Source organism: Phoxinus phoxinus, assembly GCF_949152265.1.
Source record: "Phoxinus phoxinus genome assembly, chromosome: 13".
NCBI classification, from domain to species: domain Eukaryota; kingdom Metazoa; phylum Chordata; class Actinopteri; order Cypriniformes; family Leuciscidae; genus Phoxinus; species Phoxinus phoxinus.
In genome coordinates this window covers 33353573-33425661 of record NC_136888.1, presented here as the reverse complement: position 1 = coordinate 33425661, position 72089 = coordinate 33353573, and the positions used below count along the sequence as shown (strand labels likewise).

Sequence of the window (72089 nt, the reverse complement as noted above, 5' to 3'; positions counted from 1 at the left end):
TTTTTCCAGGGTCGATATTGTCCCCACCACTTTTTAAAACATCTCTAAATAAATCTCCAGTTAACCAGTAGAGCATTCATTTAGTTTGTTAGTTAAATAAGAGGCGATCTAGCGCTGAAATGTGTTGTTTTTGAAATCAAGTGATTAAAGTGCTTGTTGCCGTTGCTATCAGTGGCGCGGATACAGCGTTCTCTTGTGGCTCTGTCACAGTCTTCACTCGCGCGAGCTTCAACCCCCCCCCCCCCCCCCCCCCCCCCCATTGTACTTTGTCTACTTTTGAAATAAAAGATTATTGGAGTATATTTGACAAGAAAATACTATTTCAGTCTTTCTACTTTAATATTACATGCTTAATTCAATGTTACTTGGCATGTTTTTTCATTATTTGTGAAATTTACTAGCAATTTCTGAGTGACAAGTTAGATTAATTAATCTGCATCGTGACTGTTAACCTCTATATTCAACTGCAGTTGAAAATCCACAGCCTTTAATATGGAAACAAGATGCTTTAACAAAACTGCTTCAAGGGGGAAAAACAGGGAGAGTGTGTGTGGTTCCTTCTCTTCAAGGCTGTTCAAAACATCAAAGTACTTCTTGAGGACAAAGACGTATCTCAAATGAAAATCAGTGTTTTATTTTGCATTACAAAGCGTCCGCAGGAGAATCAGATTTGTTCATTTGAACATGCACACTTTGCAATTTTGAACACATTTTTAAAAAGAAAGTTCTTTTTTAGAATAATTCTATCACCTAGCAACCAGTTGGAACACTCTTGGATCCACATAGCAACATCCTAGAAACCACCCACTTTTTTTTATTTTTTTAAACTAACCCTTTCTGGTTTCTTTCATCAGCTGGTTCCTGAGGAACTGGCCACACGGTGTGAAGATTGGTTTGCTGGCTGTCTGCTGAGCTAGTTCTTCAGGTCGGGTCTGTAAAACGCCACATGATTAGCAGTAGGTGCTGTTTTTGTGGATTTAGTTAGAAATCAATGTTCATTAATCATGTCAGAAAGCCAGTGGCTGCACTTCTGAGAGCAGGATCGCTGACCAGAACGGCACATCGTCTGACCCAGCACAGCGTTTGTGCACCACAGCACATCAAAACACACGGCCTGATTCCACACACACTGATACTGTTGATTTCATTCTGTTAGCCAGGATTTACTTTGGATTAGACTCACAAAATAAATCCAGAAGCTTTGCCATGAATCAGCCAAAATAACAAAACATTTGTGGTTACGAGATATTTGCACACATCCTGATTATTGCTTTCATTATACAGTTAAGTCAACAGCGAATTAAAACAGACTATGTTTACTGTCTTTATACATGTACTTTTGAATTTGACTTTGGTAACACTTTACAATAAGTAAAGTAATCACTTGGTAAACATTTTACAGAGATTATAGCACAGGATCATTTGCATTCGTTTTACATGTTCCTGGTCTTATTGTGATTTTTGTGTGTGCAGGTAATGCATTACAAATTTAGCATAACTTATTATGACAAACAGACTTTAAATTTCATGGTTACATTTATATAGATTTATGTCACAATGCATTAAAGGTGAAGTATGAGCCAGGTATCCCAGAATGCATCTCACACCACCAAGCAATGGCGGAGAAGAAACCCTGCATAATTTAAAAAATGAAATAACCTTACAAACGTTCATGCTTCACGCCTCCCTAAACTCAAACGTCATGTGGATTATATTCAGCATAATTTGGCTTGCACCCGAAGCTGAATCTCTTTTCCCATGTAACGCCTAAGCCATGGTCCCACACCCTCTGGCTCCGCCTACTACAGTAGCCACGCCCCAAACTCTCAGCTTGCTTCAGTAGCCACGCCCCAAACTCTCAGCTTGTTACAGTAGCTACACCCCAATCTCTCATTCTGCTACAGTAGCCACGCCCCAAACTCTCAGCCTGCTACAGTAGCCACACCCCAATCTCTCAGTCTGCTACAGTAGCCACTCCCCAAACTCTCAGCCTGCTACAGTAGCCACGCCCCAAACTCTCAGCTTGTTACAGTAGCCACACCCCAATCTCTCATTCTGCTAAAGTAGCCACGCCCCAAACTCTCAGCCTGCTACAGTAGCCACACCCCAATCTCTTAGTCTGCTACAGTAGCCACGCCCCAAACTCTCAGCCTGCTATAGTAGCCAAGCCCCAATCTCTTAGTCTGCTACAGTAGCCACGCCCCAAACTCTCAGCCTGCTACAGTAGCCACGCCCCAAACTCTCAGCTTGTTACAGTAGCCACACCCCAATCTCTCATTCTGCTAAAGTAGCCACGCCCCAAACTCTCAGCCTGCTACAGTAGCCACACCCCAATCTCTCATTCTGCTAAAGTAGCCACGCCCCAAACTCTCAGCCTGCTACAGTAGCCACTCCCCAAACTCTCAGCCTGCTACAGTAGCCACGCCCCAAACTCTCATCCTGCTACAGTAGCCACGCCCCAATCTCTCAGTCTGCTACAGTAGCCACGCCCCAAACTCTCAGCCTGCTACAGTAGCCACGCCCTAAACTCTCAGCCTGCTACAGTAGCCACGCCCTAAACTCTCAGCCTGCTACAGTAGCCACGCCCCAAACTCTCAGCCTGCAACAGTAGCCACGCCCCAAACTCTCAGCCTGCTACAGTAGCCACGCCCCAAACTCTCATCCTGCTACAGTAGCCACGCCCCAATCTCTCAGTCTGCTACAGTAGCCACGCCCCAAACTCTCAGCCTGCTACAGTAGCCACGCCCTAAACTCTCAGCCTGCTACAGTAGCCACGCCCTAAACTCTCAGCCTGCTACAGTAGCCACGCACCAAACTCTCAGCCTGCTACAGTAGCCACGCCCTAAACTCTAAGCCTGCTACAGTAGCCACGCCCCAAACTCTACACCTGCTACAGTAGCCACGCCCCTAACTCTACACCTGCTTCAGTAGCCACGCCCCAAACTCTACACCTGCTATAGTAGCCACGCCCCAAACTCTACACCTGCTACAGTAGCCACGCCCCAAACTCTCCGCCTGCTACAGTAGCCACGCCCCAAACTCTACACCTGCTATAGTAGCCACGCCCCAAACTCTACACCTACTACAGTAGCCACGCCCCAAACTCTCCGCCTGCTACAGTAGCCACGCCCCAAACTCTACACCTACTACAGTAGCCACGTCTCAAACTCTCAGTATGCTACAGTAGCCACGCCCCAAACTCTCAGTATGCTACAGTAGCCACGCCCCAAACTCTACTCCTGCTACAGTAGCCACGCCCCAAACTCTACTCCTGCTACAGTAGCCACGCCCCAAACTCTCAGCCTGCTACAGTAGCCACGCCCTAGACTCTCAGCCTGCTACAGTAGCCACGCCCCAAACTCTCAGTATGCTACAGTAGCCACGCCCCAAACTCTCAGCCTGCTACAGTAGCCACGCCCCAAACTCTCAGTATGCTGCAGTAGCCACGCCCCAAACTCTCAGCCTGCTACAGTAGCCACGCCTAAACTCTTGCTATTGGTTGAGATGGATAGAGATTGACGGATCTGAGTGGACCACTCTCAGTGTTCTGATGGTGCTTGGGAGTCTCAATGTTTAAATTTTTTGTGGAGATAAACCCCTGAATGACACACTAATAGTAGTCTAACAATAAAAAATAGGTTAAAAGAATGTATTTTAACAAAACATTGTCACCAATATATCTTAAACACAATTTGGTTGTGTTGAATCAAATGTCACATGATCTACAACATTTTTAAATGGATCATGCAAAAGGTCATAGTTTTATTTCTCGGTGAGGTGAGCATTAGTGGCTTCAGCTCCGCTTGGCTGGCGTATCCAGAGCGTTTAACAGTGTAATGATAACTGAGGGTGGCGTGAGACTGTGAAAAACGTAAATGTGCTAAATTGAGAGTCACATTGAAGTCATAACTGTTCACCTTTACACCGGAGTAACTCTCACAAACATCAAACAATCACACACACATACAGTAATAGCACTAACACACTACACTTACTATTACTGCAGTATGTATAGAAGTATGCATGTACTCTTTTTCATGTTAATTTGAAAATTGCATGTGACATTTCCCACAATGCAATGTGCTCTTGACTTTTCATTTATCTGGCACATCTATGCAAATAAAGGTAAGACATTTTTACAAAAAAAAAAAAGCAAAATAACTATTTATTTCAAGGATAACATTAAACTTGCAATATGATTCAGTCAAATGCCAGCATATATTTGAAATGCTTATTTTTATTATTGCATATGTTTCACATACTATTTTTTTAAAAGTAGCATGCAGTATTCAGTATATTCTGTGCAGTGTGCAAGTACTCATCGGCACATTTAAAGCACACGGATGCAAACCCGTCGTAATATGCTGACAGACAAAAAATAAAACAAAGGGAAAATGGCTGAGGCGAGAACACTATATTATATCTAATAACGTCAATATTACATGTCAGGCTTGAAAAAAAATGGTTTGTAATAAATCAATGAGGATAAAAATAATAAGTGTGCTCTGCTCCTTCAAATTACCACTGCCTGGATTTTGTCGTGTTCACCATTTTTCCGGTGTCATTAAAGCCCGAGTGGAGAGCAGTTAAAAAGCTCTTTGCATTTATTTTGACACAAAGGCAGATGGTGTTGCCGGCTCCAGAACAAAGCTGACTTTATTGGAAATTGCTTTATAAAAAGGCGACATATATTGCAGCAAAAATGCATGGAGGAAACAGCCATGACGTGATGAAAGACCTGGAGAGAAAAAAGAAAAAGTGGTTCAAAGCAAATGTGATGCATAAGATATAGAAAATATCATCAATTCATTTACATAAACAGGTTAACTCTTGACAGGGTTTTTATAGTTACACTTGGCGGTAAAAAGTTTGGAATAACTACGATTTTTAAAGATGTTTTTGAAATTATGTCTGAAGGATCATGTGACTGGAGAAATGATGCTAAAAAGGCAACAGGAATAAATTACATTTTACTATATATTCATAGAAAACGGCTGTTTTAAATTGCAATAATATTCTACTGTTCTTATCAAATAAATGAGTGAGCAGAAGAAAAATAAAATTATTCCAAACTTTTGAATGCCAGTGTAACTAAAAAAAAAAAAAAAAAAATTGTTACTTGAAATAAACTTTACACTATTTTAACATACATTTTATAATAATAATAATAAAATGCACAAAAACAGAACAACATTATTAAAACATTAACTGAATTTAAATGGAAAACAAAATATAAAAATAAACATTTCATACTAAAATAAACATACTAAAATATTAATAATATTTCAATAAAATAACATTTGATATGCCACAAAGGTGCACTGTAATTTTTTTACATGTTTTAATGGCTGATATGGAGGTAGTTTTTTCTAATGACCTCTCGGTGTGGATGCAGCATCGTGAAAAATAAATAGTTTTGGTTACTTTGTGTGTCTTTTGCAAAGTCAATATTTCCGGGTAGCTCAAACAGTAGCGCATGACTCTTGCTTCAGCAAGCTTGTTCCCAGGGAACACGTGAATGTAAGATAGTGAGAGTGTCTGTAAATGCATGAATATAAATGTTACAACTACACTAGCATATCAAATGCTGACTTTATAGTCGTGCAGGGATCACGTCGAAACCCGGAAGACTAATTCGCCACTGATGCTCTCGAGATATTCCTATTGGGGTTTTTTAATTTATGTGGTAAACATAACTTGACGATACTTTGTAAACTGTACTTAGGCTATTAGAAACATGCGTTTTTTTTAAATAAACAGAACTGCTTCAAAATTCTTGTTTCCGGTATGGGTGTGCGTAATTTACGTTGTAAAGCAAAACATCCGAGTTGTGTTTACCACAGACATTATATTATTAACCATAAATGGAAAACCCCCATTATAAATCCCTGTAAGCAAATCTCCAAGGAACCAGCAGCAAATTAGTCTTTGGGGTTTTGACGTCATCCCCGCGCCGCTCTATTGGAAGTTGCTTTTAAAAACGCAACATAAATTGCAGAAGCACAGCAAAAATGCAGATAGGAAACAGTGTTGATGTGATGAAATACCAGAAGATAAAAAAGCAAAAATTGCAGAAAGCAAATGTGACGCATATCATCAATGAAATTACAAGTTCACTGTTGATTCACAGATTTGAAGGTGCACTCTTATGTTTCATTGGCTGATATGGTTATGATTTTATACTGATGCATGCAGTGTCATGCTAAGTAATTCAACGTTTTTGATTACATTAATATCCTTTGCAAATTCAATAGATTGCACACTGTACAGATTCTGTATACATTGGCTCTTTTCATTCTCCTTATTATATTATATTTCTATGTTATGTTTGTTAATAGCATATTCTATTTTATCAGGAAAATGTAATCAGATGTATGTATGTGAGAAATAAAGAAGCTTGATTTGTCCAGTCGAGCACATCAAGGACATCAACTGATTTTAAATGCAATAAACTGCTTTGGAGAAACACCGGTGCTAAATGCCTAATGCAAATTCAGCTTTACAAGGACACTAGCATACATGCTCTCAATGCTAATATGCATGGACTAAATGGCACAAAATTTTAGCTCAACATGATGAAATGCACTCAGATGCAGTTTAGTGTGATAGTGTAGAGCGAGTGAACAGCGCTGTGTTACCTCACAAGTTTCATCCGTCTAATAAACTGACCTGTGAGTATTAATACAGCACTTGTTGGTAGTTCGGTATAATAAAATGTCCTTATTCCTTTATATCCGCGGGACTCGCGTGTGGCGCTGATATCTGTCTCTCATTAGCACTCGCGCTCTGCTTCACACCACAGTCATGATAACACATCAATGTATTCACTCATCCATAAACATTATTAGATCCATCGGCTTGACGACAAGTTCCATAATTCTGCTTATTTGTCATAAACATACGCCTTTGTTATTGTAAGAGGTTAGCGACCCCTAGCAGCGATTTTTTTTTACATATTGTATCTTTAACAGGGTCTTTAAATACTTTGATTAATGTAAAATGAAGTCGTACTCCCCCTAGTGGCGACCTGCTGCTTTCCTCAAATGCGACCTCCAGTATAATGTGGTCATTTATCAATAGAATCCAGTCTTAGGCAATTAAAAAAAATTCTGCAAATTTTAAACATCATAGGCAATGACTGGATGCCTGTGCAATATGGCATCTAATGGTAGGATTTGAAAAGAAACCTAGTCTTGTGCAACAAGTGTAGGGCTATGCGTGTGTGATTTCTGAGAGACCAGAGGCGCTGGGAAATAAGAGAAATGTAAAAACGACTCTCCACGGGATATCATTATTACACGGTTAAAGAGCGAGTCCTCGAACAGCCATTATTTCAGACCTCCAGGAACAGAGTAATGATGAAGAAATTAAAGCGCAGTATTAATGACTTCAGAACAAGGATATGCAAACGAGACGAGCTCTAGTTATTATTGCTCAAGTGACACTGTTCCTCACGGCGCTTTCATTTCTGCTGCGTGTGTTCGTTTGACCGGGTCCTCGGGCAGATTATACATTACATATTTTGGTTCGTAGAGAGGTTTTTCTGCATAAGAGCTGGTGATACTGTTACATATCCACAGCTTTTGCTGGATACCTGGAGAGCAATATCAATTAGCATTCCCATTCATCTTAATAGTTACATAAGGATGTGCTGGTTTAAGCAGCCCGATCTCATGAAAGTGCGTATCTATACCACAAATGTTATTTCTCATGCCATTTATACGGCAAAAATAGTTTTTGCGTGCATATGATACGCACTTTATGGCGTGTAATACGCACGCACTTCACACCCATAATCCCATAGATATACATAATAAAGACTAGATGTCTCGTCCGCGCTGCTGGCCAATGGAGGTCGACGTTCGCACACGGCGGCCATCTTGTCACAGTCAGCTCGCTCACTCGTAACATTGTTTTAATGGTGCATGTACTTTTTAAATAACTGTAACTTGCTCAATTTTCTACCGATTTTCAAACGGGTTGGTTTGTTATAAACGTCAGAGATGTAGTTATGACACTCCACACTTATGAATAATTATAATATTATATATTTCAACATGTTCAAACATCCAGAATTTTAGCCACGTTAATAACGTTTGTAAGAAACCAAACCGTTTGTAAATCCGTCAAGATTTTAGTGAGATAAGAGTATTTGTGTTCGTTTAGATCACTCACCGTACATCAGGAACCACAGAGCCCGCCAGAACGCTTGCCTGTGACAAGATGGCCGCCGGTGATGACGTTAGAGACTCCGCCGTGAGACATCTAGCCTTTATTATGTATATCTATGTATAATCCTACCCAAGGGTTTTCAGTGCGTAGCATATGCACGCAAAAAAAAACAAAATTTTTGCCGTATAAATGGCACGAGAAAAAACATTTGTGGTATAGATACGCACTTTCATGAGATCGTGTTGTTTTAAGGCTAGTTTTAAATAAAGAAGAATGGTGTAGTTACAGCATCTACCAGTCAAACCGAATCGAAATCCAAAATAAAAGTTTCTGTTTACATAATTATGTGTGTGTATTGTGTATAAGTATTTTGTATATATAAATACACACACATGCATGTATATATTTAATAAAAATGTGTTATTTATATATAAAATAGTTCTATTTATATATAATATAAATCATATAAAAATATATATGCAGTATATAAATGCAAATAATTCTCAAATATATACATGCATGTGTGTGTATTTATATATACAAAATAATTATACACAATACACACATATACTATGTAAACACAAACTTTTATTTTAGATTTCGATTAATCGCGATTAATCGTTACAGCCCTACTAATTTGCACTAATTCATACGACCTCACTCACGTACATATTTTACGAGTTGCCAAATTCGTATGAATTCGTACGAATGACGACCCCTGACCCCGCCCCTAAACCTAACCGTCATTGGGGTTTAGACAAATTTTTATTTTTTATTTGTATTTATTTATTTAAAGAAACAGGGACAGCATACAATAAACATTAACCTCACATACATGATTAATGAAATTTACAAGTCTTCATATGCACAACATCGGTCACATGTGGGTGCAAATTTGATTTGACAAAAGCCGATTGACAAAATTGTACGCATTTGTACGAATTGGTCGTGAGATAGCGTTGGATTAGAGATATGCAGGATAACGCAGTTGAGATGCCTTTTGTAAATAAATAAATAAAATTATAAAATATTCTAGCATCCCAGCATGGCTGTTCATGCTGCAAATTATGATTTTGTTATGTAATATGTATTTACAAGAGCTAATGCCATCTCTGTGCTGTATATATATATATATATATATATATATATATATATATATATATATATATATATATATATATCCCTTGAGAAAGCTGTGAATAATGGCTTCATTCACACCAGAAAAACATTTTACTTTAATTCGGTTGACCAATAACATAATAAAAAGCTGTTAAAGAGAAATCATATTCACACTTCTGAAGGCTAGGGATGAATTATTCTCACATAGACAAACATGAGATGAAGTGATACTTAGACATTCAGAGATACTTTATTATGTTTCATGAATGGCTTGTAAAGAACAATGTTTGTCACTCTCGGCGTGTAAAAGGTTAATGTCCTATACAACACATAATGAAAGACCTTCAGCTTTTAGACATCACACTGCTGTCATGCAACGTGACATTAACTATATCGTTAAACGAAAATGAATTCATCCCAGGAAAGGTTGATGGCTTGTTAGTTTATCATCAGATGTGATTCACAGCATGATGACATTTCCAGTGGTTTAACACATGCAGTTTGTTATTAATTGAAACTGATACGTGTATGTAATTTATCACATTTAAAGGTGGGGTATGTAATTCTTTTTGGCCATTTTTTCAAAATCACTTAAAATCCTATTCCTAACCCACTTACAGCCACTGAGTTAGAAGCACTGAAATAAAAATTAAGCAATTTAATCATCTGTGGAATGGGCAGGACTCGAAAAACTCCAGCCAATCATTTCCAAGACCACCTAGAATCATTGGACAGTAAGTGCGTCAATCAAACGGTCGTACCATCCCCCCCCCCCCCTCCCCCCATCCATGTCCATGTTCTTTGAATGGGTGGAGTCAAAGGAAAGAAGGTAGGGCCATTTGAGTTGTGTATTTTCAAAATCTGCCGGCCGTTTTGCAAATCACATACCCCACCTTTAAGAAGCATTTCCTGTATGGTTATATTTAAATTTCACTTCATTTAAACATTTTCCACCATTTGAATGTAAATAAGAGCTCTATTCGCTAAAGTGTTTTTTGGGGGGACATCTCATAATGTCCTTAATTTAATAACTGATTCATACTTAGAGGACATATTCCCTTATCCAAAGTCTTTTTTTTTTTTTTTTTTTTGTAGAACAGGTTTTCCTGCTTGAATGTTGATTATTTTCCTCATATTCTCCATTGTTGCGGCTCCTCTCTTCCCAGTCTGTCAGTAACGCTCTGTTTACTTCCTGTCTCTATGAAGCCCCTCCTTCTGAAAAGCACACTGTGCTCTGATTGGTCGGCTGTATCAGTGTGTTGTGATTGGGCGAGCGCTTCGAGTGTTTTGGAAATGTGTTTGGGAAATGTCCCGCTCTTACCATAACCGCCAGTTTAACACACTACTAACTAACTCACCCAGGCCCCGCCCCTTTATTCTGCGTATTAATTATTTAAATGAGGAATATTGTGACGTATGATTAGTCTACTAATTAGGCTACACTCTAAAAAATGCTGGGTTGTTTCAACCCAATTTTGGGTCAAATATGGACAAAACCAAATGTTGGGTTAAAAATGTAATAAAAAAAATTAACCCAACGTTTGGTTTTGTCCATATTTGACCCAAAATTGGGTTGAAACAACCCAGCATTTTTTAGAGTGTATATTTAGCTTGATAGAAAAGTCAATTATAGCTAGGTAAACGTGTGTGTGTGTGTGTGTGTGTGTGTGTGTGTGTGTGTGTGTGTGTGTGTGTGTCGTGCGTGCGTGTGTGTGTGTGTAAACCCTGTGTTATGGGGATAAACACAAAGATAGTAATGCCAGTCATTAGTTTAGGGGTAGGGTTTGGGAAGAGAATATATAGTTTGTAGAGTATATAAGTCAGTATGTCAATGAGAGTCCCCATTAAACATGGAAACCCAAGTGTGCGTGTGTGTGTGTGTGTGTGTTTTGTCATTTTCCACTAAATTAACCCTTAACCCTTGTGTACAAACCCCACAAAGTCTCTAAATGTCCCGGTGACAGGTGTCTCCAGACATAATGTGAACTTCCATGAGGATCTTCAGACTGCAGACTGACACCGTGTGTTAGTTCACATGAGCGCTCACACACACGTGAGTTTTATTAATAAATAGAGTCATGAAGAGCAGCTCGCTGGATGCCTGATGACATACGGGATAATTACAGCGCAGCTCAGCGGAAATGTCACCGTATCCCGGTGAAGGAGAGTCGGGCGCTCGGCTAATAAACCTCACCTGCTTGCTTCGGGTTCAGGTGAGCACTCCCGAACCCACGCTGGAATATTAGCGAGGTGTGCGCGTGAAATAATCAGAAGACAATCTATTAGTATCTTCCAATTATGATGGCGATGCGTTGAAAACGAGCACGCGAGAGTCTGTTTAATTGGATTTATTGAGACTTGCTTGAAGCACATCTGATATGATTATAGTTTTATTCATTTTCACATTAGAAAAACTAATATATTTAATGAAAGATGCATCTTTCACTTTGAAAAATAAAAAAGGTTAAGGATTGGGATTCATTTACCACTTTCGACTAAATTGAATGTCAATGCATAAATATCTTTCAAATGCTCGTTTAGCTTTTATCAGAACTAACTTGACATTATTGCCAACTTGTCATAAAATGGTTAAATTATTTGATATTTTTCAGAGAATCTTACAGACCTTGACATGCAATGTGATGTCATTTCCTGTTTCTTTGTCACAATACAATAGTTTCCTTCCTATCTTTTCTCTTAATTGCTCCCTTGTTAAAGAATTTTGGTTGGAATTGTCAAAACTCCTTGTTTCAAAACTAAAAGTAGATATTGATTTTGTATTGGGAGATGTAATTTGTTATTTTTCTCATACTAATTGAAGAATAGAATATATTGGAAACATTTATTTTATTGGCAAAATATTTTATTCATAAATGCAAATTTGCTCTAAAAGTACCCAAATTGAATAATTTTATGTGTGACTTCAACTACTTAATTAAGACACTGAAAAGAATTAACAACAAAAAAAGTGTCAAACTTTTGAAATTGTATGATATTTTGTTGAGTGAAATGTAATTTGATTTAATACCTCTTTTATTTTTTCATTGTCCTTAATACTTAAAGTGTATTTATGCCATTTCATTGTTGTAATTGTTACATTTTTTCCCTTATTTGTTATTTGATTGTTCATCAGCAAAAAAAAAAAAAAAGTTTCCTTCCTAGTGAATTTTAGTGAAGAAATGTCAACCATTACATGTGCACTTAAGTTATTGTCTGTATGAAGTGCATTTTGGAATCGCAATTAATGTATTTGGATTAAAACAATTGGCTTCATACATATGTCATGTGTCAATATGTCACATTATATAACACTGTTACGTGATAGACAATGCCCTGTGTTTGTATTTAACTGCATCTCATACGATTTAATTAAAAGCAAGTGCTATAAATGTATTCATAATCACATTAGCTCTTCACAGTGAATGGCATCTTTGGCATATTGTACGACAGGACATGAAACACTCAAGACAGGCAATATTATAAGTCAGTTTATTATGAGTCAGTTTATTATAAGACACTAATAATAATAATATACAAAAGATGAGCTTCAGTGAGGTTTGTAACACTTTATTTTGATGCTTCCAACAGACAATCTACTGATCTATAATCTATAAAAGTAACTTTGCAACTCCGTTAACTTACCATCTCGAACCCTAACAGTTTACTAATACTCTTAGCTGACATGTAGTTGTAAAGTTACTTGTTGTTAGTAGAATGTCTGAAGTTGACTATTGAAATAAAGTGGGGGTTTTTTCTGGGATTAAATAAGAAGTTCAAGTTAATTTTATTAATACTTAAGGAAAGTTCAAGTATATTATAAAGTATATGTAGTAAGTATATTAATATCAATCCATTAGTAGTATACTTGTAAGTGTACAATTTCAATACTTCTTGGGACTAAATTGGCACACTTTTTAGTATATAAAAGTATACTTTAAGTTTAAGTATACAGCTAGTTTACAACTAAATTAGTAGTTTGTACTGCATCTCCTAGAAGTGAACTTAGATATTAGATATAGGCTACTGTCAAATACTTGTAACACATTTTTTAGTTAATGAAAGTATACTCTCTGTAAACTGTTTTGTAGTTTTATACTGCAAGTAAATTTTGGTACTATACGGTTATCTGGACCACACGTGTGTCTTTTATACTCATCCCTGATTGGTCTTAACCCCAGTGACGGCGGGGTTAGGGGTAGGCCATCGTGTGGTCCAAATAACCGTATAGTACCTAAATTTTAACTTAACATTTGTATAGGTTAGGCTACTATTTTATTTTTACACTTATTTTAAGTAGCCTACTATTACATGTCTGTTTGTTTTTGGACTTCCTTCTGTGTTTATTTTGTTCAGTTTCCCGCCACTCCTTGTTGCCATGATCACTTCTTCATTGGTTCATTTGGTTCAGCTGTGTGTCTTTCATTATCTTGTTATAATCGGTCAAATTAGTTCCTCCCTATCACATGTGTGTTTAAGTTTATGATTAATAAAGACCGCTGCATAGAGATCCTGTTTTCAAGATGGAATGGGAGGGAGCATCGAGTAATTATAAAAGTAGGAAAAAATTAATAGATACTCTGAAAAACGCTGGGTTGTTTCAACCCAATTTTGGGTCAAATATGGAAAAACCCAAACGTCGGGTTAAAAACATAATTAAATTTTTAACCCAACAGCTGAGTTCTTCCATATTTGACTGTATGTGTGAAAGAACAGAACAATCAAAAATAAGGAAGAAATGATTATGAGTAAATCATGACTGCACAACAGCAAAAGGTGAGATGTGCACACAGGATGTAAAGTGCCAAAATGAATAATAATAAGAAGAAGATCCTGTTTCTAGTGATGGGAAACCGCTTTCTGAAGCATTTGAGTCTATTATCAAAATGTGCCGAAAAAGGTTCATCACTCAAAGCCTTCAACACAAAGCGCATTAGTGACATCTGCTGGTCAGACTGAGACCATATGGTTCTCCACCATATCTAACAAATTACAGCACGTGACCAAACAACGTTTCGGAAGTCCGTGATATACAAGTGTGGGATCAATACAGATCTAATCTCATCGATATTAATTTGTGCCAATGAGACAACACCTCGTGTCATGTGTAGCCTGGTCAACGGATTCACATTTTGATCAATATCAAATATACAAGTAGGCTAGCTTATGTGAATAGGCTACTAAAGCCAAAGCGTAAACAGACTAGGCTACAAGCCAAGTAACGTTATAGGCCTTAAGGCCTTTTTATGCTTCTGCGTCATATCGACGGCGTACCCCCGCAGACCCTTCTGCGTCGACGCGAACCCCTCCGCCGTAGCTCGACGTGCACCTCCAAAAAATTGTAACTACGCGTCGAGGCGACGCAGACCACAAGGGCTGTGATTGGTCACGCCCCCACCCCCCTAGCGTTCTGGCGGTGAAATGCACCGCGATGCAACACAACCCGACGCAGAACCATAAAACGGCCACGACGCCGTAGGAGTGACGCCGTAGCTACGGCGTGGAGTTGACGCAGAAGCATAAAAAGGCCTTTAGAATAGCCTACTTAATTATATAAGTATAAATAAGATCAAAAGATTGAGTAGGCTACAAGTATAGGACAAATAGTCTTAGACTTTAATATCAGTAAAAGTCAATCGTACTTTAGTGTAATTTTAAGTATGAGAAGTAGGCTACTGAAATTATCCTTTCTTATTTTTAGTTTGAAAAGAAGTATATACTAATAGCACACTTTTTCGTAAGGGTGAGACAATCTAAACAGGGCTTGCTGATAAAATATAATAATTGTTATTATATAATAATGAGTCTGTTGAGTTCAGTAACACTGTTGAGGCTTTTCGAGAGCTGAGAACGAGCAGACATTGATTTGAAATCTCCTCTCTAAAGAATAAAGAAATAGGCTATACGAGACGGGAACATCGTTTTGAATAATTCACACGGACCAGTGAGCCCGTTCTGATCTGGATTACAAGTGCCATATAGAAACTCAAGAAAATACTTGAAATGTTTAATAATAAATGGAACAAACTGGTCGAAGATTATGTAATACGCAGATGAGAAAAGAGCTCACATTGTGTTTTTTTTTACCTGCTTTTTTTCTGACAAACAATGAATATGTCAAATGTAATTGACTTGACTGACTTATTTCATATATTGATCAATTTGGATAAAAGTAAAGTTGATGAAATCGAAAACAGCAGTTGTAGATGATTTCCTATTTCATGCACCCTAGCGTATAGTAAAAAAAAATAAAAAAAATAAAAATAATATATATATATATATATATATTAGTATACTATAGTGAAATACAAATGTCATATTTTTGGGCTCATGTTCATGCATTGCAGAAATATTGCAATTTGTGTTCACCCTTTACTGTTACTAATCAGTAATCACCATGAATAATTGCTGTGTTTTGTACTCACAGAACCAAGATAAAGGGGGAAAAAGAGGCGATTCAATTAAAACAGTTATTGTCCATACTGCGTATTAGTATTATGTTCTAGATTGGAAGGAAGGGAAGATCAATTATTCAGGCTTTCTTGACTTTTGTCTTTTATTACTTTGCGCACAGCGCCACCTACTGACCATTTACTATTAAACCAGTCAATTTAATTTTTTAAACAGTTATTTTAGTATCAATGAGACACTATACTAGTCTTTGAAAAAGTTTCCTTTTTTTTATTAAGTAGTTTAAGTTTTAAGTTATTTTGTTGTTTGTTTGTTTGTTTTTGTTTTTTTTGTTTTTTTAAAAACAAGGTATAATGTCTAGTGTTTTTCTATTTATTTTTATTAAAGTTAAACCAAACGAAAATGAGAAATGCTGAAATAAAAAAATGTAGCATTCTAAATCAGTAAAAAAAAAAAAAAATGATTCCTTCATATCTGGAATAGGCCTACATATTGGTAAACATACACATTAAAGAGTATTTCATCTGTTGGGATTCAGACCTCAACAAATAAAACATGTATTATTGGTTGTTTTATTGTGATGACTATAGATCTGAAAGTTGAGAGACATATTTTGGTGCTAAAAACATAACTGTGTCAGCTCCACCTGTCTTCTCCATTTCAGTTTCATATTCTTTGAAACCGATCTTTTGCATGGAAATTCTGCCTGTTTATGAGTTATCTCCTTCCTTTTCTGCCATATTTCACTTCATCTGTGGTCATTTATGAGGTACAGACATAATGTGAAGTGGTTTTCGGTTGTATTGTGATCCTTTCAAATATTGACCGAGAGTTATAAAGAAACATCATCACTCCTTAACGAGAGTCAGATCTTACAGTTTTTCTCGATTGTTTACACACATTTTCTGAAAGCATGCCTCATATTCTCAGAACTACACACACACACACACACACACACACACACACACACACACACACACACACACACACACACACACACACACACACACACACACACACACACACACACACACACACACACACACACACACACACATGGCAAAACCCCTCAATTCTCCTGCAAAATGAAACTTTACATTCAAAACAATGTTATTTCTTATCAAAATGTTTTTGTTTTGTTTTCAAATGACACACACAAACCATCATAGGAATAGACATTTATAAGCAGTTGAACACTGATGTGCTCAATGTAAAACACTTCTCCATTCATCATAATGACTTAGGCCTTTTTTTGTTCAGTTACACTTACTACAGACAGTACTAGTGTGTTCTCTGCATTTGGCTCAATTTTCATGCAGAAAATCTCTTGTTTTCACAATAACACACTGACATTCAAACGTGCACACTGACTCATCACATGATCAAACACTCGTCACACAGTTTTACAGTCAGCAATCAGAGCTTTAGCATAAAAGGGCAACAGGAGCTCTTCTGTGGAGCAATGGATGCCAACATTGGATTTTTTTTTTTTTTTTTTTTTTACTGTAACTGTAAATTCTTCTGTTGTTTTGTATGTAGACCACAGTATGTACAACTTTGTGTTGGGATCTATACTGTGTACATTGTTTTTGTGAGAAAAATAAAATATATTTGTTATGTTATTGTATTTGTGTGTTCTGAGTATAGAAACAATATTCTCAAATATTTTACAACACACTTTTGTACTGTCTGTAGTAAGTGTAACACTGAAAAAAAAGGCTTAAGTCATTATGATGAATGGAGAAGAAGTGCTTTACATTCATCAGTGTTCAACTGCTTCTTATGTATATTCATATGATGGTTTGTGTGTGTCATTTGAAAACAAAATACCATTATGAGAAGAAATAATATAGTTTTAAATGTAAAGTTTCATTTTGCAGGAGAATTGAGGGGTTTTGCCCATTTTGTGTGTGTGTGTGTGTGTGTGTGTGTGTTGAGTTCTGAGAATATGAGGCATGCTTTCAGAAAATGTGTGTAAACAATCGAGAAAAACTGTATTTTCCCACAAAAACAATGTACACAGTGTACATCCCAACACAAAGTACAGTGGTGCTACATACAAAACAACAGAAGAATTTACTGTATACAGTTACATTTAAAAAACACAAAAACCCACTGCTGCATCCTCTCTTCTGTTTCGGTGTTTTATGCTAAAGCTCTGATTGCTGACTGTAAACCTGTGTGACGGTGTTTGATCATGTGATGAGTCAGTGTGCACGTTTGAATGTCAGTCAGTGTGTTATTGTGAAAACGAGATTTTCTGCATGAAAATTGAGCCAAATGCAGAGAATTGTGTGTAGTGTTTTGAAAAAAGTGTGTTTTAGAGCTGCAATAAAGCAGAAATTGTGCTTGTAGTTTAGCAGGACTGGTTCGGGGGGTTGGTGCATGAGTTACATGTTGTGGTCATTGTGTCTCAAGTACCAGTATTTGTGTGTAAACAATTGAGAAAAACTGTAATAGGGGTCCTCTGAGACTTGCACACTCCTTGCATCGGAAAATACTGAATAATCTGCCAACTACAACAAGAGAGAGAAGGTATGATTTTATCATGTTATCATTTCAGTTTTGAATGGATTATTCATGCATATGATATAATAAAGTTGTTTAAAGTTAAATAATAATGTATTGCATTGTTTATTTCATTTGCTCTGTACTTGTGCTTTGCGCAATCAAGTTTAATGTAATAATAAAGAATATTCACCAGATCTGATCCACAATGCCAGCGCCTGGTGTGTGTTTAAACAGTGTGTCGGAGTGTAATCTCAAAGATGGACAGGGATCTTCCAACAGGGTTTATTAGGTCATCCGTTCTGTTCATCATTAACACAAAATCAACTTTATTATTGATGATCTGGATGCGTAGATTGGGTGAGTCTCAAGCTGAATGCTCTTAATAAAAGAAAGAGTACAAAAGTCGGTAGAGTGGTTATCTCTTCTCCTGCTCACCTTAACTTTCACATTTACTGTATTACACACTCTATACGCACATGGCAGGTGAGAGAGAGAGAGAGAGAGAGAGAGAGTGTGTGTGTGTGTGTGTGTGTGTGTGTGTGTGTGTGTGTGTGTGTGTGTGTGTGTGTGTGTGTGTGTGTGTGTGTGTGTGTGTGTGTGTGTGTGTGTGTGTGTGTGTGTGTGTGTGTGTGTGTGTGTGTGTGTGTGTGTGTGTGAAGGTAACTGCTGGTTTCTGGCATTGGTTGGTGGAGCTCTTACATCTCAAAAACTAAGTATGAAGCAGTTTATCTGGGATGACATTTTTTTATCTGTGGATTATACAGGAAGATTTCATTTTAGAAAAGCTCATGACAGTGAACAGGGTTTTGTGTTACATTGACGATGGCTAGATTTAGTTTCCATTACACTGAGATCACAATGTGTCCTAAACTCCTCTGTAGTATTCCGATCACAAACGTGTTTACACTTGTCTTTCAGTGTGTGTGTGTGTGTGTGTGTGTGTGTGGACAACATCTGGACACAGGTCACATGCGTTGTGACTCAAAGTTATGAGCAAATATCCTTCTATAACATTAATAGAATATAATGTTCTCAAAGCATTAGAACAAAAATGGTATTTGATCAATTGTTCATGGTACTTTTTTCCTGAAATGTTTTATTTTGATGTTCATTTTATGTTTTTTAAAGGTTTTTACAGAACGTTGTCCCATAATGTTTGCAAAAATGGAATGTTCCCTTAACATTGGTATAACCAATATTTTAAAACATTAAGGCTGTTACAGTTTTTCTCAGTCGCTTTTGGTGCATTTCTCACATCACTATTTACATTTGCACAACAGTTAGTTCAACCTCCACAACATTTAGTCATTTGTGCACACCATAGTAGCAGTTTCTTGCAAATAGTATATAGTGCCGTCTTGAGCATTTCCAGGTAGTGTCACCAATATCTGACTTTTTTGCATTGGAAAACATTTACAGAATAAATTGTCATAATGAAAACATGACAAAGCCATTTGACTATCTTGTTCATAAGCAATGGTGTCAAGACTTCTCATCTTGATGACACTGACACTTTCATTGACATGAATACTTGCTTTTGAGGAATGAGCTATCCATTTTGAGCAAGTGACACGCTTTTGCAGGTTATCAACTAGGTTTTGCAGTTTGTACTAATTGTTTTGAGAACTGCATTAACTGTTGTGCAAATGTAAATAGTGATGTGAGAAATGCACCAAAGCGACTGAGAAAAACTGTAAATGTGTTTGGAAATGAATGTAAACACAATCAGTTATGGCTTTAGGAATTAAAAAGATATGACTTTTAGACTTTTAAATTTTAGATACAACCTCAATCATTTTGAGAATAAGGATTGTATGTTTTGAAGCTTTTTTGAAACGAATTACTAAGGAAAAAAATGCAGATAAATAATCAGTTAGGAATCAGATTGAACTTTAGGCCGACTGCCTAATAGATAGATAGATAGATAGATAGATAGATAGATAGATAGATAGATAGATAGATAGATAGATAGATAGATAGATAGATAGATAGATAGATAGATAGAAAGTACATGTAACTTCATAAGTCACATGCTCTATAAAGATAATATACATCCAGCATAACATCCACACCTAACCTCTGGAGATATTTATATCTGGATGATTTATGTTAATCACTGTCACTCACTGTAACTCATATTATTATTATTATCATCACCAGAAACATACAAGAGACTCGCTGCTGGCGTGCCAAACATGATGCTGGGACAAAATGAAGTAATGTTTTTAAACAAATATGTCATTCTTCAGAATTCATAGTAAGATTAATAACAATCATAATGCATAACTCTGTTCTTGTAGTGGATGCATCTCACCATGTACTCATGAGTACTCATCTGCTATTTATATTTATTTTTACTTTGATTACTTATTTGTATTTGTATGTATAAATGCATGCTTAAACGTGTGTCTTTTATTCTTTGTAAAGCACTTTGGTCAACCTCGGTTGTGTCTTAAATGTGCTCTAATAAAGGATTGATTGATGGATTGATGAGCCAGATGAGGATCCTGGACAGACTTCTGAACTTCAATTAACATACAGCAACAACACACAGAAATCTAAGACAGGCTTGATAAGTATAGTTTATTTGATTGTGCAGTTTATTAAATATTGAATTGTGTGTAGAGTTCAGATTGTTTGGAGTCGGCATGAAATGGAAGTTGCGCTCGTATTTTGTGCCGTATATCCTAAATGACTTCAGGAACAAGAACAAATGTGGGAAAAGAGTTCATATAATTTTAAAGATGTAGTCATTGAATGCATTTTGTGCCAAAGCAATGATAAATGATCCACAGTTTAGCCCACATATACTTTGAAGAGTGAAGAAAAAGTGACTTAAGTATTGAGAAATGTGTCCTAGCAACTGTAAAAAACTGTAAAAACATCCAAACACCAATCAAAAATTAAAAATCAACCTAAAGCTCTTCTAAAAAGGTGAGTTTTAAGACGTCTGTTGTGTCCTCAGGTGTTCGGGAGAGCATTCCACAGACTGGGAGATCTCCCGTAGATCCGAGCGTATCCTGGGGGGTTTCAGGAGATATGATGATACCGAACAGAGGGAACGAGTGGAAGTGTGTGGGAAAGGGAGTTTCTTGAGGTGAGGATCCATAAATGCACAGAACGTCATTAGTGATTTGAGGATGAGAGTGATATGCTTGTGTTTGCACTCTCGTCAGGATAGCAGCTTCTGAAGGATAATCTAGCTTTTAAGCTTTAATAGCACCTTTGATTTGATGAATACACGTTACATTGTTTGCAAACCTTATGCCCCATGCTTTCTACAATCATTAAATCAATAATTACATCTCAGCATTCACTGTCAGGACACTTACAGTAACAATTAAAGTAAACTGCATCATCAAAATAACTTTTAGTTTTAGTTTTGGAGTGAATCCTTCCATTGTAAAAGACTCGACTCATTATTACGTACCATGACATTTGCACACTATGTAAATATTGACCTGAGAGCCGTAAAGTTGCATCACACCTGGAGAAGAGGCGGAGTCGGACTTTACAAGACTTCTCCTCAGATTTCCTCTTTGCTCAGGGAAGGACAGGATAATCTTCCAGCCACAGTCAGAGACAAAAGGTATGTTTTTAATCATTTCATGTTGTTATCGTTTCAGTTTTTACATGGAATATTCCTGCATGAGAAAGAAACTGACATGCAAATTAATTTGTTTAAGTTCAGTCGTGCACTTACAGTGTTCCCGAATGTCTGCGCGATTTGAATGAACCTAACCAAAAGTAAATGAAGAAATAAGCATAAAGTTAAAAAGATTCATGGGTAACACTTTACAATAAGGTTTATTAGTTAACATTACGTAATGTATTAACTAACATGAACTAACAATGAGCAAAACATTTGTATGTATTATTACAGTATTTATTCATATTTGTTCATATTAGTTACAAAAAGTAACTTTAGTTCACCGTGAATTATTTAATGTTAACAAATACAACCTTTAGTAATATTAGTAAATGTTGAAATTAATATTAACTAAGATGAATAAATGCTGTAGAAGTATTGTTCATTCTTAGTTCATGTTAACAAAGAGAGTTAACTGAAGCTAACTAATGAACTAACCTTATAGTAAAGTGTCATGTATTTTCTTCATGTTTACTGTATTTCATTAGTTCTCTGCAAGCTTGATCTAATCTAAACCAAAGTGAACAACTATAAAAGCTATTAGAAGTTTACCGTAATGCAGAGTGAAAGTATCATTTAAGAAACAGCTTAAAAGATGGCTGAATAATAATAAAAAATGTGAACGTTAGGTAAAAAGGTAGATTTCGATAGATAGATTTATTTATATTTTTATACAGTAACAAGAGATGTCTATGCACAGGCATTTACGCATGTACCTTAAGTATTACTATTAGTATTTTATATAGTATAGGTACTTTTAATGTTTTTAGCACTATATGTTTATTAGTTGTTATGCGTGTTGTTTGTTTGTGTTTATTTAAATTTTTTTGTATGTTTGGGACTACGGATGGAAAGTAGCATTGTGCTAAATCCGGCGTATTTACGTCAATTTCGATGGTACGTTCTTTAATATGCACTGTCACATCTATAATTTTTTTTTTTTTTAAACAATGCGCTGCTTTCCATTCACCAGATCTGATCCACAATGCCAGCGCCTGGTGTGTGTTTAAACATTTTGTCGGAGCGTAATCTCAAAGATGGACAGGGATCTCCCAGCAATCCGGAGAGGTTCCTGGATCAGGACTTCCCCCAGCTCAAGCAGTTCTGCCTGAAGGAAAGACTGAGGTTTAGAGACAACCTGTTCCCTCCAGAGATGAAATCGATCGGCGTTGGTCCTCTGAAGCGTGAGGAGCTCTGGAAAGTAGTGTGGAAAAGACCACATGTGTGTGAGCGTCTGCAAACACAAACACAAACTCAACTGATAACTGATCTGATTATTGACCCTGCTCATCATGATAGTCTTACAGTAAATGTTCTCGTAATCCCACACTGTAAATGATTTCTGTTGTTTTCACAGTAATATTACTGTATATTTACCACACAGACACAAACACACACATTCCTCTCTCAGCTGTTCAATCCCATACGGAACTGTAATATATATGTACACATATGAAATATACATGGAAATATATCCACATATATAAAATATATATGCCCATATATAAAACCTATTAGAAAATGGAACAATTGACATATACAATAATAGTGTTTTTTTATATACATGTCACATACATAATTATCAGTTTTCAAATAGAATGTGTGTAGTATTTGTTTTGTTTTTATGAGCTGGTCAAGAAGAGGTAAAATAATAATAAATAATAATTTTATTTATGAAAGATTCGAAAATGAGATAGAAATTGAAATGAAATGTGGATATGTAGACTTGATCTGTAGACTTGAAATAAATGGTTAAAAAGTAAATAGTTTGGCATATATAAATTAAACATATCGGTGACATATGGTCAAAACATACAGTATTATATAAATAATAATCATATACATCATATTAATATATGTAAATTTATATGATATGTATTTTTTATTTAATATGTTATATAATTTATATAATATGTTAAAAACCTATATCAACATATATGTAGAGATATGTATATATGTGATAGCAATATATTGTCTTATATTTAGCATATATGACGGCGTCACCAGCGATATAAGGACATATATGTCATATATTACATTTCCGTATGGGTATAAACACAAGCAAGTTATGATTATTATAACAGGAAGACCCAAAACATATAATAATGTGGATAGTTGCTAATTGGTCAATGCAGTGAACCTTAGTTTACATTTGGTCAACTATTCCTATGAGATTCTCTCTCTTTCTCCTCAACATTTAACTTTATAAAGCCATATATGATACATATATATACAGTTTTCTCAGTAATATTACTGTATTCTCAGCAATTCCCTACTGTAGAACCTGTAAACGTAACATAAAATCAACAGTGACTTACTGTATTCATGTTGAGTTTAAGTAAAGTGTACTAGAGGAACTGCCGAGTCATGCTTTACTATTTAGTTTATTCTATGATATTTTCAGAAGAACTTAATCAGGGTTAGGGTTAGAGTTAGGGTTAGGGTTAGGGTTGTTGTTTCTTGATAGTGATTTGTACCCTTGTGATTCTGTGATCTGCTGTATAGTGTGTGTAATAAATGATCTGTGTCCTTCAGGAACTGGTGCCGAACCCTGTGTACATTGTTCAAGGAACTTCAAGGTTTGACTTCCTTCAGGGTAGATTAGGTAGGTCTGCTGTGCTGAGGGTCACACACACTTATGTGCCATTTCATATTAATAAACAAATCACAACAACAGTGTCCACACCAAGCTTACATTACATCCTTGAAGCTAATCAAAAATTGTGCATTCGAAAAATAAATCATTAACACATCAATGCAAGGATCTAAAGAAACATAAACTAACTATCATTTAGAGATAATAATAATAATAATTCGTTACATTTATATAGCGCTTTATCTGAGACCTCAAATCGCTTTACAATGGTGAGAGATGGTGATCTCGGTCACTTTATAGATAAAGTGGCAGTGCAATAAATCAAACAGGTGTGTACGGTATTAGATATTATGTCAGAAAATGTATTTAAAAAAACACATTTTGAAGAGAATTAAAGTTAAACTTAAAACTAAATGATTCATTAGGTCAAATGTAAAAGTTACTTGGAGTATAGAGATAAAAAAAAAAAGCAAATGAAAACTGTGTGTGTGTGTGTGTGTGTACAGGTTTGACTGTACCTGTGACAACCAAATGTCCTCACTTATGTAGTGAAATATGATGGCAACCAAGTAGTGAAGACATTTTACTCACTAGTTAAAAAGGCTTTTAAACTTGTTTTTATTGTACAATTATTTGCACATGTTTGTGAGATGGGCAGGTTTAGGGGTAAGGCTTGGGTTAGGCATTAGAAAGTATCATTAACCTGATATAAAATCAATGGTCTATGCAATGTCCTCACTAATATTGTGAAACAAACGTGTGTGTGTGAACTAACATTTAAACATTGTGTGTGTGTGTGTGTGTGTGTGTGTGTGCGTGCGTGCGTGCGTGTGTGTGTGTGTGTGTGTGTGTGTGTGTGTGTGTGTGTGTGTGTGTGTGTGTGTGTGTGTGCGTGTGTGTGTGAAGGTAACTGCTGGTTTCTGGCATCGGTTGGAGCTCTTACATCTCAAAAACGAATAATGAAGCAGATTATCCAGGATGAACAAAATTTCTCTGTGGATTATGCAGGAATATTTCATTTTAAGGTGAATATTTAAACCATTTTAGTTAAAGTTTCTATATTTTTAATAATAGCAAACCTATCACCTTTTGTTTTCAGTTCTGGAGATTTGGATCATGGGTGGACGTGGTTATCGATGACAAACTACCAACTATTGACGGCCGGCTCGTCTTTGTTCAGTCTAAAACACCAAATGAATTCTGGCCTGCTTTATTAGAGAAAGCTTATGCTAAGTATGTTTCAGTGTAATAACAGACTGTTTTGTAATAAACAGGCTTTAACCTTTGATTTCATATACTTTCTGCTTCGAATAGTGTAATATGTCCAGCAGAGCTGGTTAGTTTGGTTCACGGATCAGAACTTTTTTTTTTGAAGTGCAAAAAATACTTCTATCTTTCCCAGAGTGTGCGGCTCTTATGCGGATATGGACGCAGGAAACATATCAGAAGCTCTCATGGACTTCACCGGTGGACCACACGTGACCATTAAACTGAGTGAAGCATCAGACAAGCTGTGGGACACCATGAGACGAGCCAGCCAATCAGAATCCTTGATGGGATGTGGCACTCCTGGAGGGGTAAATAAATACCTTTAATATTAGCCTAAAGCAATTTAAAAAACAATGCATTATTATTATTATTATCATATGACCTACCTGCTACAGTCATGATTACATGAAGTCCTAAAATCACTTTGTTCCTTTAGCAAGCAGGTCTGATACAAAATAATGTGTCACCCAATGGCCTTGTGGAAATGCATGCGTACACGGTCACAGGAGTTGAAGAGGTGAGAGCTTCTTATATAAGACATCAGACACTGGTGTACAGTTTTACATTAATCATGCATTTAGCATTTTATCCATTAAGAAGCAAAAGCAATTAGTCCAAAAGCCAACAATATTCAAACATCCCAGATTTATTAGACAACAAATTTCGAAGTGTTTGCTATCAGTAAGTTATGACAGTATTATTGCTGTGATCTTCTGAGATGTTCGTTCACAGGTTGCATGTAGAGGTCGTCCAGTGAAGCTGGTGAGGATCTTTAACCCTTGGAGTCAGGGAGAGTGGAACAGAGACTGGAGCGACAGGTCTGAATCCTGGACATTTCTACATATAATTCCTCTACATCTATTATTAGGCATCTGATAACTTTTTAATCTGGTCTCTTTAGTTCCCCTTTGTGGGAATTTGTACGTCCCGAGGACCAAAAACACAAAGTTGTGCTTGACAATGGAGAATTCTGGTGAGCAGAGCTACAGTATACAAAGGGCCAAATGTTTGTCTCTTAAAGTTATTTTAGATCAATGCAATCTCTTGAATATATGGCGTTTTAATTAGTATATACCACAGTTTCATATCTCTATTTTACAGCAAGTTTTCTGTCTCTGCAGGATGTCAATGGAGGATTTCTGCAGGAATTTTTCAGATGTTGATATTTGTTGTTTGGATGTGAACGTTCTTGCTGGATCTCATTCTTCATCCTGGAAAACAGAAGTGCACAAAGGCCAGTGGGTGACTGGAACGACAGCTGGCGGTTGTCTAAATGACCTAGGTAGACTAACTCATATTATATTATTCTTACTAGAACTATTTTTATTATGACATTGGGCCCTATCTTGCACGCAGCGCAATTGACTTTGTACACCGACGCATGTATCATTCCTATTCTGCACCCGCACACAGCGGACTTTTCCCTCCACAGACGCACGTCGGTAAATTAGGGAATGAACTTGCGTTCTGTGAGAAGGGGAGTGTGTTCCGGCGCAAACGTTCCCTGGTGATATTCTGCAGTTTCAGAAAACAACTCCACCACTGACCAGGAGAAACCGAGTCTAAAGACAGCGGCGCCACGCGTTAGTCAGATGCTATTTTAAGGGCGCATGCTTGGCCATTATGTAGCGTGTGAACAACACACACACACACACTTTGATTCTCTCATCTAAACAGACGCAACAGTTTTCATTTTTGCAAATCATACATTATCACAAGGAAAAATATTAACACACAAGGGAAATCATTGTTGTGTCCACGAAGATGTGAAAAAAATAGGCATAAATCTAGATTACGCCTGTTTAACCGAAGCTTATTTGTGTGGTTTCTCCATCATCCTCACACAATGTCACTTCTCTGTGTTTTACGGCCCTGACGAGAACGTCGGTCTCCTCGGCTGTGAACCGCTCCTGGCGTGCGCCGGCAGACCCGCCGTTATAATAGCAATCCGCCGTTATAATAGCAATCCGCCGTTATAATAGTGATCCACCGTTATAATAGCAATCCGCCGTTATAATAGCAATCCGCCGTTATAATAGCAATCCGCCGTTATAATAGCAATCCGCCGTTATAATAGCAATCCGCCGTTATAATAGCAATCCACCGTTATAATAGCAATCCACCGTTATAATAGCAATCCGCCGTTATAATAGCAATCCACCGTTATAATAGTGATCCGCCGTTATAATAGCAATCCACCGTTATAATAGTGATCCGCCTTTATAATAGCAATCCACCGTTATAATAGCAATCCGCCGTTATAATAGCAATCCACCGTTATAATAGCAATCCGCCGTTATAATAGCAATCCACCGTTATAATAGTGATCCGCCGTTATAATAGCAATCCACCGTTATAATAGCAATCCGCCGTTATAATAGCAATCCACCGTTATAATAGCGATCCGCCGTTATAATAGCAATCCGCCGTTATAATAGCAATCCACCGTTATAATAGCAATCCGCCGTTATAATAGCAATCCGCCGTTATAATAGCAATCCGCCGTTATAATAGCAATCCACCGTTATAATAGCAATCCACCGTTATAATAGCGATCCGCCGTTATAATAGCGATCCGCCGTTATAATAGCGATCCGCCGTTATAATAGCAATCCGCCGTTATAATAGTGATCCACCGTTATAATAGCAATCCACCGTTATAATAGCGATCCGCCGTTATAATAGCGATCCGCCGTTATAATAGCGATCCGCCGTTATAATAGCAATCCGCCGTTATAATAGCGATCCGCCGTTATAATAGCAATCCGCCGTTATAATAGCGATCCGCCGTTATAATAGCGATCCGCCGTTATAATAGCAATCCGCCGTTATAATAGCGATCCGCCGTTATAATAGCAATCCGCCGTTATAATAGCAATCCGCCGTTATAATAGCAATCCGCCGTTATAATAGCAATCCGCCGTTATAATAGCGATCCGCCGTTATAATAGCAATCCGCCGTTATAATAGCAATCCGCCGTTATAATAGCAATCCGCCGTTATAATAGCAATCCACCGTTATAATAGCAATCCACCGTTATAATAGCAATCCGCCGTTATAATAGCAATCCTCCGTTATAATAGCAATCCACCGTTATAATAGCAATCCACCGTTATAATAGCAATCCACCGTTATAATAGCAATCCACCGTTATAATAGCAATCCGCCGTTATAATAGCAATCCGCCGTTATAATAGCAATCCGCCGTTATAATAGCGATCCACCGTTATAATAGCAATCCACCGTTATAATAGCGATCCGCCGTTATAATAGCGATCCGCCGTTATAATAGCAATCCGCCGTTATAATAGCGATCCGCCGTTATAATAGCAATCCGCCGTTATAATAGCGATCCGCCGTTATAATAGCAATCCACCGTTGTAATAGCAATCCACCGTTATAATAGCAATCCACCGTTATAATAGCAATCCGCCGTTATAATAGCAATCCACCGTTATAATAGCGATCCGCCGTTATAATAGCGATCCGCCGTTATAATAGCAATCCGCCGTTATAATAGCAATCCACCGTTGTAATAGCAATCCACCGTTATAATAGCAATCCACCGTTATAATAGCAATCCGCCGTTATAATAGCAATCCACCGTTATAATAGCAATCCGCCGTTATAATAGCAATCCACCGTTATAATAGTGATCCGCCGTTATAATAGCAATCCACCGTTGTAATAGCAATCCACCGTTATAATAGCAATCCACCGTTATAATAGCAATCCGCCGTTATAATAGCAATCCACCGTTATAATAGTGATCCGCCGTTATAATAGCAATCCACCGTTATAATAGTGATCCGCCTTTATAATAGCAATCCACCGTTATAATAGCAATCCGCCGTTATAATAGCAATCCACCGTTATAATAGCAATCCGCCGTTATAATAGCAATCCACCGTTATAATAGTGATCCGCCGTTATAATAGCAATCCACCGTTATAATAGCAATCCGCCGTTATAATAGCAATCCACCGTTATAATAGCGATCCGCCGTTATAATAGCAATCCGCCGTTATAATAGCAATCCACCGTTATAATAGCAATCCGCCGTTATAATAGCAATCCGCCGTTATAATAGCAATCCGCCGTTATAATAGCAATCCACCGTTATAATAGCAATCCACCGTTATAATAGCGATCCGCCGTTATAATAGCGATCCGCCGTTATAATAGCAATCCGCCGTTATAATAGCAATCCGCCGTTATAATAGCGATCCGCCGTTATAATAGCGATCCGCCGTTATAATAGTGATCCGCCGTTATAATAGCAATCCGCCGTTATAATAGCGATCCGCCGTTATAATAGCGATCCGCCGTTATAATAGCAATCCGCCGTTATAATAGCAATCCGCCGTTATAATAGCGATCCGCCGTTATAATAGTGATCCGCCGTTATAATAGCAATCCGCCGTTATAATAGCAATCCGCCGTTATAATAGCGATCCGCCGTTATAATAGCGATCCGCCGTTATAATAGCAATCCGCCGTTATAATAGCAATCCGCCGTTATAATAGCAATCCGCCGTTATAATAGCAATCCACCGTTATAATAGCAATCCACCGTTATAATAGCGATCCGCCGTTATAATAGCGATCCGCCGTTATAATAGCAATCCGCCGTTATAATAGCAATCCGCCGTTATAATAGCGATCCGCCGTTATAATAGCGATCCGCCGTTATAATAGCGATCCGCCGTTATAATAGCAATCCGCCGTTATAATAGCGATCCGCCGTTATAATAGCAATCCGCCGTTATAATAGCGATCCGCCGTTATAATAGCGATCCGCCGTTATAATAGCAATCCGCCGTTATAATAGCGATCCGCCGTTATAATAGCAATCCGCCGTTATAATAGCAATCCGCCGTTATAATAGCAATCCGCCGTTATAATAGCAATCCGCCGTTATAATAGCGATCCGCCGTTATAATAGCAATCCGCCGTTATAATAGCAATCCGCCGTTATAATAGCAATCCGCCGTTATAATAGCAATCCACCGTTATAATAGCAATCCGCCGTTATAATAGCAATCCGCCGTTATAATAGCAATCCACCGTTATAATAGCAATCCACCGTTATAATAGCAATCCACCGTTATAATAGCAATCCACCGTTATAATAGCAATCCGCCGTTATAATAGCAATCCGCCGTTATAATAGCAATCCGCCGTTATAATAGCGATCCACCGTTATAATAGCAATCCACCGTTATAATAGCGATCCGCCGTTATAATAGCGATCCGCCGTTATAATAGCAATCCGCCGTTATAATAGCAATCCACCGTTGTAATAGCAATCCACCGTTATAATAGCAATCCGCCGTTATAATAGCAATCCACCGTTATAATAGCAATCCGCCGTTATAATAGTGATCCACCGTTATAATAGCAATCCACCGTTATAATAGCAATCCGCCGTTATAATAGCAATCCACCGTTATAATAGCAATCCACCGTTATAATAGCAATCCACCGTTATAATAGCAATCCGCCGTTATAATAGCAATCCACCGTTATAATAGCAATCCACCGTTATAATAGCAATCCGCCGTTATAATAGCAATCCACCGTTATAATAGCAATCCACCGTTATAATAGTGATCCACCGTTATAATAGCAATCCACCGTTATAATAGCAATCCACCGTTATAATAGCAATCCGCCGTTATAATAGCAATCCGCCGTTATAATAGCAATCCGCCGTTATAATAGCAATCCACCGTTATAATAGCGATCCGCCGTTATAATAGCAATCCACCGTTATAATAGCAATCCGCCGTTATAATAGCAATCCACCGTTATAATAGTGATCCACCGTTATAATAGCAATCCGCCGTTATAATAGCAATCCGCCGTTATAATAGCAATCCGCCGTTATAATAGCAATCCGCCGTTATAATAGCAATCCGCCGTTATAATAGCAATCCACCGTTATAATAGCAATCCACCGTTATAATAGCAATCCGCCGTTATAATAGCAATCCGCCGTTATAATAGCAATCCACCGTTATAATAGTGATCCACCGTTATAATAGCAATCCGCCGTTATAATAGCAATCCGCCGTTATAATAGTGATCCACCGTTATAATAGCAATCCGCCGTTATAATAGCAATCCGCCGTTATAATAGCAATCCGCCGTTATAATAGCAATCCGCCGTTATAATAGCAATCCGCCGTTATAATAGCAATCCGCCGTTATAATAGTGATCCACCGTTATAATAGCAATCCACCGTTATAATAGCAATCCACCGTTATAATAGCAATCCGCCGTTATAATAGCAATCCGCCGTTATAATAGCAATCCACCGTTATAATAGCAATCCGCCGTTATAATAGCAATCCACCGTTATAATAGTGATCCACCGTTATAATAGCAATCCGCCGTTATAATAGCAATCCGCCGTTATAATAGTGATCCACCGTTATAATAGTGATCCACCGCTATAATAGCAATCCGCCGTTATAATAGCAATCCGCCGTAATAATAGTGATCCACCGCTATAATAGCAATCCGCCGTTATAATAGCAATCCGCCGTTATAATAGCAATCCGCCGTTATAATAGCAATCCGCCGTTATAATAGCAATCCGCCGTTATAATAGCGATCCGCCGTTATAATAGCGATCCGCCGTTATAATAGCAATCCACCGTTATAATAGCAATCCACCGTTATAATAGTGATCCGCCGTTATAATAGCAATCCGCCGTTATAATAGCAATCCGCCGTTATAATAGCAATCCACCGTTATAATAGCAATCCGCCGTTATAATAGCAATCCGCCGTTATAATAGCAATCCACCGTTATAATAGCAATCCGCCGTTATAATAGCAATCCACCGTTATAATAGCAATCCACCGTTATAATAGCCATCCGCCGTTATAATAGCAATCCGCCGTTATAATAGCAATCCACCGTTATAATAGCAATCCACCGTTATAATAGCAATCCACCGTTATAATAGCAATCCGCCGTTATAATAGCAATCCGCCGTTATAATAGCAATCCACCGTTATAATAGCAATCCGCCGTTATAATAGCAATCCGCCGTTATAATAGCAATCCACCGTTATAATAGCAATCCACCGTTATAATAGCCATCCGCCGTTATAATAGCAATCCGCCGTTATAATAGCAATCCACCGTTATAATAGCAATCCACCGTTATAATAGCAATCCACCGTTATAATAGCAATCCACCGTTATAATAGCAATCCACCGTTATAATAGCAATCCGCCGTTATAATAGCAATCCGCCGTTATAATAGCAATCCACCGTTATAATAGCAATCCACCGTTATAATAGCGATCCACCGTTATAATAGCAATCCACCGTTATAATAGCAATCCGCCGTTATAATAGTGATCCACCGTTATAATAGCAATCCACCGTTATAATAGCGATCCGCCGTTATAATAGCAATCCGCCGTTATAATAGTGATCCACCGTTATAATAGCAATCCGCCGTTATAATAGCGATCCGCCGTTATAATAGCGATCCGCCGTTATAATAGTGATCCACCGTTATAATAGCGATCCGCCGTTATAATAGCGATCCGCCGTTATAATAGCAATCCACCGTTATAATAGTGATCCACCGTTATAATAGTGATCCACCGTTATAATAGCAATCCGCCGTTATAATAGCAATCCGCCGTTATAATAGCAATCCGCCGTTATAATAGCAATCCTCCGTTATAATAGCAATCCACCGTTATAATAGCAATCCGCCGTTATAATAGCAATCCGCCGTTATAATAGCAATCCGCCGTTATAATAGCAATCCGCCGTTATAATAGCAATCCGCCGTTATAATAGTGATCCACCGTTATAATAGCGATCCGCCGTTATAATAGCAATCCACCGTTATAATAGCAATCCGCCGTTATAATAGCAATCCACCGTTATAATAGCAATCCGCCGTTATAATAGTGATCCACCGTTATAATAGCAATCCGCCGTTATAATAGCAATCCACCGTTATAATAGCAATCCGCCGTTATAATAGTGATCCACCGTTATAATAGCAATCCACCGTTATAATAGCAATCCGCCGTTATAATAGCAATCCGCCGTTATAATAGCAATCCGCCGTTATAATAGCAATCCGCCGTTATAATAGCAATCCGCCGTTATAATAGCAATCCACCGTTATAATAGCAATCCACCGTTATAATAGCAATCCGCCGTTATAATAGCAATCCACCGTTATAATAGTGATCCGCCGTTATAATAGCAATCCACCGTTATAATAGCAATCCGCCGTTATAATAGCAATCCGCCGTTATAATAGCAATCCGCCGTTATAATAGCAATCCGCCGTGGAACAAGCGCGCCGGCTCTTAAAGGGAATGTGAGAGGACGCTCTGATTGGTTTATTTCACGTTACGCCCAAACCACACCTATGAGTAATGAAGCGACTTCTGACCAACACATTTTAGATCTGCCCGAGATCCGCCCACAAAGTTACTTGCGTTTCGTGTTTGATACTTCCGTTTCAGAGCGTTACAATAGGACCCTATGACTACTACTATCTGGTTAAGCATAATGATGTCATACTGAAAATTAATTTGTGTATGGCTTTGTCGAAATGTTGACTCTGATTGGTTGACAGCAGTGCTTGAAGTAAAAAAAAAGCTTAATTTTGAGACAGACATCACTGGAAGTAATGACAACTCTAGATGGTTGATGGGTCCTTAACTCAATCTGCTTGCAATAACATCACTCTCTACAGTGAATCGTCTCTCTTAGATCGTCTGAGAATCGTCTAAGAGATGGCAGGAAAATGCTTTTGCGTTCGCTTGCAAACTTTTTCACAAAGTTTGCACTGCTCTCTAAACTTCCTTGGAGAACGCCAAAGTGGATGAACGAAAGCATTGAAATGCATTTTTTTTCTGTCATCTAATTGTCTCCATCCATTCTATAGCCCTAAACAGATATAATATAGTGTGGGTTGGTTAACCGGAGCGGTAGGTCAGGTTTTCAGGACACCAGCTCACTTCAAGCACTGTTTGACAGACATTCCAGGATTTTATGAAGTTAGCACTTGTTGCATGTCAAGTTTAAGCAAGATATTGCATGATTAATGGTAGCTTGACAATATTACAGAAACTTTGCTTAAGATTTTTTTTTAAAGTTGTATATTTCTTAAATGAAGTTACAATGGCTACTAAACGTATAGTATAGGAGTCTGAGTTAGAATGCTTCTTTAATAGGCCTATAGATTACCAGTGTCTCTTTCTTCTTCTGTTGCATTTATAGACAGTTTTTCAAAGAATCCCCAGTTTCGTGTGACTCTTAAGGAGACATTGGAAGACCCTAGAGATGAACGCGCTCCAAATCTCCTCGTGTCGCTCATTCAAAAATCTCACAAGAGAAACAGGCACTTGGCAACCAATTTCCATATTGGCTTTAACATTTATGAGGTTTGTAAAAAGTATTTTGAAATCTTGTCATGTATATTTTAAGATCTTCATTTGAATGCAATATTGAGTATTTTAATTTTTTTTTTTTTTACTATCGTAGGTGCCAGCTCATGTACGTATTGAATACATCATGTTCCTGATACATTTGGTTGTATTTTAGGTTTTGCAGAGACAGAATAATCAATAATTTTACTATTTCTCCAGTTAAAGGACCAAAGGGAAAAATTCCCTGCCTCATTCTTCAGAAACACCCGTATTATTGGAAAAAACAAAGCCTTCATCAATGCTCGGGAAATCATGGAGTTTTTCCGATTCAAAGCAGGCGACTACCTCATCGTTCCTTCAACTTTCCAGCCGAATGAAGCTTCGTCCTTCCTCCTGACAGTCTATACAAAGACAGAAGCCGTCCTTGAGTAAGCCTTCGCATTACTAACATGAAGTGCTGAGCTGGTCGAGATGCTCAAACAAACTTGTGTATGATGTCTCTGCTTATTAAACTAGGATATATAAAACAATCATCAATTCATAAAATCACATGCAGCAGTTTTAAAGGGGTCATGACATGGTTTTTTTTATTTTATTATTATGTTCCCTTAGGTGCAATTATAGTATTACTATAGTTTTTTTACAAAAAACTTTTAAAATGTAGTGATTTATGACCTTTTCCCATCCTGTTTCTCATCATCTGATTCAAACAGTTTTGGGGGTGTTTCTCCTTTAAGAGTTCAGTGTTAACGCCCACTGTTATGATTGGCTAACGTCAGTGCCTATGCATCAATTATTAACGCCCCCAGCCAGAACATTTGCGGATTCGGCGTATTTAAAAAGTAGTTTAAAAAGTTTTAAATACATTACTTACAATTTGCGTCGTCGTTGTTGAGCCCAGAACAGTCGGCACGGACTTATCTTTGAGCAACAGTTTTCTGGCAAAGCCAGCATCATTTTGGGATTTGTTCTCAAAACAGTCATCCTTCAAATGGACTGCGACGTACGCAAAAAAATAAAGTGTATCCACTGGATCTTTCGGCAGCGTATTCAAAGATGTTGTTTGTCCACAGCCAGGAACAGCACATCTGCGTGGCATCGTAATTTCCCTGTACACAGACCCACTCGCTGTCCGTTGACTGAACACTTGTGAGGCGCGCGGCGCGCGGGCGCGACAATGATACGAAATAAGCGTAGTTGTCTTGCGCTTAAAGCGTAACTGTCTTGTGCCGGAGGCGGTCGTATGCAAACGCGGGTACGTCACTTCGTACCGTGACGTCACTTCTTACCATGGATCCAGAACGAGCTGTATTTAGAGCTTGATTAAATAAATGATTCGTTTATAATGGGGAGGACGTCTTAAGCTATGAAACTTGCAGGACGTTTTAATGGTACAAAGACCTCTTATATACCAAAAGATCAAGGCAAATTTGGTTTCTCATGTCATGACCACTTTAAAATGTTTAGTATTATAATATAATGTAATGTTGGACTACACAGATTTTGATTTTGTGTCTTCATGCAGAGACAGTTCTGGATATGGCATAACAAGAACTAAGGTATATATGTGCTTTTTTCTTTTTCTTTTTTTTACATGTGACATATACAGGTAAAACTCGAAAAATTTGAATGTCATGCAAAAGTTCATTTATTTCAGTAATTCAACTGAAAAGGTGAAACTAATATATTATATAGACTCATTACATGCAAAGTGAAATATTTCAAGCCTTTATTGGTTATCATTTTGATGATTATGGCTTACAGCTTATGAAAACCCCAAGTTCAAAATTAGAATATTGTGAAAAGGTTTTCATTGTTATATAATATATTAGTTTCACCTTTTGAGCTGAATTACTGAAATAAATGAACTTTTGCATGATATTCAAAATTTTCCAGTTTCACCTGTATATGTTCTGAAATTATATACAGTGTATTTTCATATTTTCAAAATTTCTTTCAGATGATTCCCAGGGATAATGACGATTCCTTCCAGCTCTTTCTACAATATGCAGATAAGGTACATGTGACTCTCCAACAGTTCTGGATTATGAGGGAATGTGAATGATTATGAAAACCGAACGGGACGTTGTTATTCTGTTATCTGATATATGTCTGTTTCTGTAAGTACGGAGAGGTGGACGCTGAGCGGCTTCAAAAACTTCTGAATGAGAATCTTTATGCAGGTGATGATTCAACCCTCCTCACAATATCAGCTCATATTTGTAAAGCCTTTATTCCTATTTTGCTTCCAGTCATCTGTGATTCTGCGTGTGTTTTTATCTGATCTCTCAGGACATTCCCAGAAAACCACAGGATTCAGCTTGGATTTGTGTAAGAGCATGGTGGCGCTGATGGATGTATCCTCCACTATGAAGGCTTTCAGAGACTTGTGCTTGTCGTTTGCCATTTGTAAATTCTGGAACAAACTCAAATTCATCACATTTTACAAGTTGTTTGATGATATTCTTTAACGTAACAATACAGCTCAGTGTCACTGGAAGGCTCAGTGAATTTGAATGTCTCCGTTTGTGGAAACGAGCCGTTTTTATAAAGGTAACGATCCATCAGAAGTGCAAGAAATGTATGCTTATAGTGACTTATGATAGAGTATGCAGTAGTCCATATTGTTTCTACATTACACATTACACATATGAAATTGGTTGCATTTGCTTTTCTGTCTGTTTCTCAGGATATTTTCTATGGCATGGATGTTTCACACACTGGAAGTCTGTCTCTGAATGAACTCAGAAATGCGCTTAAGGCTGCAGGTAACTCACTTCAAAGTCATAAACGTTACAACACTATTTAATCACCAAATGTACAAACCAACACAATGAATCTGCTCATTTTTTTCATTTTTTTTTCAAGGGTTTGTATTGAGTGACAGTATGCTGAATCTCATGGCTCTCCGATACGGGGACTCTGGTGGTGAAATTACACTAGAAAACTTTGTTGTCCTCGTCCTGCGCATGGATTGCATGGCCAGTGAGTCTTTAGCTTATTATGTTAAACTATATAGCCAGTACAGATCTAAATTTTTGTATGCAATAAAAATCCTAAAAATAGCACTTGAGATATCATGTCTAAGATCATGTCTCTTCATAAATCATTTGTGATGCATGCTCTATAAAGATAATGCAATGACACATCCACACCTAACCTCTGTAGAGATATTTATATCTGGATGATTTATGTTAATCACTGTCACTCACTGTAACTCATATTATTATTATCATCACCAGAAACATACAAGAGACTCGCTGCTGGCGTGCCAAACATGATGCTGGGACAAAATGAAGTAATGTTTTTAAACAAATATTTAATTCTTCAGAATTCATAGTAAGATTACAGTAATAACAATCATAATGCATAACTCTGTTCTTGTAGTGGATGCATCTCACCATGTACTCATGAGCCAGACGAGACTGAGAAAACGATCCTGGACAGACTTCTGAGACTTCAATTATAACATACAGCAATAAAACACAGAAATACACCTTATTTCCATACTTGGGATTAACAACTATAATTTATTTGATTGTGCATATGGTGATTGATTGAATTGTGCATTTTATTAAATACAGAATAATTGAGTGGAGAGTTGAAGTTGTTTAAAGTTTTCATTCAGATAACACTAATCAAGTTTTGCATCAATGGCACTATTAAAAAGATGAACAAACTTTACACTGTTTGTTTGCAAACTGGAAGATATGTTTGCAGAATGTTTGCTTTTTACAACCAATAAAGTAGCCTATGCCTCACAATTCACTGCTTGTCGTACTTCTATATTTTTGACACTTTGCTACTTTACAGTAAAATGCAGAGAAAAAAACCTCAATGAACTCTGGACTCAGATGAATGGATCCTCCTAGTACAGGTTCGTGGACGCTAATTAAATACTATGACGTTCGATCGATAGGCCTCGCTGATTGGCTGAGCGTCAGGTGTTGGTAAGCGCGCGATAGACGAATGAACGAATCAATGAAAGCATGACTTGTTTAATATTAATTAGGTAACGTGACCGTCATAGTGGAATAAGTTAATTCGCGAGTTATCGTCAATGGGTCAAATAAGTGGATATTAGCGGTTGGCAGTGACACACAAAGCCGCGCGAAAAGGTGGGTAAACTTTTTAACGATTCAGCATTTATGCAATGCAAAATAGTGGATCTGTTTATTACCACACATTTCCACACGCAAAAATTCAATTAGAACTAGCCACAACAACGACTGAAGTAAAAACTCTGAATCGTATAGCCTACTGTAGTGTGTGTAGCCTGTTATTGTAAGTAGGCCTATACAAGTGTGACTTTTCTGAGCTCATCCTGAGGCGAGCAGAAGTCATGAGTAAATTAAAACTAATTTGCCACTGAAGCTTTAGTTCACAATGTCCTCTTTGACCCTGTGGTTGTACCATTTTCATTTACCATGGTATTTACACAACACTCCAAGCAAGGTAAGCCTATAGGCCTACTAATGAAAAAATGGTACATGTACAAAAGCATGGTTATACTATGGTCCTTTTAGTAGTGTTTCTTGGTGGTGATATTTCATGAATGACCCATTGAGCAGGATTTGAACCTTTAACCTGTCAGTTAGCAGCCCAAACACACATTTTGTTGTACATTAAGGTTGTAAAGATCGAGCAATCCAATATTTTACTCTATTTTTTACTAGCAATGCATCATAAATGTGTTGTCGTATTTTCTCTTGCTGGTTCAATCTCATAAATTTCATGTCCAGACAGTGTCAAATTTCTCCAAACCCTGATTTTTAACGTTTTTATTATGTGTAGATGTAGGCCTATATAACATGTCTAACCAGTTAAATAATATATAGGCTAACTGTTAATGGTTATGACAATCCAGAGTGAGGAATATTTGTAATTGACATGAAAATAGTGTCTTGGGCTGAAATATGAAATGTTGTTCTTCAACTTGTGAGATTCTCACATAATTCTTGATGTAATGTTTTGGAAAGCAAATGCATTTGGGTCAGAAAAAGACTGTAAATGAACCTTTGTATTCGTTCACGTCCTTCATCCCGACAGACTCCCTTGTCTCTGTGTTTGTACTCAGGGTGGGACATGCTTGATAACAAAATCATTAGACTTCACTGTGTCAACGTTCATCAAAAGTTCACAAAGGCCATTTGAGATCACTATGACTGTACCATCTGTCCAAACTGAAATTTCAATACCTCTAGCTTTGCTTTGCTCCAGTCTTTCTATGTAGAGTCATCCAAAACCAGTTATTCTTGCTGTTTAAATTTTCCACACACACCTTGGCAAACGCATCTACTGTACTGTTCAAACAGAAGCTCTAATCTTGTCTTCTGTGTGTGGAGTCTCTGAACCAACTGGTTACTGTTGTTTTTTTCTTCGTAATGCAATTAGAGAACATGATGATAAGCAGAGGTGGACAAAGTACACAACTTCCTTACTTGAGTGAAAGTACAGATACTACTGGTCAAATATTACTCTGTTACAAGTAAAAGTTGTTCAGAACAATTTTAACTTAAGTAAAAGTACATACATACTCTTTTTAAAAAAAAAAAGCCTAAGTATCAAAAATAAAAAGTAAATGTCAATGTATTGTTTTATTATTGTTGCATGTAATACTTACAGTATCTTATGCCTCTGAATCTATGCCTGCCGACCCTCATATCAATATCACATGTATTTCTAGAACACAGTTCCTGTCGTGGAATTGAATGTGAGATTGAATAAGTCACTCAATAACGTCCACAATGGTTTCGGACACATAGTGCCCTATAAAGTTTTTTGGCTTTTACTATGAATATGTTAGTCTTACTGTTATCTATAAGCTAGTGTGCTCCAAAACAATGACAAAATTCGCATTTAGAAGAGCAAACCCAACGATGAAAATGAAAATCAGGTTGATGTCAGAATCCAACCTCAGATTAACGTTAATCTCCAACGTTGGAAAGACGTTGTATTACGGTTGAAAATGAAAATCGGGTTGACGTCAGAAACCAACATCTGCCGAGTTCCTGACTTTCATTTCCAACCAAAATCATCCCGACTGACGTTACTACTCTCTACTCAAGGACCTTGACAAATGTAGTGGAGTAGAAAGTACGATATTTGTCTTTCAAATGTAGTGAAGTTAAAGTAAAAAGTTTCCGTTAAAAATAATACTCAAGTTAAGTACAGATACTCAAAAAGTGTACTTAAGTACAGTACTCAGGTAAATATACTTTGTTTCTGTCCACCTCTGATAACAAGTCATGTTTATACAGTATATCACTCATGATGATATTTTGTGACACATTCTACACTGCCATCTAGAGGTGTGTTCTCATAACTGCACAGTGGACAATAACCTACAATCTGCATTTCCACTATTCCTTCAGGACGTGAAATCATTTGGTGTGTAATCAGCAGCAACATTAGTAAGTATTATCAATTGATGATAAGTATATGGATGAATTCTGGGGAGTTGTGTGGTGTTAGTTGGTACTCTCAAATTAAATAAGTTTGATAAGATCAACAAATTGATGCTTAAAAATATGAAAATTATGTTGCTAGCATCCTGATGTAAGCAATCTTTAGCTCTTTATGAACTTCTGGCAATTTTCTTGACATTTTGTGAAATAATAAAGTTATGTTTTTTAGTAATACTTCCTTAAATTACAACAATTTGTACCCCCCCCCCCCCCCCCCCCCCCCCAGCAAATCACATTTATTTTACACACAGCGATTACTCATTTCTGTGTATCCACAATCAGTTTATTCAGTGAGTGTATGTCCATTTAACACAGCAATGTTCATGTGTAATGGCTGCTACATGAATAAAGCATAGTGATGATGTTTCGAGTTTTTCATGATCTGGAATACGTTATCTATAGGCAGTATAAAAGTGATAGGATGCAATACTGATAAATGCTTTTGCAACCTTTAGACACAACAGGTAACAGATCAGAGATATATATATCCGGATCGACTGCATGAAAGAGATAAAAAATGTCTTTGGAAAACTCTAGGCCATTTTTGATGTTCGATGCTTTAAAACCGTGTGGATGACTGGAGCTTTCATGAAGCTGCACCTTGGTTACAGTTAATATGATAATATTATACACATCGATTATCAAATGGCTGTAAACCAATAAATAAATGTATTTATACTGTATGTTTACTTGATCTGTCACATTTGCTCGGATCCACTGCAATTTCCGGCCAAGTAAAAGAGCAGTTTGCCAGCTATTGAAACTGTAAAACATTCACTAACAGACAAACCTGTTCATGTCTACCTTCACTTAATAATTCAGTCCTTGTTGGATAGTTACACTACATACAAGCGATGTAAAGAAGAGCTTCAACAGTCATACATTCCATTGTAAATTGTATATAGGTTTTAAAGGCATAACATACCAGAGGTTAATAGTTGCATAGCCTGAAATGTGTCGCATGGTTTGAGATATGCAGTGTTGCGAACATCGCCATAACAGTTCATAACCTTACTGAATATTGTTCTGCCTGATGCAGTTAAATCACAGTAAAAGTACAAATAACCCATGATATTCTCATATACAGGAGTGTTCATATATGAATAAAAACCATACATTTCATGGTCCACTATGTGAGAGAAACAAGTAACATTCTTTTACAGATGATCTGACTTCAAGTGCAACATTTAAGAAGGTCCATAAAGGTGAAAAGTTGGTCGTACTTGTAGAAAAAGGACCAGGTTTTTGCTCTGTAGAAGTGGCGAATGTTCTTTATAGCAGTCAAGAACACAAAGCCTGTTTTTGCTCTCTTAGATGGCAAGTTCATGAAAATGATTAGTTGTACCAGGAGCTCCAATGCTTTGTTTTCATTATTGCTGTAAATGAGTATTACTGGAGTTATTTTAGGATTGTTCCGTCTGTCGTTGTAAGCATACAGTGTTGTGGGCCGATAAATATTCCAATAAATGATTCCTGAGTAACAGGACAAGTCGAATATTGAGGATTTTTCATTCATTAGTATATCGTTTTGATGTTCTTCTTTCAGTGGTTTACACTGCCAGGCAAAAGTTTTGGATTGGTACGATTTTTTTATGTTTTTAAAAGAAGTGAAGTCTCATCTGCTCACCAAGGCTGCATTTATTTGATTAAAAATACACAAACTAAAAAAAGTGTGCTGTGCAAAAGATTCCATTTCAAATAAATGCTTATTTGAACATTCTATTCATCTTTTGAACATTCTATTCATCTTTTGAACATTCTATTCATCAAAGAATCCTGAAATAAAAATATAAATAACTGATCATAATATTGAATGTTTTTTTGAGCATCAAATCCACATATTAAGTCGTGTTTCCACCAAAATTATTTGGAACAATTTGTCCCAGGAACTTTTTTTGCCCCAGACCGGTTGCTTTCTGCGTTAACACCGCGGTCTAAAGTACCGGGAAGATTATGTAAACTGGGCGCGACTGCAACGGACAGTAATAAGTTTTGAGCGCCACATTTATAATAAGTATGGAGGAGATTTAAACTGTGCTGCATTTGTTTGTGATGTACTGGTTTACTAACGAGGTAATTAACAAAACGGCAGAAAAGAGACGAGCGCTGATACTAAAGCGTGTTCAGAAAGCTCGTAACGCTAGATATAAAATTAGACGATGCGGACATTGACCGTGAGATGGCTGGGACGAACGCGCTGAAAATTTCCTCTTCCACAAATACGCTTAATAAAGCCTAAACCTCGTCGTCGGTACAGCGTGTTTAACATTTCATATTACTGTTTTTTTGTGTGTTTTTAATCAAATGCAGCCTTGGTGAGCAGAAGTTTTTAAAAACATAAAAAATCTTTTGACTGGTGGTGTATGAAGCTAAAGAGCTGGATCACAACGACGTCTCCACACATGAGCTGTTCCTATGGAAGGATCGGTGATTGGGACAGCTCTCATTACAGTGGACGATAAGCACCGGGAAGTACAGCGCATCCTGGTAGGCCGGTGGGTCTTCCTCATCGGCGTTGATCCGTCCGGACAGGCATCGCGTGTTCTCGCTGGGACTCTCGGGTTCGTCCAGACTCCCGCTCCCGCTTCTCCAGAAGCAGCTTCGGCGAGACCCGTACAGTCTTCCCAAGGAGAAGCGGCTCCCGCTGAAGGGGATGCGAGGACTGCCGTTGCAGATGCTGAGGGCGCTTCGGGAAAACACGGATGAGTTGCTGATGGCGCGGTGGCAGCGTTCACAGTTCTGCCTGACGCCTCCTGAGCGTTGTGCCAGATCCATCAGACCCGCCTCGGAGTAGCTCGGCACCAGCTGCTGGTTCGAGCGAATGTGCCACTCCAGTTCGGTGCTGTCGATGGTGTTGACTCTCGGGATGCGTCGACAGTACGGCCTCTCGTCGCAGGGCGTCACAGGTATGTAGTCTGCACCAAAGAGCTTTTCAACACGGTAATGGACGTAAGCCGTGCGATACTCCGCCAGAACCCGTAACGGCCAGGATACAGTAAGAAAGGCCGTTGTCCAGAAGACCCAGTTGGAGACGTACCAGGGATGGTGGTCTGGGTCAGAGAAGGCAATCATGTACTCTTTGAAGTCTACGTTTTTCAGGTGCATCCCTTCCCGGGCCTCCATGTAATCATCCAATCCTTCGTTGTCGGTGAAGAACCGTGCCCGTTGGGTCAAATAGGAGTTTTCGGACTCCACATTGCCGAAGCTAAAGCACTTAGTGAACCTCAGTCTGGTGATGGCTGACTTTTCCAGACCCGCTAACAGCTTGGAGACGTCCTTGACTCCACAGTGGGCGTAGTCGAACTCTGCCTCGGCTACATGGGTGTTGACCCTCTCGTGGTACACCTGCGTGGTTGTGTACGCGTCTCCGTTGCGGTACCGCGTGACTTGCCGCGTCCGCCGCACGTAGTGGTAGCTGATGGCCTTCCACCAGATGCAAGGCTTGGCCTGCTGCATCCTCTGGACTCTTTCGTAGATCCCCTCCACGTGCACCTTGTACTGAAGCTCATTTTTGGCATGGCAGTGCCAGCACTCCACCAGGTAAACGACGTAAAGCATGATGAGGAAGGCCAGTGGGATGTAGATGTAGCCGTCTGAGCAGGGACTGTCATGATACATCATGGACTTCCCTTTGTAGGCACTGTCAAAGGTCAAGCGGGTGACCTTGGTGACGTGGCACCACACCATGGCTCCCATGCAGCCGTACATGAGCATAGACAGCAGCAGGCATTTCCAGAACACCTCTCTGCACATGGACTTGCTCAGCGACTGCTTCACAGGCCTCTGCTGCTCGGCAAACACAAAAGAGAACAAGGGAGAGGAGTTACACAGGACATGGAAACGGTGAGTACAGTGATTTATGCAAATGCGTGTTTGAAAGCAAGATGTGAATGGGCACTATTGTATTACTTTATTGGTTAATATTCATGCACATATCACATTAGTATCTTAGAGAAGCACTAACAAATTCCTACATGTCTAAAGGCTATTAGTGCTTGAACAATATATTTGTTTAATTATAAAGAGAAGGCAGAGATAATGTACACATTGCATCATAGTAAATGCATGTAGTGTGATGCATGCCCGATTAACACATATATTATAACACTTTAATAGTAATATATATTATTACACTTATTATAAGATAAACTAATGGACTAAAGGATTTGTATGCACATTTATCTTTTTTTGGTGCATTTGTGACTGTGTGTGTGCTCCTGTACGTTTTGTCATCTAAGTACATTTGATCTCTTTGGTATCTCATTGGATCTTTTTTTTTAAAGTGAACAATTATTTTAAACGATTTTTTTTTTTTACTGTAAAAATATATATTTACTGTAATATTTAGTAAAAAAAAAAATCCCTAAAAGAAAATGCCATTTTTTTCTTTTTTCTTTTTAATTAGTAATAATAATGATTCCTTACATTAAATACTTTTCTCTGCACTCGGCACTTTACATGGAAGGGGGAATCTCCTCAACCACCACCAATTTATACACGTATTCACGTGTGTGTGTGTGTGTGTGTGTGTGTGTGTGTGTGTGTGTGTGTGTGTGTGTGTGTGTTTGTGTTGGCCTTCCTACTTTATCAAGGTGACATTAAATAAACACTTAATTTAAACAATGTTTGCTCCAGAATTTATTACAATATGTATTACAAAAATAAATTGAAAATGTATCCATAGACAAAGCTGTTTGGAGATTTTTAACTTGATGAAACCTTGTTGAAAAAAGCTGTTTTGCTGATACAAGAAATGATCTCCCAGTGTTTTTTTGTTTTTGCACACTTTTCAGTTTACCAACCAGCAAATCATAATGGACTGGTTTAGTCTGCACTACTACACTGGCCATGGCCAAATATCGGTCTGGCCAATATTTTGGTGTATCACTATCAATGGTTGAATATGTAATATATATTGTTCATGTCTGACATGACTCTATCATACCGGGTGTCATTTGCTGTAGTAGAATCATGCATTCGTGGATTATATGCCTCTATTGCTTACAATAACAAAGCCTGTTCGGCCGTTTGTTATTTGATAAAGCCAATCTCTGCTCATGCGTTCTCACTGCAGTGATGTCTATTGTTGCATGCTTGCATGTTGTGCACATCGATGCTCATGTTTACATATCGGGATCTTTAGTTTTTGTCTCTTATCACGCGTTATTCACGCATCGTCATGACTGCTAAATGAAAACCGCGTGAGTGATCGAGTACCTCCTCTCTCGTGGCGTCCGTGTCGTCCTCGAACACAGTGTTGGTGCTGCTCTCACTGGCTGTCGCAGCAGATGCTGGAGGAGACATGGCTGGAACAAAGACCACCTCAAACTCTCCCCAGACTCTTCAGCATCCACTGCTTACAAACGCACACCAACCCAACCAGCGCCTTCAAACCCGCCTGTCCATCCCGTCATGCATTTTGAAATCGAATTGCATCGCTTACTTCCGTTTGCAACAACCTGCGATTTGATTAGGCAATTTATGCATCTTTCAAACGACAAAGATCAGCAGTATGTTTAGATATGCTCAAATGGCCGTATGACAATACATATAAGCACATGCATTGAAAAGCTGACTGATACATATTCACAGAGCGTCTGATTAGCCGCCATACCTCCTGTGCGATAACGCGCGCGTGAGACGCGTTTCTGACGCCATTTAAGAAAGAATGTGGTTTGTGCCGCTCAAATGGGTTCCTTTGGCGAGGATTTGCAATTCCAAATTGGGAATGTTAAGCGCTGGATATTGTCGTTCCCGCAGGGAGAGGTTGAGGGGTGGGGAGGATGAGGATGATGGTGGTGGTGGTGGTGGTGCTCGTGAAGCTCCTGACAGCAGATGTCGACAACTGAGCGCATTGAAATTCACACGCTTCCAGTGAAATTCACACATGCTACGAGTAGCCTACAGATAGTTTCAAAAAATGAATGCAAGTTAATTTACTCTGTCACAAATCTTTATTGCACTTTCAATATTTAAAATTTAATTATTGATGAATAAATTATTTTGAGAAGTTGAATGACTATTCATTCAACTTCTCAATAATTTATTTATCAATCATTTTCCAAAACAGCACTAAAGTTGCTGCCTTAAATTAAGTACAATCATGTTTAGGTCGTTTAAACTTAAATTACATTAAACTGACTGAAAATGTGTTGAATTTTATAACTTAGGCTATATAAAAAAAGTTAAAAATTGCTCAACTTATTTTGACGACATAAAGCAATGTAAAAAAGTTTTTTTTATGTCATAACCATGGTCATAACTTATTGATCATATCATTTTTTACAGTGAAGATGGTGTAAGATATTGTTACAATAAAATCATTGTGATTTAATGCCATTTAGAGTGTTACATTAAACGTCTTTTTTCATGATTACAATAATTGTGTTGATGTTAATCGTGATAAAATTTATATCTTGAATGCAATGTCGTTTTGGATAAAGCCGTCTGTGAACATAAAATGATTGACAGCTGTCTTTCAGATTCAGCACCGCGGACAGCGACACGATGAAGCGGCAGAACATTGAAAATAGAAAGTCATGTGATAAAACAGATGCAATGTAAATAAGGGTTGTCATTCAACCGAACATCATCTTTTAAGCTTCACAGAAAAATAGAAAGTCATACATGTTTGGAACAACTTGAGGGTGAGTAAATGACAGTATTTTCATTTGTGGCTCAACTATTTCTTTAGTGACTTCATATTTTGGCTGAATAGACATTCGTTTATCGGATGGTCAGTTGTTATAATGTTCAGTGGATTACAGTTTTCCTTATAGTGTGCATACTTACAGTGCATTTTAATGTGCATAAAATACGATAAATATGAGGTGCATGCCCTGTGAATGGTTATTGAAAGGCAACTAGCTGGTCATTCATACAGCTATGCAATTCAACATCCAACAGCTATATGCAATTTACCAAATGTCCACCAGGTAGCGCTATAGTCTTCCCTTTTTTTATTTCAGTGTCAAGTCTGTTGTCACATTTTGTTGCGTGCGTGTGTGCCATTAATATTTTACTCACCAGAAACTGTTTTGGGTAATTTGCTTTATTTATTATTTCATAGAAAATATAGTCAAAAAATGAGCATGGTGTCATACAGTTCACCAATATGTCTATTATATATTGTTAGACCTGGATACATTTTGCTAAAATTCATTTGACTTGCATGCAAAAAAATATATTTTGACATGAAAAAACAGTTTTTAGCATAATAAATGGTTATCACTGGCAGCTTCAATGCAAGCTTTCTAAATGTATGTGACAAATGTGCACTGTAAAAAATATTTTCATGATTTTTTATCACAACTTTTTATCTTTTGTCAAATCAACTTCGATAACTAATGTGTGAAGATAACATACTATTTTGAGTTTCTGTTTATTAAACCATTATTCTTCATTGTATTAACGCAATTTTTTAATTCCAACAAACTCACAATTTTAAGGCAACAAGGTAACTTGCTTTTTTAAGTTAAACCAAAAAACTTTTTACATTGTGTTTTGTTAGAGTAAAGTATACGTGTTTCACTCCTTTATTACCCTTGTGTGGCGTTTTCATAGCTAGGCAAATCTGTGTTGTTTGTATGATTATCTAAAGACTGAACTTCACAAATAGCATGCAAGAAGAAGAAAGTTGCTGGAACAGCCAAACAAACATGTTTACAGGGAGGTTTTGTTTAACACTGGTTAGTGGCATCTGATGTTCTGTGAATCTCTGACAGTCTTCAGAAGCAGAGACAGAAGATGTCTGGAGGAAATCCACAGGAAAGCGCTTGAGCAGATGTGAGAATCAAAGCAACTTGGTTTCTAGCACTGAAGGATTTTGATGTTTAGACTAAAGTAGATTCTTTACTTTATCATTATTGCACATACTGAGCATTTAAGTGGCTCTGTGTGTTTCGTTGAAAAGAATGACTTTGTCCTAATTTTTATTTAAGGTACAGTAAAGTTGCCTGATGGGATGTTATCACAATTGGAACATGCATCAAAATAAAACTCTGAATTTGGTTATGTGTGGCAATGTGTGTAAAATGATCAATTGAATGTTTTTGCAGCAAATTACCTCAATTACAGACATTTTAAACCAACATTTTAGTTTTGGGATTAGAAGTTCTTTGGAATGTAACTATGAAAAAATAAAGTAACAAAGACATGTACTTTGACTATGATTATGCATTGTAATCGTCACTCTTAAAAATAAAGGTTCTTTTTTGGAATCAACGGTTCCATGAAGAACGTTCAACATTCATGTAACCTTTTAATCACATAAAAGGTTCTTGAAAAAGGTTCTTTAGATTATTCAAGTGTTCTGAACACTATAAAACATAGCTCTTTTAAAGGCAGTGCAAGTGTGTGTGAAGTAAAAGGACATGAGCTGTTGAAGCTCCGCCCCCTGTGCCGGGAGCAGCAGCTCATTTTCATTTAAAGGGACAGACACACAAAAACGGTGCGTTTTTTTTCTCACCCTCAAAAAGTGACAACTTAAGTGATATATACAAATATCTGTGGGGTATTTTGAGCTAAAACTTCACATACACACTCTGGGGACATCAGAGACTTATTTTACATCTTGTGAAAAGGGCATTATACTCGAGTAACACAAAATGGTTCTTCCATGGCATCGCTGTGAAAACTCCTTTATTTTTATAAGAGTGTACATGTAGGATGCAGTTTGGACACAACTGACCCTTGACAAGTCCGGATCTGAAGCAGTGCTCGAGGCTGATACACACACGTGAGCAGGATTACAGCAGCCTCACACTTAAGACCTTTATTTGCTCTCAGGCATAGTTTTACTGCAGGTTTGCTGGGCTTCAGTCTGTATTTTTGGCTCAACATCATGGAGTTGATGCAGTGAAGTTCTTCTCTTTCACCAGCGGATGTTTTCTTCGGCTGGATCATGTCAGTGCAGGGCCTAAAGTTATCGTAACATCGGTGTTGCTAAAACGGTGTCAATCGCCAGTAGGCCGGTAACATTTAAAAAAATTCTTCTAACAATGCAATGTTGTGAGAACATGAATGTGAACGAACATGAACAACACTCGGGACATCATCTCAAGAGTTTAAGCCATGGTCATTTAAATATTCAAGCTCAAGAAGACGCGAAGAAGAACTCAATTCGTTACTCACGCAAAGTGTGGGAATTTTGTGTGTGCAAACATCCGAAGCGCGCACACAGAAAGCCGTGTCTCAGACAGCGCGCGGATACTGAATTGAGCTTGGCTTCACGTCCTCTTGCGTTTGAATGGACAAATTCACAAAAATTATGTACAAAAATGCCCGTCTCTGTGAGTATCCTAGTAAACATGGTCGATAATGGCTTAAAAGAACGTAAGCAGAGAAAGATGTGTATCTGTACTAGATCCGTGCATTAGTCTTAAAGTGACAGCAGCCTAATATTTGTTTTTAATGTTAATCAAACAACAAAGAATTCACAAAAACCCACACTGCTCTTGACTGAATAACTTGTGTGACTTTAATAAGGATCAATCTGTTTAAATTATACAGTGAAGACTATATCCAGTGTTATTTGATTACTTTATTCAATATCTCTACCTGAAAACTACAGTAACTCGTCTTTAATAATGTTTTACATGTTAGGCCGGTAGTTTTAATTGTGGTATCGAAATTGTAATAGAAAATTGTGAATTTTCACTGGTATCTACAATTTCGGTGTCATAACCAGTATAAAATATTAATGGCTGGTAAATTTCATGACCATGACCTCATTTATCCTCAAAATCAGAATAATAATTAACAATAACTGCAATGCATTTTTGTAAACCAGTTTGATTTTGGGGGTGAAATAATACCTGGATATGTTCTTTTGTGAGATTCATCATCAAAGGCATTTTCCAGCATTGCAAAAAAATTATCGTGATTTTAACGGTAAAAAACTGTTAATTGGTTAACAGAACGTTTCCTTATATACTGTAAATGACTGTGATAGATCTAATGGTACATTTAATGTAATTTTACAGTAAAATACCGTTAAAAAAATAGTTTTTGAAAGTGAAAAAGAACAACTCATTGTATAATTTACAGTGAAAAAACGTAAATTGACATTCCCACAATTCCCTGCGTGACGCTTCACATTTGATGTATTTTTGTTTAAATAACCGTTTCTTTATAGTTTCTTAGTTTTTTTTCTAATCAGTTATGTACATTAGGGCTTTTTATCACATTTAATGTTGTTGAATTAATGTTTATTGCATTAAAAAAAATCATGTGTGTTACCATGATGGTGTTTAGTGTGTGTGTTTGTGAATGACACTGTGCAGCTTCATTATATTAGTATTAATTTTCTTGTTGAAGAGCTGCTTTTGATGAGCTTTGATTGACCACGTGACTCTCATCACTGCTGTGATTGGTGATTGTCAGTGTAATACAATGGTACAAAACCGATATTAATACTTCAATAGGTCAGTAAATTAACAATATATCAGATAATGAAATACGGTTTATTACTGTAAATTTTAAGTTAAGTCTGTAAAACCTAAAATGTTGCTACTGTATTTTACACGGTAAATTTCTGGCAACCACAGCTGCCAGTATTTTACCGTAAATTGAACAGATTTTTTTTACAGTGTAATTTATGGCTTTCCTATGCAAGTAAGATGTCTCCAGTAATGCTCAAATGTTTTTACTGTACTTTTTTTATCATAATACAAACCCATTTAAGCCCCTCTACATTATTCAAATTGAATTCATGCATTAACATACAAATTAAATTATGTTTTGAGTTTTTTTCTTCTTCGTATTGACAGTGACTCAGTGCCAAGAATACCATTGAAGTTTCCTTTTGAAATGCCTCGTCTGACACACAAGATAATAATCTGGACGTCAGGTGAAAACTTCCCTGCCACGCTACAGCGACTGTGAAATTAGACTCGTATAAACGAGGAGAACGGAGGATGGATCGTGCCTCTGAAAACCACAGATTTGGGGCTGAGATGCGACCTGGAAGTGTGTTTCTGTGCGATTCACCCATTGAGAAAAGGCTGTGTTTACTCTCTTCAAGGTTTTAATTGTTATGGAAGGCAGTTAATCAATAATGCTGCAGTGAACGTAACAATAGTAATAGATTCACAGCGGTGGATTTTCACGGCTCACTTGTTCCACGCTGAGAAAACACTGATGTCAGAAGAGGAGAGAAGGCTTGCCTGTATTGAATTAGGTCAGAATTGAAAAGGATTGGTATATATTACAGTTGGGGATTTGTCAAAAGTGCAATATTGCAAAAAAAATTATAATTAGCATAACATTCGTGGCCGAAAGGATGAATTGCATCACTGAGTGTTTCATCAGTAATGTGTTATCAGTCCCGCCGCAGTCGATCTGTGTGATCTGGCGTGTTGTGTATTTGTAAGTCTTTGTTTTGGGAGTCATGAGGTTTAAAGTTCCTGCCTACAGACTGCGCTGGTGCCGTGGGATCTCACTAATGTCAGGCTGGGAACCTCATCTCGATTGCTTTGCAGTTCCCATGGAAACAAGGCTCTTCACAGTTTTAGGAGATGCTATAAATTGAGCTTCCCTAAACTTCGAGACTCTTTGGTGATGAACAGTTTTAAGCCTTTCTTAATGTGAATATTTGTTTTAAAAGCAAAATATAATTATATAGTATACTTTACTCTTGAAAACAAAGGTTCTTTATTGGCATTGATGTGTTCAATGAGGAAATTTATCTTTTCGGTCCATTAAACGTTCTTTATAGTGGAAAAAAGTTCTTTAGATTTTTAAAACATTCTTCACACTAAGAAAAATAGTTATTTTAAGAACGGACCACCAGTTTTGGAAATTACTTTTTCAAGTAACTAGTAAAGTAACGCATTACTTTTAAAATTTACAACAAAATATCTGAGTTACATTTTGTCAAATAATTAACGCAAGTTACTTTGTTTTTCCATTTATTGACTGACAGCTCTCCTGTCCTCATGTTGAGACAAATCAAAGTGTGTGTGAGTGTGTGAGTGTGTGAGTGTGAGTGTGAGTGTGAGTGTGTGTGTGTGTGTGTGTGTGTGTGTGTGTGTGTGTGTGTGTGTGATGGGCAGGTTTAGGGATAGTGTGTGTGTGTGTGTGTGTGTGTGTGTGTGTGTGTGTGTGTGTGTGTGTGTGTGTGTGATGGGCAGGTTTAGGGATAGTGTGTGTGTGTGTGTGTGTGTGTGTGTGTGTGATGGGCAGGTTTAGGGATAGTGTGTGTGTGTGTGTGTGTGTGTGTGTGTGTGTGTGTGTGTGTGTGTGTGTGTGTGTGTGTGTGTGATGGGCAGGTTTAGGGATAGTGTGTGTGTGTGTGTGTGTGTGTGTGTGTGTGTGTGATGGGCAGGTTTAGGGATAGTGTGTGTGTGTGTGTGTGTGTGTGTGTGTGTGTGTGTGTGTGTGTGTGTGTGTGTGTGTGTGTGTGTGTGTGTGTGTGTGTGTGTGTGTGTGTGTGTGTGTGTGATGGGCAGGTTTAGGGATAGGGGCTGTGTGTGCGTGTGTGTGTGGGTGTGTGTGTGTGATGGGCAGGTTTAGGGATAGGGGCTGTGTGTGTGTGTGTGTGTGTGATGGGCAGGTTTAGGGATAGGGGCTGTGTGTGGGATAGGGGCTGTGTGTGTGTGTGTGTGTGTGTGTGCGTGCGTGCGTGTGTGCGTGTGAACATGATGTTTATTGTAGTTCTAGACTAAATGTGAGCATTTACTCATCTCACTTGCACAACATTTTTTCAATATTCAAAATACAAAATATAAAATCAGTGAAATGCAGAATCAGAATACTATGCAAACCTCCAATAACTAAATATGTTAAATAAAACATACATTTTTATGCATTTAATCTCACTTTATTGACCAATGTACTTGCTTCTGACCTTCGATGGTTCAGTTTAATAAGCAAAAACAACTATAGATAGATAGATAGGAAGGTTTGCTTGTGTGCTTTCCTCTACTGTACACATGTCCTTCAGTCTGAGGATTATTATTTCACTTTTGGGGTGAAAGGGTCTTTACATTTGCCCAGAAATTGAGCTTTTTCCCTCAGGTGGGAAAAAAAAGTAACCCAAAAGTAACGTAACGCATTACTTTTCTAAAAAAGTAACTAAGTAATGCAATTAGTTACTTTTTAAGGGAGTAACACAATATTGTAATGTATTACTTTTAAAAGTAACTTCCCCCAACACTGCTGACCACTGAAAGGTTATTTGGGGAACCAAAATGGTTCATCTATTGGATTGGTGCGAAAAACCCTTTTCAGCGTATATAAATTTCTTGTGGTTAGTGATATATGACCTTGACAGGTTTTCTGAAATTCACCCTATTACACGATCTATTGTACCTCAAAGTTCCCCTAAACATTTTATTGCTTAACTCTTCTTTGATCACCAAAATGAGATTTAAAAGTTTTTTTCCTGTGAAAATAATTTCTTCATGCTTTAAAGCTTGAATGTAACTCACTCACACCAGCTCAGAGATCCACTCATTCAACTTTACTGTAAAGCTACACAATGACAATACTGGTTTAATTCAGACATTTATGTTTGAAGCAGAAACCGATTCAGAAGAAGAAGAAGAGTGAATGGCTCGTCTACAAGTCGATGTATCAGAAAGATTGGTTATGCGTTTTATGCATCGCTCTTTATAACCTCGGACACATGACAGTTATTAATATGATTAGCCTTTTGCTTGACTACGTTATCAAACAGCTATGTGTAGCTAATACACAGCCATACATGTTCACGTTCACCATCTCAGAGTCAGACAACTACCTTCTGAAGATCAGCATTCGTAGAAACACTTTGAACATCTCAGAACGTCAGTGGAGAAAGGCATGTAGTTCATCATAACATGGTAATATACATCATATACATAATTCACTTGATCTTTACTATATGTGGTTGATTTCAAACCACATTTTTGAGACTATCTTTGCAGTTTTTAGGAGAAAATACTCAGCAATGGTGTTGACAGAAGAATTTTGTAAATGGTTTGTCTTAAAGCATATTAAAAACACCACATAGACAAATAAACAACATTAAAAACTTGATTGTCACCACAGGGGGTCGGTTTCTTCAGAAAATGTCCCACACAGTGAAAGCATTACATTTGGATAGAGAAACTTCACTTGATTTTTTTCATGTTTGCAATTTTTCTGATTCAAACTGAAATGCTGGTTCTCAAAGGATTTTTTTTTTTTGAACACCTAGTCAACTAATTATCCATGAGATCAAAATGGGCAGTTCTTGTTTTTGTTTTGTTTTTAATAGCAGTAGGCAATATTGCAGCATAGTACACATCATTATTGTTTTAAATTCATGTGCCTGCGATGTTGAATCAGAATAACTTCCCCTTCCTCTTGCAGCATCTTTTCTCTTCTCTGATGATGTGGGCGGGGCAACCTGTCACTCACATGAGATCCACCAATAGCAAACCACAACCAGCCAATCAATTCCCCACAGACACAATCAAGCCCCGCCCACATTTGTTCTTGTTTCTGAAGCCGTTTCACTCGGATATACGGCACTATAGGGAAGAAAAGACGAGCTCAACTTCAGTTTCATACCAATCATTTTAATTTCAACCAATAATTTTAATTTCAACCAATAAAGTCATTACCTCTTAGAAAGTGTAACATTATTCTGTTTGTTTAAGGATCACAAAACAGCAACACTGGTTTAAAGGAGAACTCTGGGCAATTTTTAAGTCAATCTTGATGGTTATACCTTTGTGAGTTCTGTCTATAGAAAAAAACCCGAACCGGATTGGTGTTTGCAACACGGAGCTGCTAACGCTAATGCCCAGAGCTCACTCAGCTAACGGCAGTTATGGGGCATATTCATAAAGAGTGTGTGTGCCTCTTAACAGACACAACATGCAATTAAAATGTCTGTCCAACATGAACAGGTCCTTACATGACAACAAGATGCGTTTAGCAACTTAGCCATTGTTTAAATTCACCTCAATAGTGTTTTAGAGACGGCTAGCTGTAGTCTCGCGCTGAAGTCCCGTGGGAACTCCCGGTGTAGCCGGGAAAAGGTAAATAGAAGTGTGTGCAGGAGGAGGAGCGTTGTGTGTGTGAAGAGTGTGAGGAGGAGCGTCGTGTGTGTGAAGAGTGTGAGGAGGAGCGTCGTGTGTGTGAAGAGTGTGAGGAGGAGCGTCGTGTGTGTGAAGAGTGTGAGGAGGAGCGTCGTGTGTGTGAAGAGTGATGATCGGAGTTGCTCACAAATGAAGAAGAAATGGTTCGTAACGCAACTATGGGGAATATAGAAGATTTTGAACACATGGAAGAGGCTTTTGAGTTTGATGGTCATCCTTATTTATTTAAACCCGAGTATACAGACGAAGAACTAGCCTCACACTCTTCACACACACAACCAGCTACAGCGGGAGTTCCCACGGGACTTCAGCGCGAGACTACAGCTAGCCGTCTCTAAAACACTATTTAGATGAATTTAAACAATGGCTTAGTTGCTAAACGCATCTTGTTGTCATGTAAGGACCCTGTTCATGTTGGACAGACATTTTAATTGCATGTTGTGTCTGTTAAGAGGCACACACACTCTTTATGAATATGCCCCATAACTGCCGTTAGCTGAGTGAGCTCTGGGCATTAGCGGTAGCGGCTCCGTGTTCAAACACCAATCCGGTTCGTTTTTTTCTATAGACAGAACTCACAAAGGTATAACATCAAGATTAACTTAAAAATTCCCCAGAGTTCTCCTTTAACTAATTTTATTGTTTTAGTATCATTGAGAACTATAGCTGAAATAAAACAAGCGTTTTAAATTATTTTATTTCAGTTAAGTTTTTTTTATGGTTTTAGTTTTAGTTAACTATAAGTACTTGTTATCCAACCAATGACAGACAAGCTAAAATGACACCCTTCACAGCGAACATTTCAGTGAAATTGTTTTAACTGCCGTCCATTCCCCCAGGAGAGTGTATGACTCGGCCAGGTCACGTAACTGCTAGTTTTTCAGAGCAAAGCTCCAGCGGGGCAAAAAATTGGGCCTGCGAGAGCCGAACGCAAAGCTGCAAATGGACAGTGAGCGTGAAGAAGGAGGAAGCCAGTGAAGTGCTTCGGCAGAAGCTGAAGTGGAACGGGACATGTTGGGCTGCCGGTACAGATAAAACACACACAGCACACAAGCCCCAATCACTGCTAATAGTCCCACTCTTCTGTTGATAAGCGCTGAGGATTTGCATTAGCCTGACAGCGGTGTGAAGTCCTGTCCATGTGTGCGGAGCGGCATATGGGCTCTCTAGCCTTTGGCCCGGGCAGTCTGTGTTCTCTCGGCCAAAACCTCCTGTGAACGGCACACAGGCAACGGCTCCCAAATCTCCCCCGCATGTTTGGCCATGATAGGAGCAGCACAAAGCAGGGTTGAGTAACTAACAATGAGTAGTGACTGCTAACCTAATGCATTTTACAATAAAACTAGCATTGTGCACACATGAGTAATAATCAAACATGCGATCCTAAAACTGTGGAACATTAGAAAGTTTGATTCATTAGTGAATCGGTGTGTTTGGGTTTGGACATTCATGTTAGCGAACTCAAAAATGATTGGATGAAAGCTCATTTCAAGTCTGCGTTTATTTGCTCAAAAATACAGTAAAAATAGTAAAACTGAATATTATTTCAATTTAAAATGGCTGTTTTCTATGTAAATATATAAAGCTGAATTACTTCAGTCTTCAGTGTCACATGATCCTTCAGAAATCAGTATAATATGATGATTTGATGAGCAAGAAACATTTAGAAAAACAGTTCATATTTTTGGTGGAAATTGTGATTCATTGTTTTTTTTTTACAGGATTCTTTGATAAATATAGAAAGTTCAAACGAAAAGCATTAATTTAATTTTTTTTGTCTTTCCTGTCATTTGTTGGTACATTCAATGCATCCTTCCTGGATAGAAGTATTAATTTCTTGAAAAAAATTATTGTAAGGTATATAATTATTCATTCATTAAAAAAATCTCTTTGAGTGTTCTCCCCCCAAAACACTTGCTATGATTAACATATTTTATATGATGAGGTACTTTTTATTGATTTGACTTTTTCTAATTGCTGTATTGAAACAGGAAGATGCGGCAGGGCATAAGAAGCGACACGAGTGTGAGTAAGTGATAACAAGATACATTTTCGGGTGTATTTAGATGAGCTCAAAGCTAACACACATTTGATTGGTGGTCTTTAAGTAGCCTTGTTTGTCCATGATAGGAGCAGCACAGAGAAGCAGGGTTGCATGGGAGTAACTAACAATGATAGTGACTGCTAACCTAATGCATTTTACAATAAAACTAGCACTGTAGCAGTGTAGATCTCCATCAGTGTTTTTAATGCTGTAATGTGCACACATGAGTCTATCAAACGTTTGATTCAAGAAAGTTTGATTCATTAGTGAATCGGAGTGTTTGGGTTTGGACATTCATGTTAGCGAACTCAAAAATGATTGGATGATACAGTAAAATACAGTAAAACTGAATATTATGATGAATTCCAGTCTTCAGTGTGACATGATCCTTCAGAAATCAGTCTAATATGATGATTTGATGCTCAAGAAACATTTAGAAAACGGTTCATATTTTTTATTGATTGATTGATTTTTTTCAGGATTCTTTGATAAATAGAAAGTTTAAACGAAAAGCATCAATTTAAATGTTTGTGTCTTTACTGTCATTTGTTGGTACATTTAATGCATCCTTCCTGGATAGAAGTATATTAATTTCTTTTTACAAATTCTTAAAAAAAATGGTAAGGTATATGATTATTCATTCATTTAAAAATTCTCTTTGAGTGTTCTCCCCCCAAAACACTGGCTATGATTAACATATTTTGTATGATGAGGTACTTTTCAATTATTGATTTGACTTTTTCTAATTGCTGTATTGAAACAGGGAGATGTGACAGGGCATATGAAGCGACACGAGTGTGACTAAATGATAACAAGATTAATTTTTGGGTGTATATAGATGAGCTCAAAGCTAACACACGTTTGATTGGTGGTCTTTAAGTAGCCTCAATAGTAAGTGTCTTTATTAGTAGCTTGTCAAGCTGCTGTCTACTTTTTTAAATGAGCAGCTCGACTGCAGTTTAACTACTTTAAATTGAGTAGCTTGTATCTTGACAGGCTGCAATCTCGAAGTGGCTTCCCAGCGCTGAATTGAAGGTGATCTCCTTCACATAGCCGCTGGTTTTCCCGACAGCCTCCTCCTCATTGCTTGGGAATGAAGGACGTGCTATTAATGTTAATCAGCTCTCTCCTGCAGCCGGATACATCCGCTCATTTACTGGAGAAAATAACCCACTGTTTTTGTTTTAAATAATAACTCGTGGCCCGTAAACCATGCACACTGTCCTTGAGGCGGGCGAATATTTCTAATGAAATGCCTTTTCACTTAGTTTCACTCCTGATGGAAGTGGAAAGGCTTTGCTCAAACGAAACGTTTATGTAATGATAATCAGGATTAAAGAGAAGCTTTGATAAAAGGAAGCGGACTAGGTGGGGATCCGCTTCAACACATTTTAATAGGTGTTCAATTTGGCAGGATATTCTTTTTCATCCTCCTTTTTGGCTTTGCTGGAGTTGATTTGTGCTGTCAGACTTTATGCTGTGAAAGACGAACCCCCTGTCGTGCTGTGAACACCGCCTCGACTTCAAACGCTCAGTCCACTTTGGCGGGAGCTTGACATTGAACTTCAACTCTCAATGCTTTATGATCAGGATAAACTGACTCAAAGGTTCAAAGCAATTGTTCTGTGCAAACTCAAGAATGTATGATGCTTCCTTTCTTTAGTATGATTCAAATCAGTCACATGCATTCTCGTATTGTATCGTGTATGCGTAATATGTGATTTATCGTTTTATGCTTTTTCCTCTTATTTTTCACAAGTTTGGCAGCATTTTGAGCTGAATAATGACACTGTCTTCTGTAGAGCGGCTTTAGAGCTGAATTGAACTCTTAACTGATAAACTTTAAACCTAACCCTAACTGATGAACTTTACACTTAAATAAAGGTGACGTAAATTGACTTCCGAGTAACACAAAAGCATAACAATATTTGGTACAACATAAGTGTGCTTTAAAGGGGCTATATGTAAGAATTTATGCATTAATGCCAATGTGTGAACAGATACTGTGTAATTTTTGAAGTGTAATGAAACTTCAAAAATTAGACCTCATCCAACTTCCTATGTTGCCTATGAAAGCTTGACCTTTGTTAAGGACAGTTTCGCCAGGAAAATCAAAAACACGTTTACTCTCCTCTGTTCAATGACAAGTAACGCAAGTAACGTTGTGGGCGGATATTTAGATCGCAAATCTAAAATGTGTTGGTCTGAAGTCGCTTCATTACTCATAGGTGTGGTTTGGGCGTAACGTGAAATAAACCAATCAGAGCGTCCTCTCACATTCCCTTTAAGAGCCGGCGCGCTTGTTCCATGGCGGATTGCTATTATAACGGCGGGTTTGTCTTCAGGATTTTGTTTCCTGGTGCTTGACGGATAACACACTTTGTCAGATGTCCTTATATACCGATGTGTCTCGCCACTATTGATCAAACAGGTTTGATCCGTCATTACTACAATTAGCCTGAATAATTTGGGTAAATGTGTAAGCTAGATTTATGTCTATTTTTTAACATCTTCATGGACACCACAATGATTTCCCTCGTGTGGTAATATTTTTCCTTGTAATTATGTATGTTTTGCAAAAATATGAACTGCTGCGTCTGTGCAGATGAGAGAAGTAAAGTGTATGTGTTGTTCCAGCCCGATCTCACGGCAATTCGTACGAATTTTACGAGGTGGCTAATTCGTACCAATTCATACGACCTCACTCGTACGAATTTGTACGTTTTTTGCTAAATCGTACATATTTTACGAGTTGCCAAAATCGTATGAATTCATACGAATGACCTACCCCTGACCCCGCCCCTAAACCTACCCATCACGTGGGTTTAGACAAATCGTACAAATTCGTACGAGTGAGGTCGTGAGATAGCGTTGGTTGTTCACTCGCTACATAATGGCCAAGCATGCGCCCTTAAAATAGCATATGACTAACGCGCCGCTGTCTTTAGACTGGGTTTCTCCTGGTCAGTGGCGGAATTGTTTTCTGAAACTGCAGAATATCACCAGGGAACGCTTGTGCCGGAACACACTCCTCTTTTCACTGAACCGTCCCCCCGAGCGCAAGTTCATCCCCTAATTTACCAACGTGCGTCTGTGGAGGGAAAAGTCGGGTGCAAAATAGGAATGATACATGCATCGGTGTACAAAGTAATTTGTTCTGGGTGTAAGATAGGGCCCATGAAATGCTATTACAATGTTCAGGATAATGCTGAAAGAGTCGCTCTGTACTGTAATGTCAATGTTTCATGCAAAAAAAAGAGTTCAAACTATAATCTCACACAGTCAGATCTCTATAGTGTATAGTCTCAAATATAGTTTATAATCAAACTGTCAACATGATGTCGGTGAATAGCAGAGCTGTTTCAAAATCCACACATCTCTATGATCAGATGCTTTCTGAACTGCTGTTTTCTCACCGCTGTCATTAGTTGTTTATATTGTTATTGAGAGAAAAGCGCCCAGCACATATTTACATATTTTGCCATTGACGAGCGCTGGCAGACCATTGAGCCAGCTCAGATTAGACGATATTGGTGTAAAGTTCTGTTTTTTAGTAATTTTTATTATATATACGTCTCGAAACAATACTGAGGTCCGGACCTTGGTGACCTCATAGCTGGATACGGCCATGTTTCTAAGCAAAGAATGAAAAAGAACTTTGCAGTGAGTTTATCGTGGCTTTGAATCACATTGTCTTGTACGTGATGTGAGCGTGAGCAATAAGTGCTGCTGCAGTTCACTGAATGGCCACCGGTGGCGCTAATAACAAGGGCTTCTGAATTCTAAATATGGACGGAGTGTCCAAAATGTCACCCGTAGGTTTCTGAAGAGCATTTTTTTAAGCCCAAAGTGGGCGGAGCCGGCCGCCGCCATCTTTTTAGCGCATCACTCCCGGATATAGAGGCGGATTAGCTGAGGTGACGTGACGCTAACAGACAGCAGTCAAACGGCTAGTAGTCACATCGGCGCAATCCAGCTGTCACTCAGAATGACTAAGCTGATTAAGACTGCTTCTAAAGTGATTGGAGTTCAACAGATATTGCCTCAGGAAATTTTTAAAGAACGAGTTGTTAAAAAAGCTTTTTCGATAATCAATTGTCCATCACACCCATTACATAAAGAGTTTGTTATTCTTCCATCTGGCTGCAGATATAGAGTAATGGGGGGGGGGGGGGAGAACCAGGAGGTTCCAGAACTCATTCATACCAACTGCTATTTTAATGTTGAATAGTCTGTAACCATGTGTGTTTTTTGTTACGTGAGAGTTTGTTATGTGAGTGTTTTTGGGACATGTAGCACCTGTGCAAAACTAATGTCCTAAGGGATAAATAAACTAAACTGAACTGAACTGAAACTGAACTCAAGTGGCCACGCCCTTAAAGGAGAACTCCGGCGCAAAATGAACCTTTGGTCTAATTACACATTGTTACCTAGTCAACCGTTATCTGAGATTTGTTTTCATGATTATCGAATGTAAATAGTTTTATCTCTAAAAACAGTTTAGCCTATAACGCTAGTATAACGCTAGTATATAGGGAATAGAGTAATGACAAATAAAAATCGCTTGTTAATACCACTAACAAGGCTCAAAATAGCCCCACACTAACACGGTAGCATAATGAGGGTCCCTACCTTCAAACCGAAGCATTGAGAACTGTGTCAGTGTCCAGACAGTTTAATAAGAAGATATTTTATACATACAGTCAACTTCGCGAATACAGACAGAAGCCATCTTTGAAAAACAGACTCTATCAATCGATCTACGAACCGCCGATCCAAGTGCGCTGAACTGTGTAGAATCTCATATGGTCCAGCGCACTTGGATCGGCGGTTCGTAGATCGATTGATAGAGTCTGTTTTTCAAAGATGGCTTCTGTCTGTATTCGCGAAGTTGACTGTATGTATAAAATATCTTCTTATTAAACTGTCTGGACACTTACACAGTTCTCAATGCTTCGGTTTGAAGGTAGGGACCCTCATTATGCTGCCGTGTTAGTGTGGGGCTATTTTGAGCCTTGTTAGTGGTATTAACAAGCGATTTTTATTTGTCATTACTCTATGCCCAATATACTAGCGTTATACTAGGCGTTATAGGCTAAACTGTTTTTAGAGATAAAACTATTTACATTCGATAATCATGAAAACAAATCTCAGATAACGGTTGACTAGGTAACAATGTGTAATTAGACCAAAGGTTCATTTTGCGCCGGAGTTCTCCTTTAATTGTGCAGAACTTTAAGGCTTAATATAATTTAAATGGATGAGTTATGTAAAAATGAACTCCCCTTCCAGTCATGAAGGGCAAAATAAGCTATATAGACCAAAACCACTTTTTGTACCAGGCTGTAAACATATTTTTTTTCTGCTTTAAAGTTGGGCATTTTAACATCGGGGTCTATGGGATTGACTCTCTTTTGGAGCCGGTCTCTAGAGGCCAATCGATTGCAGTTTACTGTATGTCACTTCCGTGTTGGTTTCAAGAGAGAGAACAGAAAGTTGCTGCTTGATATATACCCTTTAAGCTTTATTTTCTTTTCTTTAAGTTGTTTTTTAAAAGAAAGATCAAACAAAACATTGGAAGAACATCATGAAGATTGAAGTACAGTATTCAAAGACTAGTAGTTTGTCCCTGGAGAAGAACGTAAGCTCATCACATGAGAGCCTCGGCCTTCAGCTAACAGGCCAGGGTGATTTTTGTTCTGGGTATAAACACTTATAAATCAGGTCAAAGTGAAGTTTGACTCCAGGAACAATTAATGCAGCAGTATATGGAAACACAACACACAAAGAGCTGTGATTAAAAGCCTGAGGAGCTGACAGAAAGTGATTACTCCTCTCTGAGATTGCTTACTTCTAAGATTGCACTTGAGAGTGAGTCGTGTTGTTTGATTATTCATATTACAGCTGTTCTACTTCACATTTAGAGGAAAATTTCTAGTTACATTCAATTGCTGTAAAATTTTAGCTATTCTCCATTCTGAGAAACATACAAGTCGATTGTCGCGTTCACGCACGTGATCATAGGTAACTAAACCTGCGCGTGAACTCGACAATCGACTACTTTGGACTTCGACCCAAAACAGGAAGTAAACACAGGTATGTGCGCTGGCTGAAATAAAATAATTTTTATTCATATCTTTCACATCTACTGCAGTCAGATTCACTCGTGTTCACTCTGAAGGAATCACTCACATGGCTGGGCACTTGTATGACACATCTAGGATGTTAAGAGGCTAAAAGCAGGTTTAAAACGTGCCCCATTCAAGTCAACAGGGTGCAAATTTTAAAAAGAGGATAACACAGTGTAGGCAACACCGATTTTTGTCGTTGTTCTCTGTATTGACAGCACTCCAAATTTACAAAAAAAATGAGCTCAATGTGAAAATTGACCGGAGTTCTCCTTTAAGTAATCACAACATGTTAACAACATGTTGAATCATGTTAGTAATGTGCTAATCATGCTAGCAACATGTTATCAAAGTGTTAAATCATGTTAGCAACAAGCTAATCATGATAGCAACCTGCTAACATGTTAAAACAAATGCTAGCAATGTATTATAACATGCTAGCAACATGCTAGTATGTTTTTTTTTTTTTTTACTTTAAATAAAACCTTCAAACTTCAAGCTGTTCAAAGTTATTTTAAACTTTCAGACTTGGCTTTATCAAGCCAACATCAGAGTTAATCATCCAACTTTACTCAAGTTCATGTTTCTGCACTTATTGTGAATGATTGATCAGTGCACATTATTATAAAGAAAAACATGTTTGTCTTCATAATCTTAAACTTGCTCCACTCCAGCTGGCATCATTAATCCCTCATATTTCTCAATCTCTGTCTATCTCTTGAATTACTCAGATGTAAATCATGTTACGAAGTAAATGGTTTCGTGAATACTGAAAAAAAGGTTAAAAAAGCTTAAGCATTTAGCAACTAAAATACACACGTTCACTCGTACATTAAATCTAAACAAAACATTTTTTTTTTTTAAATCTTGATGTTTTCAAGATATTTACATTTTCTTACATTTCACTTCTTGAATATACTGTAGGCCTAGTTGCTCAGATTTATGTCACGTTACGGAAGTCAAATGATTTTTGAATATGGTTTGAATTTGACAAAAATATATAGGCCTAGATGAACTGCAAAAAAAAGTAGTTGAAAATGGTAAAAATGAACTCAAGCTAGCAAGCAGCGCTTAAAATATACACGTTCCCTTTTACATTCATGTCAATGTAAAATCTTGATTTATTTAAGTTAAGCCAGTTGTGTAAATAATATATAAATGGTTATGTATGTATATTTGAGTATATTAATAAGCCTTTAAACCGCGCTGTCAGACTGAGGATGAAGAATATTTGCTACGTCTCTATAAGCTGTAGCGCACACACACACACACGCGCACACGCACACACACACGCACGCACACACACACACACACACACACACACACACACACACAAAATCACTCAAGTACATTTCCAGAATCCTAATGCTTGAATGACCTGAAAATGAAGATGTATTCTGGATGCAATCTCTCTCTCTCTCTCTCTCTCTCTCTCTCTCTCTCTCTCTCTCTCTCTCTCTCTCTCTCTCTCTCTCTCTCTCTCTCTCTCTCTCTCTCTCTCTCTCTCTCTCTTTCCCTCTCTCTCTCTCTCTCTCTCTCTCTCTCTCTCCTCACTCATGCATGCAGATAACCCGGGCTTGAGGTTAAAGCACATCGTTTTATTAGATTGCTCTGCAAGTGAAATGTGGGCTAATTGCAAAGGAACAAGACTAATCTGAACTTTATATAGGCCACAGCGGGAGGCCCGGTTTGATCTCACGGCTAGTACCTGAAGTCACTGACAATAGGAAGAGCAGTCGAGCGTCTCTGGAGACTCATATCTTATTGCCTTTAAATGCTCCGGCTCTATTTTATTGGTCCTTCATTGACAGGCTTCATTCGGTTCTTTTGCTATGTTTTTATTATCTGGACAACGGGCTTAAAGGCCTGGTTGTTTGTGATTTCCCTTTTCTAGTTAGTGTGTATTGTTGCTGTTTGATCATAAACAACATCTGCAAAGTTACAATGCTCAAAGTTCAAAGCAAAGGGAGATATTTGCTTTTAAAGAAATTGCTTTTTAAGGACTACAACAAACGGCTGGTAGGAACTACACGACATTCCTCCCGGGTTAGTGACATCACCAACCCTAGAATTTACATAAACCCCGCCCCCTGAACACGATTTATAGATTATCAAGACAGAATATGCTGAAAGCGACATAAATTCATCAACTTAACCATTCAGAAATGTCCTGTTGCTTCTACATGTTGTCACTTCTTCTTGAGTCTCTCCATCATTGTCTGACTCCGGTTTGTCAGTCAGAATTCGCCTTTGGCTAAGCCACACCCTAGAATGTAGATTGACCAATCACAGCGCAGCCGAGAACGAGCTCCACAGCGGTCCGACACTTTTTCACAGCGCTCCATTGACTTTAACACCGGCGTCTCATATGTTTGGTCTCGGCGGGCTATTACCGTCGTAGTTTTATCAAAAATATGGTTAACCGTTGTGCTTGGGGCATTTGTAACACAGATACGCGTTTCCCAGAGAGGTTGGAGGGGGGTCCGTTTTTTTCCCTTCCCAAAACCGAAGTCAAATCCTGACAAGTGTCGTCTTTGGATTAAAAGATCTGTGGACGTCCTCACGGTCAGCGAAACCCCTCAAGATCAACAACACACTTTTGTGCTCTAAGATACATTTAGCTTTTAACCGTACTGTGAAGTTACACTAGTTAGACAGTTTTATGCTGTTTTAGGTTAGGTTTAGACTGCTATCAAATCAATAATATTACTAAATGTGAAGTGTCTTTAAAACCCCTTTCAGGTTTTTCACTTGTACATCCCATTACTGAAGTCAAATTGATGGTGAAAGTGTTTTTTAGGAAGGTTTTTTAGCAGTCGTTTAATCAACTAATGTCCATCAGGAGGTCATGCACAGGTTGTGATGTCCGTCTGTGTGGCTATAGTTAGTGTGGATAGCATGTTAACGCTCATGTTTGCCTCTGTTCTCCAGAGCCGTCAGATGCTATATGAGGACTTCACCAGAGCAGTCATGTGCAATGGCACAAACACAGAACATATCATCTCTAGTGGATGAACAAACACCTGTGATGAAGCTGCTGAGATGAAGCTTGAATGAAGAAAACGACTGTTGTTCCCTACAGAAAGGTCACTTAAAGGATAATTCCGGTATTTAACACCTTGAGTCTATATTGTAGTTTGTTTTGGATGAACAAGAGTGGTGGACAACATTTTTTTGACAATGGTTCCTCTCTCGAGTTTTTGACTATAAAAGAATTGGCCATGGACCCATTTAACATTGGAGTCAATGTGCATGTCCGAAAATGTCATTAAAACAGCCAATAATGTTCGTTTACAAAACTGTTAAACTCACGTCTCATTCTCTTATTTCCACATATTCATCAAGATGTAGGACGTCCACTATGACTGGAGGCTGAAAAGTGACTTATTTGACCACTGGATTGATGACGTAAGCTGAATTAGAAAGTCCTTTCAGAGGTGTAACACATCATACATTTGAATGAAAAATTGAAGGTAAGTAGACCTATTTTCTTTATAAGAACATGCACTGATGAGTCATTCCCATTAGGACCAGTAATATGAATTAAGAAAGGCGATTTATTGCATGTTTGATTTTAAAAGCTATGAATTACATATTGATGACATATTATGATGGATATGTTACACATTTTAATAACAATAAACTAGTGAGATTAGTCATTCACACACTCACATGTCTGTTGCTTTTCTATATTAGAAAATATTATATCTATCTATAGATAGGCTACAGATGAAACTCAAAAAATTAGAATATGGTGCAAAAGTTCATTTATTTCAGTAATTCAACTTAAAAGGTGAAACTAATATATTATATAGACTATTTTTTATCATTTTGATGATTATGGCTTACAGCTTATGAAAACCCCAAATTCAAAATTAGAATATTGTGAAAAGGTTTTCATAAGCTGCAAGCCATAATCATCAAAATTATAACAAATAAAGGCTTGAAATATCTCACTTTGCATGTAATCAGTCTATATAATATATTAGTTTCACTTTTTAAGTTCAATTACTGAACTTTTGCACGATATTTTCGAGTTTCACCTGTATATACTAAATTATATTGTTACATATATGAATGCAGCTGGACTACAGTTGTGCACCTGATCTGGTTTTGCTGTTCAGATGAGAATCATTAAATCTAAATGAACACATGGACTCAGGTGTAGGTATTCTTCCGCCCGTCCTGTTTAGGACAAAAACATATCAGAGGAACAAAAAAACCCAGCCCTGTCTGAAAACACCTCTATTTTTAGTCATTCTGGGGTGTTTCAGTCTGTATGGCACCACAAGTGCATTTGTTTTTCTCTAAAGTAACCTCACGTCAAGGTCCTGTGAAGCCGATAGAAGCAAACATATGACATGGAAAAAGCAAAGTGAGATCAGGACACTTTCAGTAAAGATCCCTGGAGTAATAATTCACACGCACTGTTCCACAAAAAAGGAGTTACAGATGGAAAAAAAAAGACCACATAGTAAAAATACAATCTTTTTAAAGTGTTTTTCTCAGTCGGACTCACTTTTGAAGTGTTTTTGGGTCAAGTAATTAATTATGTCCAGCCTGGATTTGAGTACGTTTAGCTCTTTTAAAAAGCTGAAGTTTGTTGTAGTGAGGAAATGGCAGTCTAGTGCACAATGATTTCCCAAGGCTGTTCTGTTTTAGCGGCGCGGTCGTCTTCATACATAATGGATCACGCTCGAATCTGAGCCCTGGCGCTTTAAAAAGGCTTTTCTGTGTCTCCTACATGATACACACATATATGCAAGGTGTCATCAACACACTTTATTAGAGAAAAAATAACTTTTAACACAGAATAATGCTGATTAAAGAGTTCACAACAACAGTGTTTGCACATGATGGCTAGTTCTTGCTTTGTGGATGTTTGGGAGCCGTAAGATTTTTAAAAGCCTCACCAAGGCTGCTTTTATTAGATGAAAAACACAGTAAAAACTGCTAAATATTAATACAATTTAAAAATAGCTGTTTTTTATGTGAATATATTATAAAGTGTAATTTATTCCTGTGATTAAAGCTTATTTTTTATGAAAGTCTTCAGTGTCACATGATCCTTCAGAAATCATTTTAATATGAGGATTTGGTCAAGAAACATTTATGATTATTATCAATGTTGAAAACAGAAAACTGCTTCATATTTTTGTGGAAACAGATGCATTTTTCAGGGTTGAATAGAAAGTTCAGAAGAACAGCATTTACATGAAACATAATCATTTGTACTGTCACTTTTGATCTGTTTAATGCATTCTTGATGAATATTAAGTATTATTTTCTGTTCAAAATACTTACTGACCCTAAATTTGGAAAGGTTAAAATCTAATGTTTTATCTTATATTTATGAACTTAAATTTTATAATAGCCTAAATATTCTACTGTTTTTTTTTATTTGTTATTTGCAATGCATCTTAGGATGAGTACTGTAGTTTATTTACCCTTAACAACATGTGACCCTGGATCTCAAACCCAGTCTGGAGTCGCACGGGTATATCTGTGGCAATAGCCAACTATACACTGTATGGGTCAAAATTATCCATTTTTCTTTTATGCCGAAAATCATGTTCCTGTCATGATTCTGTCCTCTATCCTTGTTTTATTCTAGTTCTGAGGCAGGATCATGACAGACTCATGTTTTGGGTGCGAACACATGGCCTGTTGTTTGGGCTGCGTGTTTGCGTTGTCTTGTGTCTTTACCACGCCTCCTGTTCTCCTCCTCCAGTCATTATTGTTTCATCAGTGTCACCTGCGCCCTTGTGATTGTCTCCCTTATGCTGGCCCTGTCCCAAATGGCACACTCCAGACTTGTGGACTTCCTCAGAGTCCACACTTTGGTGACGTCATGTAGTGCAGACCTGTAGGGCCCTTGGCGCGAGTCCACGAGGGCGCATTGAGAGGTATTTTTGGGACAGACTCGATCGTCACGCCGGAAATAGGAAGACGGTCCGGTTGTTGTTTAAATATTATATTTCTACATTTATGACTCAGTAAAGCCCTGACATTCGGTTCTATTTATTTAATGAATCATAATGCGATCGTAGCCTATTATTCAGCAAGCTATTTATGTTTATATTAAATATATATTTATGTTTGAGACATCAACCACTGGTTGATGATCATAATGTTTGTATAAACTGTAGGTAACAACTGGTAAAATGTACACCTAGGTCATACAAACCATAATGATATTTACACTTAAATATTTTCTTCTCAGCCATGTTAACAATTGTCCGTGAGCGAAAGCTCCTCCCATCCGTTGTCCGATTGGCCTTTTCGCAAGGATTCCTGGGTAGTTAAAGTGCGTGAAGCCTGCATCTATGCGGGCTTCGCGGAAGACCACTTCAAGGGTACAAAGGGGGCGCTGCTGAGCACACTTCAGAGCGTTAAAATGATGAATGGGACGGCCTACGGACTCGTAGACTCAGCGAGCACGCGCAATCATAGTGTATTGTCAGTAGGGCTGGTCCGAATACCATTTTTTGAGCTTCGAAGCTTCGGTAGTAATGAACTTCGAATATTCGAAGCTTCGGAGAGAGGGTGCTGCGTGCTGAACATAATCTTCTCTCTAATAAAAGCAGGAATCTCTATGCGTCTGTATGTCTGTTTGCATTTTAATTATTTCGAGAACCGTTCATCCAATCGACTTCACAAGGGAGTGCAGTGTCGATTTGGTGCAATATAGATAGACACGTGAGACGCGACACGTTCAGAATTAATAAACTTTTAATAAACGACAGAACAGCGCGAGCGGGAAGCGGCGCGCCTCAACGCGGGCTGGGGACACACTGGATGCGTGGCGTGAGCGTGGCGTTTCTGTTGCGTGTCAGCTGCGTGGCGGCTGCGTCGCGTTTTCTCTGTCTTTACACACCAGAACCGTGCTTGGCGCGGCGCTGGCGCGCTGCTGCTGCTATACGTGACAGAGGGACAGAGTAGGTGACAGAGTTTCTTCACCTCTTCAATTAACCTGCCGTCGTCCATCATTGCAAACTCGAAGTGTAGCCTACTTGAAAGTGTCAAGTCGCGTGATTTGGATCACCCTTGTTCACATATGGGGAGAGAGTTGTGAAAGGCTATACTTTATGTTAAGCATACATACATATAAAGCCTACTGATAAAGAACACCGTCAACAGTAGCCTATTGACGGCAAAATAGCCTATGTTTGACAGGTGCATTTGAAAATCGATAATTATTAATTTTTTTGTTTTTTAAATTACATTTATAT

The 72089-nt window shown here is 37.9% G+C and overlaps 2 protein-coding genes and 1 long non-coding RNA gene across 3 annotated transcripts in view; 2 read left to right on the top strand and 1 right to left on the bottom strand.

Annotated features, from left to right (window-relative positions):
* Nucleotides 1-21665: 21665 nt before the first annotated feature.
* On the top strand, nucleotides 21666-38917 carry LOC307009284 (calpain-1 catalytic subunit). The gene is made up of 22 exons (XM_079632934.1): nucleotides 21666-21799; nucleotides 22833-23081; nucleotides 24395-24464; nucleotides 25362-25480; nucleotides 25555-25688; nucleotides 25858-26032; nucleotides 26161-26241; nucleotides 26457-26542; nucleotides 26626-26697; nucleotides 26846-27006; nucleotides 35002-35165; nucleotides 35266-35277; nucleotides 35370-35578; nucleotides 36676-36709; nucleotides 37111-37167; nucleotides 37276-37333; nucleotides 37443-37507; nucleotides 37635-37703; nucleotides 37840-37918; nucleotides 38019-38135; nucleotides 38393-38448; nucleotides 38538-38917. The coding sequence occupies exons 2-22, from the start codon at nucleotides 22845-22847 to the stop codon at nucleotides 38562-38564; spliced, it is 2082 nt and encodes a 693-aa protein (XP_079489060.1). The 5' UTR covers nucleotides 21666-21799; nucleotides 22833-22844; the 3' UTR covers nucleotides 38565-38917.
* Nucleotides 38918-43999: 5082 nt separating this feature from the next.
* tmem151bb (transmembrane protein 151Bb) lies at nucleotides 44000-47343 on the bottom strand (the record flags this gene model as incomplete). The annotated part of the gene is made up of 3 exons (XM_079632908.1): nucleotides 47232-47343; nucleotides 46835-47076; nucleotides 44000-45403 (listed from the first exon to the last, which is right to left on the bottom strand). Exons 2-3 carry the CDS (start codon nucleotides 46919-46921, stop codon nucleotides 44000-44002), a joined length of 1491 nt encoding a protein of 496 aa, XP_079489034.1. The 5' UTR covers nucleotides 46922-47076; nucleotides 47232-47343.
* A 20859-nt stretch (nucleotides 47344-68202) lies between these two features.
* The window catches only part of LOC307009634, an 11139-nt gene continuing 7252 nt past the window's right edge, over nucleotides 68203-72089 (top strand). The window contains exon 1 of the long non-coding RNA XR_013800084.1: nucleotides 68203-68330. This is a non-coding gene — a long non-coding RNA (uncharacterized lncRNA). The remainder of the gene's footprint in view (nucleotides 68331-72089) is intronic.

Coding starts and splice junctions, on each gene's coding strand:
- LOC307009284 (XM_079632934.1), top strand. CDS start 22,845: ATGCCAGCGCCTGGTGTGTGTTTAAACATTTTGTCGGAGCGTAATCTC. Junction 23,082..24,394: donor TAGTGTGGAAAAGACCACAT/GTGTGTGAGCGT, acceptor TGTGTCCTTCAG/GAACTGGTGCCGAACCCTGT. Junction 26,033..26,160: donor GATGTGGCACTCCTGGAGGG/GTAAATAAATAC, acceptor TTGTTCCTTTAG/CAAGCAGGTCTGATACAAAA.